The 64,333-nt window shown below is 38.1% G+C and overlaps 1 protein-coding gene across 6 annotated transcripts; it reads right to left on the bottom strand.

The window, feature by feature from the left end:
• Positions 1-28,123: 28,123 nt before the first annotated feature.
• LOC149845727 (polygalacturonase At1g48100-like) lies at positions 28,124-64,128 on the bottom strand. 6 transcript variants are annotated; one of them, XM_089995951.1, is made up of 8 exons: positions 63,525-64,128; positions 34,036-39,731; positions 29,762-33,938; positions 29,519-29,693; positions 29,377-29,421; positions 29,092-29,299; positions 28,896-28,977; positions 28,124-28,804 (listed from the first exon to the last, which is right to left on the bottom strand). In XM_089995951.1, the coding sequence occupies exons 3-8, from the start codon at positions 29,938-29,940 to the stop codon at positions 28,303-28,305; spliced, it is 1,191 nt and encodes a 396-aa protein (XP_089852077.1). In that variant the 5' UTR covers positions 29,941-33,938; positions 34,036-39,731; positions 63,525-64,128; the 3' UTR covers positions 28,124-28,302. The 6 variants fall into 6 exon arrangements, with proteins under 6 accessions (XP_089852077.1, XP_089852078.1, XP_089852079.1 ...); XM_089995952.1 differs by having other exon boundaries at positions 29,762-34,210; positions 34,279-39,731; XM_089995953.1 differs by having other exon boundaries at positions 29,762-38,727; positions 38,796-39,731.
• Positions 64,129-64,333: the final 205 nt, after the last annotated feature.

Genomic DNA, 64,333 nt, shown 5'->3' with positions numbered 1-64,333 from the left:
TACCTGTAGATGTCATGAAGTGACATGCGGGTGTTCGGCATTCTCCTCAGCCACTAAGAATAACCTGAATGTGGGCCCAAGCCTTAGGTCGATGGTAAGCAGGACCCGGAACCCACTAGAAATAACCTGAATGTGGGCAATAGGGTTGGTTTTGGCTGATAGCACTCATCATACGTGCAACCCCAATCCTCTCCTTTTATAATAAGAGATAGGGGTGGTTACGTGAATGTGGTCCCTCCACATTCACGTAACTTATACCCACTAACTCCTATTAGCTTCCTACTAAACAACTCACTAACAGTGTCAAACCGGGTCACGTGATGGGTTGGACCCATAACCAAAATGTTGAACATTCTCCCACTTGACCCATTGACATTAAAAGTGTACTAAATCGATGTTTATATTATTATCTCGATTTAATTTTTCATGTGGGTTCACATGCTATCCTTTATCACAAGAATGAATCATATGAGTCATGGAGATGAACACCTCTTTATGAAATGTCATATTTTCATGTACTACAATACAATTCATTTTCAGTGCTTTAGCATGTTAAGATTACCTTTATGAATAAGATAGTCTCTAACACATTCTATTTGTCCTTTAATATTGTTATTATACTATTCTCTCTAACCAAATGAGATATTCTTTATGCAAAATCAATAATACACAAAGTCATAGAGAATCAATTCATTTTCATAAATATGATCGCATATAATGTATTGCTATACATCAGAAGAAATAAAAAAGACCCATCCCCTTTACATGTTGAGAATACAATCCCAGTGTTGGCTCTTTAGTAAGGAGATCCGTATTTATTTTTTTTGTATAAATTGTATCAATACAAATCAGATGATTCTCAGTCATTTCTTTAACAACAAAATATTTTAACTTCATATGTCGACACGAGGTTGAGCTCTTGTTGTTATTTGAAAAGGACACAACTACTTTATTATCACAAAAGATCTTTAGTGCTCTCTCAATAGAGTCCACAATACCAAGACTCATAATGAAGTTTCTTATCTAAATGGTCTGAGATGGAGTCTCGTATAGAGCAATAATTTCTGCTTTTATGGTATGAGCAACAATTGTAGACTGCTTTTCACTTCTCTATTGGATGACACCACCTACTAATAGGAAGATGTATCTAGTAGTAGATTTTTCACTATCGAGACATCCTCCTAAGTTCGCATCAAAGTATCCAATGACCTCTAGGTGGTCAACTTTTTTGTAGGTCAACATATAGTCATTTATTTCTTGTAAATAGTGCATGACATTCTTTGCTGCCTTCTAGTGCGCAATGTATGGATTTGACTGATATCTACCAAGCATTTTCACAACAAATGCTATATCAAGTCATGTGTAGGTCTAAACATACTGTAAACTCCTAACCGCTGAAGCATATGAGACAATTTTCATCTGAGCCTTTTCATTATCATCATGAGGACAATCCTTTAAGCTCAATTTATCCTCTTTCACTATGGGTGTCGAACCAGGAGAACAATTCTCCATCCTATATCTTTTAAGCACCTTAAAGATATAGGATTTCTGAGAGAGGACAAGGATACCCTTAGTTCTATCATGACGGATCTTGATTCCAAGAACATATATGGCCTCACCATTGTCTTTCATATAAAAATGAGAGAAAAAAAATCTTTTATCTCATATAGTAGACTTAAATCATTAGTCGTAAGAAGAATATCATCAACATATAGAACAAAAATTATAAACTTACTGCCACTAGTCTTAATGTAAATGCACTGATCAACAATGCTTTTAGTGAATTCAAAGTTCACAATTACCTTATTTAACTTTTTATACCACTAGTGGGAGGCCTGTTTAAGTCTATAAATTAAGTTCTTCAATTTGCAAACTAAATGATTTGAGTCATCTACACTGAAACCAGGAGGTTGTTGCATGTATGCCTTCTCTTCTAGTTCCTCATTCAAGAAGACAGTTTTTACATCCATTTGATGTAGCTCTAAATCAAAATAAGCTACCAGGGTCATGATTATCCTCAATGATTCATTAGTTTAGATAGGAGAAAAAAACTTATTATAATCAATGCTCTCTATCTGTGTGAAACCTTTTGCAACAAGCCTAGCCTTGTACATCTTCACTTGACCTTTAGAGTCTGTTTTGGTCTTATAGACCCACTTATAACCAATAGGTCTAACTTCATCAGGTCGAGGTACAAGATCCCACACTTGGTTATTTACTTTAGAGTTAAGCTCTTCTTTCATGACATTGATCCAATGTGTTGATCTTTCATTTTCAATGGCTTCTCCAAAGGTGAAGGGATCATCCTCAATATCTATGAAATTATTAGACCCTTGCAAATACACCACATAGTCTGGATGAATAACAAATTTTCTGGTCCTCGTAGACCTCTATACAGGTGCTACAGGTGATTCAAAATAAACTTTTGTATCGTGTTGTTGTTGTGTATCCCCATCAATAACTGACTTTATTTGGGATTAATATTCATTGATCGGACTTTCCCTAACATTATCCAAAGGGACAATGATAGGAAACACTGGGTCTTTATCCTTCGTATGTACGAAACCTGAATCCTACATTTCCTTAAAATTAATATTTTGAGATGCATCTATCCTATTTTCAAGAAATCTAGCTTTATTTGTTTTCACTATTTGTGGTGTATGAGATGGACAATAACACCTAAAGCCCTTTAACTTTTCTTGATAACCAATAAAAAATCCACTAGTCGTCCTAGGATCAAAGGCTTTTATATGTGTGTTATACAATTTAGCTTCAACTGAACAACTTCATTTGCACATATATGACAAAGACAGTTTCCTACCTGTCTATAACTCGTAAAGAGTCTTCTGAATAACCTTCGTAGGAACTTTATTCAAAATATGCACTGTTGTCCTAAGAGCTTCACCCCATAAGGTCAAGAGAAGGTTTGAGTGATTAAACATCACTCGAACCATTTCTTTATGTGTACAATTTCTTCTTTTAGGTACATCATTCTGGTAAAAACTATCAGGCATGGTATATTAAGGTACAATGCCTTCCCCTTTTAGAAATTGTGCTAATGTCCCTTCCTTTGTCTCATCTTAGTGAAATGACTATAGTATTTGCTACCTCTATTAGACCTAGCAACCTTAATAACTTCATTGGTTTGTTTATCTACTTCTTTCTTGAAGTTCTTAAAAACCTGAATGACTTCTAATTTTTCAAATAATAAGTAAAGATACATATATTGTGAGTAATCGTCTATAAAGGTGACAAAATACTTTTTACCCATATAACATGGTAAAAAAAGGCCACAAACATCTATATGCATTATTTTTAGCTTTTCATTGCTTTGTTTGACATCTTTTTTATATGTGTTAGACTTCTTAGCTTTTATGCATTCAAAACATAGTTCTATATTTGTGAAATCAATGAATTCAAGGATTCCTTCTTTCATAAGTCTTTGGACTCTTTCTTTCAAGATATGTCCTAATCTTCGATGTCAAAGACCATATGATTGATTTTCCTTTAGACCACATTTATTGCCAATCATTATGTTCTCAATAGAATGAGATTCTTGAATTTAAAATTTAATTTTTAATCAATACAAACCATCACACACATATGCAGAACCTACATTCATAATTTTTTTGACAATAACAAGCTTGGAGTTTTCAAATTTATAACTAAAACCAAACTTATCAAGTTTCAAAATTGAAATTAGGTTATAACTATAAGATAGAATATAAAATATATCAACCAAATCTAAAATGAATCTCAAATCCAACACAACTCTGTGGGTCTCAATGTTCTTGACATGTAAACACATCTTATTTCCTGAGAAAATGCTTCTTTCATGTTTTGTTAGTTGCCTTTTGTTCAGAAATGCCTGCAAAGAGTTGGCAATGTGCATTATGGCACAAGAATCAATCCATCAACTATGCAATGAAACATTAATCAAATTGCACTCATAAGAAACAAATGACTTATTACCTTTATTTTTGAGTCTCAACGTTCTTGACATGTAAACACATCTTATTTTCTGAGAAAATGCTTCTTTCATGTTTTGTTAGTTGCCTTTTGTTCAGAAATGCCTGCAAAGAGTTGACAATGTGCATTATGACACCAAAATCAATCCACCAACTATGCAATGGAACATTAATCAAATTGCACTCATAAGAAACAAATGACTTATTACCTTTATTTTTGAGTCATTTCTTATATTTCAAACTGTCTACCTTCTTATGTCCATTCTTCTTGCAGAAGAAACACTTTATAGAAAAGTCTCTTGCCTGGGATTTGGCTTTTGCCTGAGAGTTAGAAGTCTTCTGAGAGGCCTTCTTGTTCTTTCTTTTGGAGGAACTTTTCTTTGACCTTGGCCTCTATTTTTCCTAATGAGAGGCCATATGTGCACTTGGCACCCTCTCATCCTTCAGTCTCTCATCTTTTTCAACATACTTAGACAAGAGGTCATTAAAAGACTATTCATCATTATGTGTGTTATATGAGATTTTGAAGGGTCCATATTCAGTAGGCAATGAAGTCAAAATCAGATAGGCCAAGAAAGAATTGAAAATAGAGAACTTCATGTCACTTAGCTGAGATGCTATATTCCTCATTAACAAAATGTGATGTCGGATATGACTGTTACCAATATACTTCATAAATAACAATTTGGACATTAATGTACTGACCCTTGCCTTATTAGAACTGGCAAATTGAGCCTCAATGGTTCCCATAAATTTTTTCATTGTCCTGCAGTGAGGAATGTCTTCTCGAATATTCTTAGTCACTTGAGATTGCAAAAGCAATAGACTAAGTTTATTCAAACGCTCTCACTTCTCAGAGGTAGCCTTTTGTTCGGTTGTGCTCTGCTTTGTAAGGGCAGAAGGTTGGTCAGTTCTAAGGGCCAAATCAAGGTCTATATAACCCAAAGTGAACAATAATATTTCTTTTCAATCTGAAAAATTAGATCCGTCTAATAGGAGAATATTAATAGAACCATTGATAAGAAACAAACCTGATACAATAAGGAACGAAAGATAAGACTTTATTATTGCTCAAATGAGACTTGTGTTGAAAAGATAAATATTAAGACCCTTTATTATTCACCTTTTCTAAGACAAACATAGTTGAGACATTATTGTTCCACTTTGATATAAACGACAATACTCATAGTTGATATGTCTCTTCAATTCACAAGGAATTGACTTTAGTTGATGAAACTAGCAGATCAAGCAACCAGAAGTTATACAACACTATATCATTATTTATGAACATGCTTCATGGACTGGAATACACATCTACTATAACACCTTGTGTGAATTTGGAAAACAACAACCTACCTTTGGGTAGAATTGTTGTTTCATAAAGTCACACACAATCATAATAACAAATTTTAATACGGTCTAAAGAATCCTTAATCAACACAACTCAGATCACTTTGGTGATTGCATGAATTAGTCAATCAAGATCTTTTACTGAAAACATATTTGTATTATGGATCATGCCCATGCACACATATTAATGCATGTATATTCATGGCAAACTATACTTTATAACAACAACAACAACGACTACGCCTTCATCCCAAAACAATTGGGGTTGGCGATATGAACCAACAAAGAAAATCATTCTGGGTCTTCCACATGAATCCCTCTCCTCCATTCATTTCTATCCAATGCCATGTCCTCGGTGAGGTTTAAAGCATTCATATCCTTTCCTATCACCTCCATCCATGTCTTCCTAGGCCTACCCCGACCTCTTTTAACTAATATATTTTCTCATTTCTCCATCCTTCTAACTGGAGCATCATTAGGCCTTCGTTGAATATTTCCAAACCACCGTAAACGATTCTCTATCATCTTATTTTCAATGGGTGCAACGCCTACCTTCTTACGTATCTCCTCGTTCTGAATCTTATCTTTTATTGTATTTCCACACATCCATCTCAGCATACGCATCTCAGCTACACTCATTTTTTGAATATGATGTCTCTTGGCAACCCAACATTCCGTACTATATAGTAAAACGGGCCTAATAGTCGTCCTATAAAACTTTCCCTTCAACTGCAATGACATTCTACGATCGCACAACACTCCAGTTGCACTCTTCCATTTCATCCACCCAACCTTTATCCTATGATTTACATCTCCATCAATTTCTCCATACTTTTGAATGATAGATCCCAAATATTTGAAAGAATCATCCACCGGTATTTCTTGCTCACCAAGCTTCACTACACTCCCATCACTACTTCGTTGCTTACTAAATCGACATTCCATGTATTCTGTCTTACTCTTACTCAACTTAAAACCTCTTGCTTCAATGTCTATCTCCATAATTCTAACTTAGCATTAACCCCAGCTCTAGACTCATCAATCAAAACAATATCATCAGCAAACAACATACACCACGACACATTTTCTTGAATTGATCTCGTAAGCTCATCCATCACTATAGCAAATAGGAAAGGGCTTAAAGCAGATCCTTAATGTAACCCAACCGTTATAGGAAAAATGGTTGTCACCGCTCCACAAGTGCGAACATTGGTTACTACTCCTTCATACATATCTTTAATTATACTAATGTACTTGAGAGAAACACCTTTCTTCATCATTGTCCACCAGAGAACGTCCCTAGGTACTCTATCGTAAGCCTTCTCCAAATCAATAAAAACCATATGCAAATCTTTGTTCCTCTCTCTATTTCTCTCAATAAGTTGTCTAAGAAGATGTATAGCTTCCATAGTTGATCTTTCAGGCATAAAACCAAATTGATTCTCCGATATCATGACAACCTTCCTCAACCTAGACTCAATCACCCTCTCCCAAAGTTTCATAGTATGACTCATGAGTTTTATACCACGATAGTTTGTGCAATTTTGTATATCACCCTTATTCTTATATAGAGGCACCAAAGTACTCTTCCTCCACTCATTAGGCATCTTATTTGTCCGCCAAATCTTGTTAAAAAGAATTGTCAACCATTCTAAACATTTCTCTCCCAAAAATTGCCAAGCCTCGATAGGTATACCATCTGGGCCAACTGCTCTTTTTTATTTCATTTTCTTCAAAGCCTCTGTAATTTCTTTCTTTTGAATCTTGCGCATGAAGTCACGATTCATCTCATGAAAAGGAATGAAAAAGTCTCCAAGATTCTGAGCATGACTTTCATTAAATAGCTTATCAAAATAATCTTTCCATCTCTCCTTAATCTCCTCATCTTTGACTAAAACCCTTTGCATTTCATCTTTGATACATCTAACCATACCCAGATCCCTTGATTTCCTATCTCTCATCTTTGCAATCCTATAAATATTCTTCTCGCCCTCTTTGGTATCCAACTTGTCATAAACCTCCTTATATACCTTATCCCTCACGTTTCGAACTACTTTTTTAGCTTCCTTCTTTGCTATCATATACTTCTCCAAATTCTCATTATCACGACTTTTACTTAGATTTCTATAACACTCTCTTTTAACCTTAATAGCTAATTTGACATCCTTGTTCCACCATGATGTATCCTTACCTAGTGGTGCACCGCCTTTAGACTCACCCAATACCTCCTTAGCCACCTTTCTCATGCCACCCGCTATCTTATTCCACATAGATTCTGAATCCTCCTCGAGACACCAATCAACTTTCTTAACTACCCGATCTACAAACATTCCTTGTTTAGCTCCTTTCAGTGCCCACCACTTAATTCTAGGATTTATCCTATGTCTATCCCTTTTGAGGCATTGTCTAATTCTAAGATCTAAAATTAAGACTCTATGTTGTGTAGCTACACTTTCTCCCGGTATAACCTTACAATCGATGCAACAACCCTTATCTCTCTTTCTAAGTAGGAAAAAATCTATCTGACTCGTATTAACCCCACTTTTAAATGTTACTAGGTGAGACTCCCTCTTCCTAAACCAAGTGTTTGCTAAGATCATATCATAGGACAAACCAAAATCTAAAATCATTTCTTCACTTTCGTTTCTTTCTCCTATACCATAGTCTCCATGGATACTCTCAAATCCATCCCTACTAATGCCTACATGCCCATTAAGGTCACCGCCAATGAAAAGCCTCTCTCCATAAGATATCCCTTGTACTACTCCATCTAAATGTTTCCAAAATTGATGCTTAATAGAATCATCTAAACCTACTTGAGGTGCATAAACACTAATAATATTAATAATATTCATACCTAATACTAATTTAATAAGTAAAATCTTGTCACCCTTCCTACGGACCTCAACTACATTATCTATAAACTCACGACTCATAACAATCCCTACTTCCATTCCTATTCCTATTTATTCTTGTATACCAAATCTTATATCCCCAAGGTTCTACCACTTTTGTTTTCTCACCTACCCATTTGGTCTCTTGTAGACATAAAATATCAATCTTTCTCCTACACATAACATCTACTAACTCTACCAACTTACCAGTTAAAGATCCTATGTTCCAAGTGACTAACCTAATTTTATGGTCTTGAACTAACTTCTTTACCCCCACCCGTCCAACAAAGTGAGGGAACCCTTGCCTATTTGACACCACACTCGGGCGCCGGTGTGATGCGTCGCTTCCGGGCGACGACCTAGCAACCCTTGCCCATTTATCACTGCCTCCACGCCTATAGAGTACAACGCGTCGCTCAGTAGAGAATGCCTCAACAAAATTCTCATATTGGTTCATATTCATAGGGTATGACTAAGTTTTTATGTTGGCTGTCACAGGCCTATCGCAACCCTCCTCTTTTATCCGGGCTTGGGACTGGCAGTGTATAACTAAATAGTTATACACAGGCGGAGTTATGACAAAATATACTTTATATTGTCAAAATACAAGTTCATGCTTCAACTTATATGCATAAACTAAATTTGATGATAAAATATCATGAATTTAGTCATAATTCATGCTTAAAAATATTATACATAACTTAACCAATATAAAACACATGAATTAACTTGCATATGTCATGCTTGCTTAACAATGAACACTTATAAAGCATGAAAATGACAAAAACAAACTCATATGGGTAAAACCCAGGCTTCTCAAGTTGGAACTGGTCTGAAAACACCATGAACCAGTCTGAAATAGCTCTAAACTGGTCATCTAAGGGTCTGAATCGGTTGTGAACCTAATGAACTGGTGCAAAACATGAACAAAAGCTCATAAAACTCTATAATCGAATGAGAAAATCCCTATCTTTTCATGGATTTGTGAAAATAGGGTCTCTACATCTCAGAACCGGTGAAAAACTGAAAGAAACTGGTCAAAAAATGCTCTGAATCGGTGCCAGAAATGGTCGTATCGATCACTGATCAGGTTCAGGTTTAAATAGTGCCTGGACTCTGTTACGAATCCTATCTGGTCCAAACAAGATTTGGGTCTGTCCCGTTCTAAATTGGATCTAGATCTGACTTGATCCAAATAGGATTCGGGTCTGACCCGGTCCAAACAAAGTTTGGGTCTAACTCAGTCCAAATATGATATGGGTCTGACCCAATCCAAATATGATCTAGGTTTGACCCGATCTAAATAGGATCAAGGTCAGACCCAGTCCAAATTAGACCCAGATCATGACCCAGTACATCTGAATCGAACTAGACCCGAAACTCAAATGGGTCCAGTTTTGATCTGATGGATTGGGACCCGTATCTGATCCAGACATTTCGGATGAGACCCAAACCCTAAAGCTAGATGGGTTCAGGTCTAATCCAGAGTCAAGTCATCACGACATGATTCGTGTCTTCTGGATCAGACCTAGAACCCTTATGGGTCTGGGTCCAGGTCTGATCGAGGGTCAGAACTGACTCAATAAACCGACATACTCGATCCACCCAAATGGGTCTAGATCAGGACAGCTACTGGGTCGGTACGCTCAACTCGACCAGGTTCCAGCGTTAAAACAAAAACCTGAGGGTTTCTGCTTGTGGTTTCTAAGAAATCGAGTGTTTCGATTTCTCAGAACCAAAACCTGCCATGATGACCCACGTTGCTTCACGACAACTGCATTGGTGGTCGACCGATGTCTGCCATCCAATGACTCAGGAGAATGCCCTCCCCCATGTGATTTTTGACAACGATAGTCGAATGACCGACCTCTGCAGAAAACCTCCTTTTGGCGTATTTGGTGATAGGGGACATCGGTGATTTTGTCGATGAGGCGACGACCTCTGGCAACATCTAACTCTCCCGGTGATGACCCAAAACATCCAACAATCGCTGGCAATGGCGACCCCACCCTGCCCAACTTTATTGAAAAACACTTGTCGCCGCCCCCTTTTTAGAGGATGGCACCCACAAGCCCATCAGGAATGGCAACTGTGTATGCCGCCAGCCTTTTCCAGTGAAAAAGAAGGGCTCCATCGAGGCCGCCGGTGAAAGCTACCACCAATGCAGGTAAAAGGTTTCCGACCTCTCTGATCTTTTTCTTTATAGAGTGTCGTCGGGGTTGCAATCACCACCGTTGACTAACAAAAGTGCATCTGTGATAGTCTGAAGTCAGCGAAGATCGATGGATGGCAATCAATCGCCGACTTCCACCCCCATCCACTGGCAATTGCAAGGGAACAACACCCTGGATGCCAAAAAAGCCCCCCCCCCCCCCCCCACCGGCACCGGTGAATCCGTCAGCGAAATCCGGCCCATGGTGACTGGTATCACCGACGTGACCTCACCACCAGCACCGGCATTGAGAGGGGCTCCACCACCAGTCTGGTCACCTAATAGTCAGGTTTCACTATACATTGCTATAGTGGAAACCCTAACTTACATTCGGGTTTTATTAATTTTTTTTTTTAACCGAACACCTTCGCTTTCATAAAGAGAAATTGAAGAGCCTCTGGTTTACTTGTGGTTACTGGCACCAGCGACCGACCGAAATGTCACCGGCAATGATGAACCCCACTCGGCTGATGTCTCTCTCTGCGGATGAGTTAGGGCAAAGGTCGGCGGTAGCATAAACCGAAAAAACTGTAGAAATAGGGAAACTCTGCTTCTGTAGTGACTGTCGGCTAAGCTTATCAGTTATTGCATAGCGGCCGACCCTGATCCTACTACCTGCTTAGTGACAGCAACTATCAGTGGCATGAGAAAGCGATAGCAGGACAAAGGTGGATACACCTACATCGACGAGCGTAAACAGAATGATCCAGATACACCCACATGCACAGCTGAATGCGCGATGAGTGGGCCCATAACCCAATGTTGGCATATTTGCAAAATCAAAGCTGAAATGAAAATGTGTACTTGTAGATGCCATGAAGCGACATGCGGGTGTTTAGTGTTCTTCTCAACCTATTGACATTCACGATGAGCCCAAGCCTTAGGTCGATGGTGAGGAAGACCCTAAACCCACTGGCACTACAAGAAAAATGTGGATTTGTGACCGACATTTGGGACAGATTTTTTCTGTCGTAAATGTGCGACAGATTAGTGAGAGAAAACTATCAGTCGCTAACATTCAAAATATTTGCAAAATTAGCGACAGACATATCTCTCTCGTAATTTTGTCGCTAATGAGTGACAGATTAGCGACAAAATTTTTCCGTCACCAAACACTACAAGAAAAATGCTAATTAGCGATAGAATTAGCGAGGGAATTATTCCATAGCTAATCTGTCACTAATTAGCGACAGAATTAGTGAGAGAATTTTTTCCTCGCTAATTAGGGACGGATTAGCGAGGGAAAATTTCTCTCGCTAATTCCGTCGCTAACTTTCGATTTAAAACGTCCCATCTAAGGTGCAAAATTTTCCTTCTCTCCCCATTCAAAATTTAAACCGATGACTTCTCGAACAATGATGACTTCGTGGTGGAGGAACGTGAGGAGGAAGAGGAGTCGAAGTCATCCGCCGGCGCTGGAGGACCAGGCTGGCCCGACCTCTCCAGTCCGGTAAGTCATTTTCTTTTCCAAGCGTGGCTTTCCATTTCTGGCCTAACGATTCTGTTGGGGGTTATGGTTTGAGGTCGACGGACAAGTGAGGGAACCAGATCGGGAGGGCGTCAGAGCACGCGTCGGTTCAGAGGTGCAACCACTGCGTTGTGCAGAACACCCCGCAGTTGGAAGGCCTAACTAGAAGAACCCATGTGGAGCACCACCAACAAAGCATAGAGCCCATCCTTGATGCCAACGAGCGTCTCGTGGCTACCCTCCTCAGCAATCGCTCCATTTTTCACCATGACAATCATGTTGGTGCCCCTGATCGTGGAGAGGCGGTGGGCGATGGCGACGGTCGACTTGCTCACCATCACTCTATCCAGTGCCTCCTGGACTACTCGCTCCGACTCCGCGTCGAGCGCAGAGGTGGCTTCATCGAGGAGGAGGATCTTGGGGTCCTTGATGATGGCTCTGGCGATGGTGATCCTTTGCTTCTGCCCGCCAGAGAGTTGGACGCCATGCTCGCCCACGCGGGTGTCGTAGCCTCGTGGAAGCACCGAGATCAACTGGTGAGCGTTCGTCGCCTCCGCAACGGCGACGATCTCGTCTTCAGAGACGGAGCCGTGCTTGTCGTAGGCGATGTTGGCGCGGATGGTGTCGTTGAGGAGGACGGACTCCTGGCTTGCCAGCCACTGCGTTATGCAGAACCGGAGAGTGCGCCGGAGAGCGCAGTGGAGAGCATGTCGGTTCTATGCAAAAGACCCCACAGTGGCGGGCTGGGCCGCTCGGGTGCAACGCATGTGTGGTGCAGTACAAGTCCGACCTATTGCTGCCGGAATACCGCCCGGCAGGGTGTAAAATTTTTTTTTTTTTTAAATTTAGCGGCGGATTAGCGACGGATAATATCCGTCGCTAATTTAAAATAATGACAGACTCACGATGGATATTATCCGTTGCTAATTTAAAATAGCGACGTACTCGCAACGGATTATGTTTGTCGTTAATCTGTCGCAAATGAGCGACGAAAATAGCGACAAATAAGTTCTATCGTTAATTAGCGACCAGGATTATGTGATGGACGCTATCCATCGTTAATCCACTGTCAATTCATCGCTAAACTGTTTAGCGAAGGATTAGAGACGGATAACGTCTGTCGCTAATCCACGTTTTTCATGTAGTGTGGGAATAATCTGAAGGTGGGCAATAGGGTTGGCTTTTGGTTGATAGCACTCATCATATGCACAACCTCAACTCTCTCATTTTATAATAGGAGATAGGGGTACGGTAACCTCCACCCACTAACTCCTATTAACTCCCCACTAAACAACCCACTAACAGTGTCAAACCGAGTCACCTGATGGGTTGAACCCAGAACCTAAATATCCAACAGTTCTTTTATTCTGTTGTGGTGCACTGCATACGGATAAGAGTTTATTCTAGTTCTTGGCCTTTTGGGAGCAAAACGTTCGCTCCTCACCATGATTTGACAATGAGAGAGAAAATTTGGCGAGATGTTAATGATAATTCAGCCGTTTGTTGTTAATATATGGTAATAGATTATCAATGAAGGAATGAACCCGATTATATACCTTTTCTCCAAAAATGTTAAAACAAGGGAAAATTGCCATTCAAGGATCAATTCTTTGCCCCTAATTCAAAAACATACCTCAGTATTCTGAATTTACAGCCTCTGGTTTCTTGAATATTGCCAAAGTGAGACCTCTTGTTAACCACCACCATCTTGGGAAACATAATTCTTTCAAGTTTTTCACATTGCTCTTTGAAGTTGGAAAACACTTACCCTCATAGAAAAGAGAAGGGCAATAAAGTATTTCCAGTCTTTTGAGGGTATTATTGTCATTTGACTCAATTTAACTGATCAGATTAAACTTAGGTTAATGGTCAATGGTAAGAATAGGTATCCATTTGACAGTTTCTAGAAAAACAAAAAGGACCATATCAAGAAATTTTGAAACATAAGGCCCTTCTTTGAGATCAATAGCTAAAGGTTAGCCACCAAAATGAAATTTTCCCAAAACTGTAAAACCTACTACATTCATCTTTATTTGTGATAATATGGGTTAGGTTAGATGATACCGGTCCCCAGTAGGGGTGGCAATTTCTGACACGACCCGCCAACCCGCCTCTTAGGCGGGTTCGGGTTGGGCTTAAGCCAACCCATTTAATAAACGGGTCGACCCACGTAACCCGTTTATTAAACAGGTCGGGTTCGGGTTGGGGGTATGCCAACCCGCCAACCCGGCTGACCCAGTTAATAAACGGGTTAGGCAGGTGGGTCAACCTGCCAACCCGTCTGTCAACCCGCCAACCCGACCCGCCAACCTGCCTATCTACCAACCCGATCCGTCAACCCGCCAACCTGACCCGCGAACCTGAAAACTCGTTTACCCGACCCAACCCATTTATTAAATGGGTTGGCGGGTCGTGTCGGGTTACCCGTTTATTAAACGGGTCGGGTTCGTGTTTGCCACAGCCGACCCGTTTAATAAACGGGTCGGGTTCAGGTTGAGGTATGCTGACCCGCCAACCCGACCCGATTGCCACCCCTAGTCCCCAGATGCCCTAAGCAAATTACAAGACCGAGAGGACTTGATTCACTTCACTTATCTTCACCTTAGTTACTGAAAAAAGCCTCTCAAGGTTTATTGATTTAGATCCTCTTTTCCCATAGCCCTGTTTGGAAACTAGTAGCTGGGATGGGAAGTGGCATTTCAGGAAGCGGCAGCAGCCAATTCCTGGATTTAGCAGCCACCACCTCCTAGAGGTGGTAGCTGAGCTGTCAATTTCATGCTTTAGTGTAAATACGATGCCACTTCCCATCCCAAATGCATTAACTCCCATCCCAGCTACCAGTTTCCAAACAGCCACCAGTTGGTAGTTTGACCAACTTTTTGCAAAATGCATGACTCATATCCCAGTTCCTAGATTCCAAACAGGCCTTTAAGCAGTTTGATGATGCGCAGAACCACCGCTAACATCATCCTCATTTTCAATAAGGAGGAGTGTCATTTGAAGACTTTCGGCCTATGACAGGCCTAAAGACCTAACCTGTATAGACCATAAAATTCTAATGAAACTTTTGACCGTTCATTGGTCAAGTGTGAACGATTTGGGGTTATTTTATTGTTCTAGAGTTGGATTTGATTGTTCTAATACCTCTTTGTGCATCTTGATCTTAACTGTGTTGATCGGCCAATCCAAGTTGGACCCTTTATGGGTTTCTAGACACACCAAGCCTAATTCAAATGGAACTTTAATGAACCTTTCTAGAAGAACACTACATAGTACAAATAAGGTTCTGAGGAGACCTGGAATAAGAACTCTAAAGGCCCATGGAAGTCTTATTCTAAGAATCTTTCCTCAGCTCAACTGGGATAGAGAGACCTATAAATATATAAGATCCAAGAAGAGGGCATTCAATGGCAACGAAAGTGGCAATAGTGGCATATATATATATATATATATATATATAGAGAGAGAGAGAGAGAGAGAGAGAGAGACTTCAACGATTTCAAGGAGTCGGCGAATCACATTTGTTGGTAGCAATCTTTGGTGAAGCTCATTATATTTGATTTTTTGAGAAGAATAATTATATTTGCCATGATTGTTCAATGGCTAAGTCAAGTCATTTACCGTTTTTTAATTTTGAGTCTTCTCGTGACAAACCATTTGATAATGTTCATTGTAATATGGGTCTTGCACCTGAACTTTCAGATCAGGGTTTTAAATATTATATGATGATGTTGATAATTTCACTCGTTATGTGTAGTTTTACCCACTCAATTTAAGTCTGAATTCATAAGTAAACTCTATGAATTCCATAAGATGATCATAAATCATTTTCAAAGGAATATTAAAACTTTTACAGTCAGAGAATTTATGAGCTATGAATTTGATAGATATTTGAAAGATCATGAAATACATCATAGTATATCATGCCCTGGTACACCCGAACAAAATAAACTAGTGAAAAGAAAACATCGTAGTATTGTTAAACTAGGACTTGCTATGCTATTACATGCTAATTTACCTTTGAAATATTGGGTAAAGTCTTTCTTATTGCCACTTGGCTTCTCAATTGGTTACCTAGTTCAGTCTTGGGCATGATGTCACCTTTTGATAAACTTTTTTAAAACACCAAAATATGATTACCTTCATATTTTTGGGGACTAGTGTTTTCCTCATCTGAGAGATTATGCTATACATAAGCTTGCCCCCCCATCTCTTCCATGCATATTCTTGGGCTACATTGATATTTATAAGGGATACAAATGTTTACATGTTGACACCGAAAATGTTTACATTAGTAGACATGTAATTTTCCTTTTCTCAGTTTTCCTCGTAGTGTCGTGTTCACTGATTGTTTTCAATGGTTTCCTGATATCAAAAAAGGTAAATATTCATATATCACAAGAGACATTTGAGATTAATCATTGTATTTTCAGTGGACAAGATCATCCTGAAGTAGCTCAAACTACTCAAGCAGCAGTGTCTTATAGTGAGGAAACTATGACTCCCATATCTCAACCAGCCCCTCCTATAGAAACCTCTTCTCCTGTAGCAACCTTGATCCCAATAACCCCTCTTGTTCAGGGTGCTACCTCTACACCTATTTACCAGCATGAAATGGCTACAAGAGCCAAGCATGGTATTATCAAACCTAATCCCAAGTATTTCCTTAGTCGACACAGGGTAGTACTGAGCCATGCAGGAGAAAATGTTTGCTTTAACCCAGACCAACACTTGAGATCTTGTTCCTAAACAACCTGTCTGGAACATTGTTGATTGCAAATGGGTTTTTAAAAGCAAGCTTAAATATGATGGATCCTTATATTGCCTTAAGGCAAGACTCATTGCCGAAGGCTTCATCCAACTTTTTGGGGTGGACTATCTTGAAACTTTTTTTCTCGTTATTAAACATACAATCCTTTACATTGTCTTTTCCATTGCCTTAGCCTATAGATGGACTATTCGGCAACTTGATATAAAAAATGCTTTATTACATGGGTCGTTAGATAAGCTTGTTTTCGTGGACCAGGCACCTGACTTTAGTGATCCAGAGGGCTTTGTGGCCTACGTTAATCGTCACGTACTTGGCTTGATTGCTTCAGTACTTTCCTTCTTGCCTTGGTTTTTTTACTGCATGACTCCTCTCTATTCATTTACAAGAACTCCCATAGATGCATATTTGACAGGAGTGACTTACCGTTCTTATTTGCTCTTCTGTCTCACCTGCATGCCGAATTTTCTATGAAAGACTTAAGTGATCTCCACCATTTAGTGGGATTCAAGTAACTCATTTTAATAATGGTATCTTTCTCGACCAAGGTCGTTATGCCCCTTACATTCTTGATAAGGCCGACAAAGTGTTGCCCTCTCACTACTCCTATGGTAGTTAGGTTGATGCCCCTTGTAGATGACCAACCATTTCATGATATCTGTTATTACCAGAGCCTTGTGGGCAGCCTTCAATACCTCACTTTCACCACCAGGCTTGATTTGTCTTTCAGCGTTAATTACGTGTGTCCGTATATGCATACTCCTACAAATGATCACTTTCAGTTGGTTAAGTGGATTTTGAGATATATTTAAGGCACATTACACCTTGGCATTCGTTTACTTGCCAAAAATCCACTTGTTTTATAAGGATTTTCTGATCTTGGCTGTCCTTTCATTCATTGATCCATCCGTAGTTATTGCATTTATCTTGGAGTGTCAAAAAAACAACCCACTGTTACTCTCTCCATAACCAAAGCAGAATATCACCCTTGCGTAGAAATTACCTAGATCACCTTTATTTCAAGAGATCTTGGTGTTTATACTCTTCAAGCTCCTACCATTTACTGTGATAATCTTATTGCCTTTTACATGATCGTTAATCCTGTGTTTCATAATCCGTCTAAATAAATTGAGCTTGACTATGATTTTGCAGAACTGATACTGATCCAAGACTCGGATCCACCGGACCATGTTTCTCACCTAATGTGGGACATCAAAGCAATCTCCACAACAACCCACGACATGTGGGATTTCAGGATGAAGAGATAATGACTCCATCTCATCCTAGAAAGAGTCACAACGTGAAGATCAAGAACCACAACAACCCACGAAATGTGGAATCTCAAGCTAAGGAGAAAAAGATTCTCTCATCTTAGAGAGAGAGAGAGTCCCAACGTGAAGAACAAGACAGGAGATCATGAAGAAGTTACCAGATTCTATCCTAAGGAAAGAGGGTTAGTCGACCAGCCTAATGTGCGGCCTACACAAGAGGTCGACATTCACAAGATCAAGCATATATCTCATCCCACGGCTATGATCACATCATTCACAAGTGAAGATTGTAAGCAGGTGATGAACATGAAAAGCGAGAGACTTCTATCACAAAATGTAAAGTATAAAATAGGCTACATGGGTTCTTGTAAATCGCAATTGCCAAACTCCTCTCTCTCTATTCTCTTTTTGTTTATTTCTTCCCAACTTAGGATTGAATTAACATCCTGTTTTAACTGCTGGTATAATGTAAAATTTGCCTTCTATTTAATGGAACCTAAACCTCTATAGTGAGATAGAGTGAGAGAGAGAGAGTTAAAATACCCAGCCGTGGATGTAGGTTAGTTGACCGAACCACCTAAATAGTTTGTGCCTTCTGTGTGCTCCGTGTGGGTCACATTCTTGTCATTAAAAAAAAAATCACTTTTCCATTGAAATTGTTGCACCTGCAAAATTATTCAATTGCAAAGTTTGAAAGGAATAAATATATTTTCCTTATTCATTAGCGGTTTTCACTTCAATTCATTGATGATGGTCTTGAATATTCACATGGGAGTTTCTGGAATATTTTGGATCATGAATTTTTGGCAAATTTCGTGTAATTTTTTAGAAGGAAAGAGTTAGGCATTTGTTCGAGCTGCCTATCTCATTTACCTTCATTTTCTGAAAACAGATTCCTAAAAAATTAAGTTGCCTATTTTGTTTACCTTCTTCCTTGTTGCCTTGTTCCGTGTACAATGCTATATTTGAGTTTGAGAAGCAGGTAAGCATGAACTCAAGTTGGAAGTTGTGGCATCGCTCTAGCACATTTTTAAGGTTTGTCTAACAATTTAATGAAAATTTCTATCTTTTTTGTGTTATATGTAAACCAAAGCAATAAATACCATGTTCTAAACTAACTCTACATTCTCTTGATTTGTTCTATCCTGTAACTACTAAGAGACTTCTGCATATAAACATACATCTTCATCAATCAAATAACCAGTTGATTTCTTGTTGGTCGTCCTTCATCCTGCATCTCGCATTCACAAGTACCATTAGATGAAATCATTTTTTTTTTTTGAAAGGCAAGCTTGGGTTAGGCAGACCCCTACTAGATATCTCTTAAGCACCATGTGGCAGAGGGATTCGAACTTAGGCCTTTAGCTTGGCACAGGACCCCACTTACCACATTGGATACTAGCGAAATATGCAAACTGGTATGCACTGAGATTTTCATAGTTTTTTTTTCTAAAATTTTATTGTAAGGATGAGATCTAGATGCTTGGTTTTATAGAAATAAACTCTTAGATCATCTAATTAGATTGATGGCTCAATTTTTTTGTAAATATTCAAGCATACAAAATCATATTTTTTTTATCTGATTACAATAATTCAATAGTTGATTCCAAGCAAATGGACCATGTTGCAAGAATAGATTTGCAAAAAAACCACTAAAAATCTTGATTATATTTTGTTGGTTTACATGTTCTAATCTCATAAAAATACTTAAAATACTCTTAAAAGAATGATGCTTAAAAATACTCTTAAAATTTCGTGTAATTTTTTAGAAGGAAAGAGTTAGGCATTTGTTCGAGCTGCCTATCTCATTTACCTTCATTTTCTGAAAACAGATTCCTAAAAAATTAAGTTGCCTATTTTGTTTACCTTCTTCCTTGTTGCCTTGTTCCGTGTACAATGCTATATTTGAGTTTGAGAAGCAGGTAAGCATGAACTCAAGTTGGAAGTTGTGGCATCGCTCTAGCACATTTTTAAGGTTTGTCTAACAATTTAATGAAAATTTCTATCTTTTTTGTGTTATATGTAAACCAAAGCAATAAATACCATGTTCTAAACTAACTCTACATTCTCTTGATTTGTTCTATCCTGTAACTACTAAGAGACTTCTGCATATAAACATACATCTTCATCAATCAAATAACCAGTTGATTTCTTGTTGGTCGTCCTTCATCCTGCATCTCGCATTCACAAGTACCATTAGATGAAATCATTTTTTTTTTTGAAAGGCAAGCTTGGGTTAGGCAGACCCCTACTAGATATCTCTTAAGCACCATGTGGCAGAGGGATTCGAACTTAGGCCTTTAGCTTGGCACAGGACCCCACTTACCACATTGGATACTAGCGAAATATGCAAACTGGTATGCACTGAGATTTTCATAGTTTTTTTTTCTAAAATTTTATTGTAAGGATGAGATCTAGATGCTTGGTTTTATAGAAATAAACTCTTAGATCATCTAATTAGATTGATGGCTCAATTTTTTTGTAAATATTCAAGCATACAAAATCATATTTTTTTTATCTGATTACAATAATTCAATAGTTGATTCCAAGCAAATGGACCATGTTGCAAGAATAGATTTGCAAAAAAACCACTAAAAATCTTGATTATATTTTGTTGGTTTACATGTTCTAATCTCATAAAAATACTTAAAATACTCTTAAAAGAATGATGCTTTTAAAGATGCACGATTACTTTTTTAGCAGTACAGTTCTTTTGAACTTGAAGAGAATTGAAAAGTCAACCACCTTTTTCAAAAAAAGTAACTTCATAAATTCATCAAATTTACCTTTTTAACCTCAAAAAGTATTCTTATATTTTCAAAAATAACACTTTTAAGGGTGTTGTAATTATTGAATTTATATAATGTTAAACACAACTAGTTTAATATTAAATTAACCCTATATATATATATATATAAGTGACTCCTATATAAAAAATTTGGTTGTGCTCTTGATATTGGAGACTCTGAATGGCCGAATAGCTTAATCTTAAATCACATAAGCCTTTCTTGATTCTTATGCAATTTGTTTGTGAGTTTCAAGCAAGCTAGATAAATCTGACTACTTAAAGACAGAAGGGCAATAGTGCACCAAAATATTTGGATTAAGAAGTTTTTTAAAAATCACATAGATGTTTGTTGGGTTTTAGTGTTGTTTTTAAAATTTCAAGACATTTATAACACTGACGTCATCACGCAAGAGAAAGAGAGAGAGAGAGTAGGAAAATCCTAAAAAGTTTACCAAAATAAATTTATGGAACGTTGAAAAATAGAGGCAGAGAGGTGCAGCAGCACACTCAAAGCGTGCAGTGTGATTGCACTTGATCTGCCCTCGTTTGACATTTGTCCAAGAATTTTTTTTGGAAAATGACTTTAGCTACTTTGAGCAACTGAATGTCTAAGCATTTGTCGTACTTTGTGAAACTCTTGATTCACTCTCCGCATCTGCAAATATCAAGCCAACTAGATCAATGGGCCGTCCTCACGGACCGGGCAATAAAGAAAAAGGAAAAAAAAAACCCTCAATTCTAATAAAAAATGTGACCGCAGGATCACCTGGCTAGAATAAGAGTGGACCCTCCTTCAATGGCTCTCTTGAAATCCATGTATGACCCTTTAATAAATAGGATGAAGGAGCTTAATGAATCTCATGCTTAATGGGCTTTGGAATTTGGTTTTTTTAAATATCTATCATTTCAATAATTTTGGCTATTCTTTGAATAATTTACTCTCTCTCTCTCTCTTGGTTACTTATCTATATTTAACTTTAGGTAACTGTTGATAAAATTAGTAATTAACTTTGGGAATTTTGATAGGATTTACCAACTCCATCTTTTTCTCTCTCACGTACGTCCTCATTGGATTCTCTCTCTCTCTCTAACATTCCACGTAAATAGCTTCATCTCTGGGGTATAGCCTGTCAGCTGTGAGAGGGCAGATCAGGTGCAATCACATTGCACATTTTAGTGTGTGTGTCACTGAACCTGATTTGCTTTCTATTTTTCGTTGGGCCCCACAGCTGACAGTACCCTAGAGATGGATGGCGGTCAGGTACAAAGTGTGCAATGTGATTGCACCTGATCTGCCCTCATTTGAGAGGGCCGTCAACAAGGTGTCATCAAAATGTCCACCTGAGTTTTGGGGGTGTCAATAGGTCTGGTATGACCCAATCCCAGCCCATACCAGATCCAGTAGGGTCAGGTTTTGGATATGATCGATTTGTGAAGTTTCAGATCAGATCCAAGTCGGATCCTGATTAAGCTCCTTATTTTTAAATGCGAAATGTATAAAAAATGTTACTTACTGGGTCTGTTCAGAAAGTGAAATGCTACCTTTACAGGTCACCTGTATGGTTTTGCCTTTGGTATAAGGTCCTGGTGGAACCAGGCCTGAACTGGTGCATGCCAGCACTTCATAGTCGGATATGGGTCTGGACCCACCTGAGTTCAGTAAAATTCCAACACTTTGATACTCTCTACTGCATGCGATCTCTCTTGGGCAGAGCTTGTCAAAACCAAATAAGGGTGTCTGCAGAGGGCTGCACCTGCAGTGTGTGTAGTCATTCCTTGTGCATTGTGACTTGTGCCCACCTTGACATACCTACAGGGTACTCGCTCATGGAATGAAGGTGCGAGCTCAGAAAATGTTTAACCAATTCCGTTGCAGATCCATCTCAGCTTGCAATTTTCTTGAATATAACGATTGTACCTACAATCTAGTTTGAATTTCTTTATGCGAATTGTTTTGACACAATCTAACTTCATAAATGTGTTCAGCATTCTCGATTTAGTAGGAATTGTCTCTTGGATCAACACTTTTTGACCAAAAAAATATGTTTTTATGAATCAAGAAAAATCAATGCCTTCATAGTTATTGATTTTTGGATCACCGGAAAAACTTGTATACAAGTCGGATTCTAGGTATCCAAAAGTCGGTTCTCACTAAACAACCTTGTAAATCATATCTATGGTGTTAGATGTGAGAACAAGGGTTTTCGCTTGCTAGATTGTTTGCGACTACAAATGACTGTAGCAAATCTTAATGCGCACACACACACATATATATATTCAAGCATTCAAAAATCATATTTTTTCATAGAAAATACATGATTCAATGGTTGATTTCTAGCAAATTCACCATGTCAAGCACATCCACATGGTTGGATTTGCAAAAAAAGGTGTTGAAAATGCCCATATTTTTAGTTTTCATATTCTAGTTCTCATATTTCAGTTTTCTCTCTCTCTCTCTCTCTCTCTCTCTCTCTCTCTCTCTCTCTCTCTATATATATATATATATATATATATATATATATATATATATATATATATAGAGAGAGAGAGAGAGAGAGAGAGACTTGTTATCCTTGTGGGTAAGGAATCCTCTAGTAGAAAACTATAATTTTTTATTTTCTATAAAAATGGACCCTAGCTACAAATGTGTTCTACATGTTTGGTTTAATATAAACCAGCACTTGGATCATGTTTTTCCATTGTGTATGTCGGATTTTTTGAAAGTTGAAAAATCAATGGCCTGCCATATATTTTCAATCTTTAAAAAATCATATTTTTATATCAAAAAAATAGAATCCATTAGTCAATTTGTACTATTTTAGCTAGGGATCGACAATGGGTTGGTTGGTCTAGCCCATCCCATTTAACGGACGGACTTGACCAAGCCATTGACGGGCTAGGCCTAGTCAAGCCTGTCTCGTTTACCATTGGGTCGGGCCTAGGCCCGATTCTAATACAAACCCACTGCCCGCCCATTAGGGCTATGGGCCTAATTCGGATTGGGTTGCAAGTCATCCTATATTCGCAACTTTCTAATTCATTTCCTTGAATTCATAGGTTCTTTTAACGAAAATTTAAAAAATGCAAAAAAATAGATTGGATTAAGATGGATTTATTTTTTGAATCACATACTTAACCCGGTTTCTATATGTATACGACCTGACTTGAGTTTTTGTTGAAACGAGTTTAAGCCCAGTTCGGGTTAGGCATTCTTCCAAAACCTAGGCCCAAGTACGATCCATTGGGGCCGAGCCATGGGCTACCTGCGGGCTGCCCGGCCAGTTGTCCAGCCCTAATTTTGACCATGCTGAATACATGCATGGGACTTCCGCTTATGAGTTCAAATTAGGGAGCTCTTTACCCATTAGGACAGCCAATACTTTTCTCATATATTTTTATTCCAAATCCTTAACTGTGTTTGGAGTGACTCATTTAGTTACAAATGACCCATGAATCATATTTTTTTTTTGACACAAATTTTTGAGGAGGTGAATTTTTTGGTATATTGTAGGACGATTTTTACTCGGCCCCGTTTGCATGTCACGGAAGGAGGCTCCCCACCTCAATCCACGCCAAGCCTCCTTTCATGGTAAATGAATCAGACCCCTCACCATCTTTCAGCGAAAACGTTTCCGCTGAAAGAGGGGGTCTACCATTGATTTTTGGGGCTCCTGTTCAGCCGAAGAAAGGGAGCCCCACGTTTGTGTTGCCGCGGTGGACCCTGCAAAAACGCATTCAAAGTTGTGCATTTCTGCGGAAAGCTACGCGCCCATAGGGGGGGTGTTTGTGTGTCACTGTAACACTGTTGGTGCCCAAAATAGCTGGAGGGAGTAACAGCAGAAACAAAGTTTGCTTCCCCTGTAAACAGGGGTGAAGCAAGGAACCTTTTGGGCAGGCGGGAAGTTTCCACGTAGAATCTACTTCCTCTGTTTGTTTGTGCGACATCTTTCAGGTGTGAGCCCCACAGACCCCTTTACCATGGAAAGGAGGCTTTTCCTGTGAAACAACTAATCTGGTGAATTTGCTGCGCTTAAGGGACAATGTAAATCATATCAGTGTGGTCAGACCTACAAAACATTCAACAAAAATATTTGAAAATCTAGGGAGCTACCAAAGATGCGTGCATGTGTAGGTCCAGTCTACACACACACAGAGAGAGAGAGAGAGAATTTTAACGCATGCCAAATTATGATTTTATTATAAGAAGCCAAATTTAATATGGTAATATGGGGGTTTGCGGAGTTTAAAGCAATCTCATCCGCATCATAGGATAATTGACAACTAAAGTTTATACCTTCACAATAATAATAGCTACTGCCGAAAGCACACAATTACATGCTTTCCAAAGTCCATTCATTGTGGTGTCGATTTAGCACAGCCTTCAGTTGAATCCTGTGCCGCCCATGTCCACTACCATCTGGTCTACCTGATCATGATCACATATCATCGATTGTTTGTAGCTGTATTGCCAAGTTACTAAACAAATAAAAGAAAATTACTGTTGGCCTAGAGAGAGAGAGTAGCCGTATTGCCAAGTTACTAAACAAATAAAAAAAAAGTAATGTTAGGCGAGAGAGAGAGAGAGAGCATCATCACATGTTACTGCCATGAACCTCTCTTTTTTTATGAATTGAATTTCAGAATTGTGCACACGACCACACACCAAAAGTCATGCTTGAATGGAATTGGTGGGTTTCTTCACTCATAAAAGTGGGGATTGCTTATATAGAAACCAAAAGCAACTGCCACTAAGATAGGTGTACTATAAATGGCTTCTGCCAAGTCACCTGACAAGATAACAATCACAAACAACAATCCCAGCCTTTGAAGGTGTCAGTTTATCCTGGTATACATGTCACCCCTGAACATTCTCACTAGTCTTGAAGACTCGAACTATACCACCCTGAAGCTGGTCCTTTCCTTTAGGTTCATTGCAGCAACTACATTACTGTATTAGTACTTCATCCTACAGCTTAGCAACCATGAAAACTACTACAATTATCTCACTTGTTTTCCTCATTTCCTTCATTCTCTTTCCATGTCCTCAAGGTAGAACTCATCAAGGAAGCAAACACTGGCATTTTCGTGGTGGACCCTCTTCTTCTACATCCCAACCCCCTAGTGTTGTACCTTCATACACTACAAGAAATCTGTGGATTAGCGATGCCCACAATCCATCACTAATCCGTTGTCAATCCCTCGCTGTAGAGTTTAGCGACGGAATAACAACGGCTAACTTTCATCATAATTTTCTAGTCGCTAATTAGCGACAGAACATATCTTTCGCTACTTCCATCGCTAAATTGTGACGAAGTAGCGAATGTTATGATTTGTCGCAAGGCCGTCGTTAATCTGTAGAGATTTGAGTTTGCGACAAATATGAATCAAGCGCTAATTTGGTCGCTATTGTAGCGGCGAAATTACGACGGATTAAAATATGTCGCACATCAGTCGAGTCAGTTTTGCGACAGTTAAATATCCATTCCTGATCCGTTGCTAAATTAGAGGGCAATACCAATTAGTGACGGATAAAATACGTTGCTAATTCATCACGAAAAATAAAAAAAAAATTTGTTTAAAATATAAATATCGAGAAAAAAATTCTTGTGATACAATTTATATATCCTGTAAATAAAAAATAAAGTACACATAAAAAATACATATACAAAGCAACTACAAACAATTTATCAATCCACTATAATCCTCGCCAAGTTCTAATTATTTACAAGTGAACATTTACAAAGAGTTTCTTTTGAAATGACAAGAAGGTACAATAAATTCAACACATGAATCTAATCATCGTCAAGATTTTGTGCGTCATCTTTTTCATTGTCTCGATTTGCCCCTTCAATTACACATAGTCTAGCTAGCAATAAAGTGAAGGATATTAACAGAATTCAGATGTGTTCTAAGGCTGACAGGAAAATTTCATAATGATTCAATCATGCAAATATGTGTTCTAAGGTTGTCAAAAAACTCTCATAGTGATTCAATCATGCATATATGTGTTCTAAGGTAGTGAAAAAAAATTCATAATTTATCATGATATTGAGGTTATAAAAATGTCCATTTTTATAATTTTATATATGTTATATATTATAGATTTAGATCAGCAAATTTTCCTGAGTATGAGATTTGTGACCGTTTAACGGTTATCAATGTCAAGGTTAATTACCAGCCGAGTCCATACGATCTGCTCCCAACGAGGAGAATTGCTAGTGATCAACTAATTAAGAAAATCCTAACTCATAAAATCATGTTTCCGTGGCATAATTTTGCTATAACCAAGGCCAACTTGCAATATATTCAGCAGATAATGCAAATCTAGACCAAATGGCACTACCAATCAAACCGATGATCAACCTTAATAATTGGGTAGCTGAACCATCTAGGCCATTGTTAGCTAGTGACACTGCATGCATGTATCAACAGTGCGCGCACACACGCACATATCACGGGTTCCATAATTCATCAATGTGGGGAGGGCATTCTCTAAAAGACCCATGATCTCGAGCAGTCAGCAGACTGTTGGAAGGGACACAGAAGCTGCTCACACTATGTACTTTATATATTGCTTCAATAATGGGCCTTGGCGGCTTGGCCTATGCTATTTCCATAAAAGTTGAGAGCCAAAGTGGATCTTCTGGTGAAGCTATTGAGCCAGTAAAGGCCTTCACTGGCGCGAAGAGTTCGCCAGTAAAGGCCCTTTTTCTTGTATCATTAAATTAAATATTGGGAAAATATTGAGACGGGGCCATCTTACATGTCTTTTCTAATCTCGTAAAGGTTCCCCTCTACTTTTAGGTTCTTGTACTTATGAAAGAGACCAGTGTGTATGTATTTAACTTTTCAAGCATCTATATGCATAATTTAATGTGCAGAACAACGTTTTTTTTATGTTCAATTCGTTATTCATGTATTATTCTATTCACTGAAGGATTGGATGCATTGGTCCACAGATGCATCGAATACAGTTTGCCAGAACAAAAAGGTTTCATCAACATCAAGTTTATCTAGTGATCCTTTTCCACAACCAACAGTTGGCTTTTTCATCAGGATGTCCATTACGCACTAAATCCCAATCGTCATAGTTTTTGTATTAATGGGATGATTGTAATTTTTATTACTTATTATATCATTAACATTGTTGCTGTTATATTATATTTTCCAATAATACGCATTAAACTGATGCTTTGTTTAAGAGCACTTTATGTTATGCGATGATTTTTGAGATTTGTCAGATAACTCAGAATATAACACCAACTTATTTTTATGTTTCATTCCAACATGCATCTTGTTGTATGTTTACCAAGACTTTCAAATGATCAAATGATTTTTTTTCATGGCGAGATTTCAATTCTTGGATGCCATGTATATGAGTGACTGCTTCTATAACAATCCTTCAATACTTGTGGGACTACCAGAAAAGAAAGGAGTAAAAAGACAATACAAATAATATTTCCCGTAACTTTATGCATCACATAGGACTGGGTTATAAAAAGTATGACATTTTTTTTTTACACTAGTATTCTACTCTACGGTTCTTTCCAAAAACACTAGCACTGAAACTGATGCCGCGCACTTCAGCAGCCATATGAAGAGCCCTCTGTGAGAGATAGAGATGCTCCATCTTGTAAACATGATATTGGTGGGATAGTAATAGTATCCAGTCCCCCATAAGCATTCCAACAGAAAGGATCTGCAACCATCTCTCCTTCTGAAGGGAGAAGCACCACATCTCCTAGTGTTATGTTGGTGCAAGGCATCGTGTCGCTGCACGCGAAATGAATTGGCAGGCTCCGAATATTGTATGTTCCCTTAATGTTTCTGTATGCAACATCTGCAACTAGAACAGCAGATGTCTGGTTCCTACATCCCTTTGACAAGCAATAGTATTGATCTATAATAATACAATTCCTCACATTCTCCATATACACATTGGTGAAAGAGATGGTCTTTACTGTTCCCATCCCTCCTTTCCATGTTTTGATTCTGACACCATTATCCGAGTTTTGTATAATTGAATTGGAGACTGATATATTTGAAACACACGCCAGTGAATTATGGTATCCAAGGCTTCCAATGCTGATAATCAGAAATTCCAGGAGAGAACAGAGTTAAATTAGTTAAAAGAAAGAAGACAAGAAGAAACACTACTGTCCGGTAGAATATGTACCTGATGCCATGACTAGGCCCACATATAACATTGTGTTTGTCGACTTGAGAACAACCTGGTCCAATTGATATGCAATCGGCGCCTGATTCAAACATCAAATTTTGTCTCAGACCAATTGTTTGAACAACAAAAAGTATGCTACAAATACAGAATTTTGCTACTGGCTAATAATGAATGAAAAAATATGGACTTTTACCAGTGCTTATGTGTGAATTGTAGATGCCAACATAATTTGTGTTCTCAGTATGAATTCCATCAGTGTTGGGACTCAAAGCAGGGGAGGAAATGGAAACGCTATCGATAAGTATGTTATCACACGAATCGAATTTGACGTGGAACTGAGGACTGTTTTGGATTTTGATCTCTCTTACTGTCAAGTTTGAGCTCTCAACAAAACGAATGGCCTGCAGTAATTATTTCAAATAGTGAAACCCTGCATTATTGTTTTTCATATTAAACAAGAGTATGTTCTTGTACTTACTGCCGGGCTGTCACATGGTCCAGGCAATGTAGTTCCATTTGGGTCCTGAAACCAAGCAGAGATGAAAACATAAATGACACTGACTTCATGGCTGGAGATGAAATGAAAATGAAATTGAACGGTGATGATGATTCAAGGGTACCCTGTGTGGTTTGCAAGGAAGATCCCACCACTTCTGTCCATTGCCTTCAATTACTCCTCCCTCTTGAAGAGTCATTCCATCTACTCTGTAAAATACTAGCCATTGGCGTGGACTGTCTGTTTTAGGCGAGCAGTCTGGTCCATTTGGTGGCATTAATACTCCATCTACCTTCTCACTAGAAACTAAAATAAGCAATCAAGCAAATTATTTAATGTATTCCACATATCAATTGGTGGCACTCACTTGAAATGTGAATCCATTCCTGCAAGGCCCTGTGAAGATAGTAGAGGTGATTGTGAAAGTGTAACCAGAGGAAACAAAAAGAACACCCTATTCAACTTTGCAGGCAGCCTCCCAAGCCGATCTAAACGTGCTCGTATCATCGGTGGAGCAGTCCCCGACTGCACCGAGCGATCTAACATCAATGACACGAGCCCGAACTTGAATTGCCAGCATTGCCAGGATTCGGAGACTCTGAAAGAGCGTAAGCAGGTGATTGAGACATTGAACCATATAAGCCAGTGTCAGGCTTTATGCTTACTGTGGTAGTGGACTCTTCCTAGAACACAGCTGCACTCTAGCAGAAGACAGAAGACGACGATCAAATCCAAAAGAAGAGCACGGGCAACACCCATGTCTTGTAGCAGTGCAATTCTCTAAGCAAGGGATAATATCTCCAATTTGGAACCCAAACTAGAGATTAACTTTTTTTGTGTTCTCAATTTGTCAGGACAATCACAAGAATGACTAGAGAGAAGCTTTTGTCTATATGCAGTACACTTGTGTACAGTTGATTATTCAATATAGGACTACTAGAAAGTTAAAAATTTGAATGCATTATACCTTCTACTAGTCATAAGCATGAAGAGGAAAGATTATTTGAGAGAAAAAGCAATGTTGGTATCACTTTTAATACTTCATTAACAAAGGAGACATAAAAAGAGAGCACTAGCTAGCTACCAACAAGATCAACAAAAAAGAGTGAGCGAGCTGGAGAGTCTCACAGATTGGGGAGGGTGGTGTATGTTCGCCCCCGATGATTCACTGAATCCCACGTCTGTGTTTGGGGGGTCGAATGAGCGCCACGTATTTACGCACATGGGGCTCGTATTCCCGTGTATGATGACATAACTTTGCATCGGACTCTGGTGTTGTTGCAAAGACTTAATCACCCTTACTTGCTTTTCTTGCCCTGAAATGACGGTTCGAGAAAATGACAAAAATATCCTCCATTCAAAAGTTGGGAAACTACGGTTCGGGAAAAGGACAAAAAAGTTCTCCATCCAGAAAGTTTGATGTTAACTATTTAAAGTGGAGACGTTCCCTATTCATTAAACTCATGCGCCATCTGTTGTAACAGTAGCTCCCATTATCAACCCAAACTTTGCCTTCGTCTTCAATCGAGGTTTTCGCCTTGTTTTTTATCCTGTTTTACAACACATTGTCGCTTTTTCGTGCCTACCTTGTGTTACAAAACATTCTCGTGTCTTCTCTTCATTTTTGTTGTCGTTAGGCATTATGGAAGAAAGCAATGATGCACAAACATTCCAACCAGTGCCATTAAGGGGGCGTGAGTAGCTTTCCATCTCATCATGCTATCGATGAAGAAGGCATGTCGTCTTGTGTGACATTAAGGCAATGTTTGGTTATTGCAGGTAGATCTTATTCTTACGATGGTTGGAAACTTATCGATATTTGTAAGACGCTGGGACCTGTTGACAAGAATGCTTGTTTACACATGCTAGAAAGGGCCTCTACCCCATCAGGTATCCTATATTCACTCATTATATGCATTGTATCTCAAACCGCTGTAATAGTAACATACTTTCGTTTTTGTGAGATATATCTTTGTTAGTTAATATCGATTTGTTTGCTATTTTGCTCAATTTCTTCCGTATCGATTTGTAATTTATTGTGCGATATATTTATCGACCTTTTAGATATTATAGTTTTGTATTGTCGAGTTGTATGTTAATATGCTGAACTGCCGTATCGATTTTCAATATATTATTCGATATGCATATCGCTTTGTAAGATATTATATGTTTTGCAATATGTATTTCTCAGATATTTGTACACAGACTTCAAAAATGTGTGCGTGCAGAAACACATTGTTACACGCACGCGGGGACAATTTTCGCATTTATATCGCTGCTCTGTCAGCGATTTCTATTGAACTCGCTTTACAGCCTCGTGGATATAATGAGAGCGTTATCATCAACACACATGTACGACATGTATCTTTTATTGGCATAGTAAGTGACAACTCGATGCTCAGTATAAGCAAATATCAAACAACACTTGCTTTGATATTGTCATTCATTAAATCGTTGCTTTGACTTGCTTAACCTTATCGGTATCCGTTGTTATATGCATCCTGATTAAATCGTAGTAAACGTATGCGCTTGCTAACGCAAATTGATATATTGCTTACAAAACATTCCACTTTCTTCTCTTCTTTTTCGTTGTTGTTAGGCATTATGGAAGAAAGCAATGATGCACAAACATTCCAACCAGTGCCATTAAGGCAGCGTGAGTAGCTTTTCATCTCATCATGCTATCGATGAAGAAGGCATGTCGTCTTGTGTGCCACTAAGGCATTGTTTGTTTATTGCAGGTAGATCTTATTCTTACGATGGTTGGAAACTTATCGATATTTGTAAGACGCTGGGACCTGTTGACAAGAATGCTTGTTTACAAATGCTGGGAAGGGCATCTACCCCATAAGGTATCCTACATTCACTCATTATATGCATTGTATCTCAAACCCCTGTATTAGTAACATACTCTCGATTTTTGTGAGATATATTTTTGTTAGTTAATATCGATTTGTTTGCTATTTTGCTGCAAAAACCAATTGATATATTGCTTAAAACATTGTTGAGCTTATCATCAGGTTGTAATAAAGATGATGTAGCTTAATCAATTGAAAGATCTCGAGAATTGAACATCTATACTAATGACGCAACTAAAGAATTGAACATCTGCGGTAATGATCCACATTAAAAGAAGGGTGCAGGCATTAGACCCACTCTTGACTTGAATGTTCCAGTAGAAGAAATGCAATTCAATAATGAGGTAGATTACCATGACAGTACACATAATAAAAGAGTAGGCACCGGGAATGTAAATGGAAGTACACTAGACTTGAATGTTCCAGTAGAAGAAATGCAATTCAATAATGAGGTAGATTTTGATGTCAGTACACATAATAAAAGTGTAGGAACTGGGAATGTACATGGAATTACACTTGAATTTGTTCCTATAGAAGGAATGTAGTTTAATAATGAGGAAGCTGCATATAAATTTTACAATGATTATGCCTTAAAAGTTGGCTTCAGTGTGAGAAGGTTTTATTGGTCAAAAAATACACAGGGTGTCTTGGTTAGAAAGACATATGTTTGTTCCAAGCAAGGTTGGAAGAAATCAATGGGAAATTCAACAAGGAACATGCCAGAATCAAGATGTGGATGTCAAGCGAGAATGGTTTTGAGAAGACATCCGAATGGAAAATTAGTAGTTCGTACTTTAATCAGTGATAATAATCATGATTTATCTGCATCATTTATGACTCCTATGCTAAGGTCATATCGTAAAGTAATTGTAGCGCATGCTGCAATGGCTGAAATAGCCGATAACGCTGGCATTGCACCAAGGAAGACATACAATTTGTTTACCCACATAGATGGTGGTCGCGATAATGTGTCATTCACACCTTTGGATCTAAGAAACCACTTGAGAAGGAAGAGGACAGATAACATGAAGAACGAAGAAATATGTTCTTTGGTTGATTACTTACAGAATAAATCAAGCAATGAACATGGTTTCTTTAATGCAATGCAAGTGGATGAAGATGGATATGCTGTGAATATGTTTTGGGCAGATTCAAAGTCAAGAGTAGATTATGAATGCTTCAATGATGTGCTTGTATTTGATACTACAGTAAAGATTAATACTGAACAAGCTAAGGTCATATCGTAAAGTAATTGTAGCGCATGCTGCAATGGCTGAAATAGCCGATAACGCTGGCATTGCACCAAGGAAGACATACAATTTGTTTACCCACATAGATGGTGGTCGCGATAATGTGTCATTCACACCTTTGGATCTAAGAAACCACTTGAGAAGGAAGAGGACAGATAACATGAAGAACGAAGAAATATGTTCTTTGGTTGATTACTTACAGAATAAATCAAGCAATGAACATGGTTTCTTTAATGCAATGCAAGTGGATGAAGATGGATATGCTGTGAATATGTTTTGGGCAGATTCAAAGTCAAGAGTAGATTATGAATGCTTCAATGATGTGCTTGTATTTGATACTACAGTAGATTATTGTTTTTCATATTAAACAAGAGTATGTTCTTGTACTTACTGCCGGGCTGTCACATGGTCCAGGCAATGTAGTTCCATTTGGGTCCTGAAACCAAGCAGAGATGAAAACATAAATGACACTGACTTCATGGCTGGAGATGAAATGAAAATGAAATTGAACGGTGATGATGATTCAAGGGTACCCTGTGTGGTTTGCAAGGAAGATCCCACCACTTCTGTCCATTGCCTTCAATTACTCCTCCCTCTTGAAGAGTCATTCCATCTACTCTGTAAAATACTAGCCATTGGCGTGGACTGTCTGTTTTAGGCGAGCAGTCTGGTCCATTTGGTGGCATTAATACTCCATCTACCTTCTCACTAGAAACTAAAATAAGCAATCAAGCAAATTATTTAATGTATTCCACATATCAATTGGTGGCACTCACTTGAAATGTGAATCCATTCCTGCAAGGCCCTGTGAAGATAGTAGAGGTGATTGTGAAAGTGTAACCAGAGGAAACAAAAAGAACACCCTATTCAACTTTGCAGGCAGCCTCCCAAGCCGATCTAAACGTGCTCGTATCATCGGTGGAGCAGTCCCCGACTGCACCGAGCGATCTAACATCAATGACACGAGCCCGAACTTGAATTGCCAGCATTGCCAGGATTCGGAGACTCTGAAAGAGCGTAAGCAGGTGATTGAGACATTGAACCATATAAGCCAGTGTCAGGCTTTATGCTTACTGTGGTAGTGGACTCTTCCTAGAACACAGCTGCACTCTAGCAGAAGACAGAAGACGACGATCAAATCCAAAAGAAGAGCACGGGCAACACCCATGTCTTGTAGCAGTGCAATTCTCTAAGCAAGGGATAATATCTCCAATTTGGAACCCAAACTAGAGATTAACTTTTTTTGTGTTCTCAATTTGTCAGGACAATCACAAGAATGACTAGAGAGAAGCTTTTGTCTATATGCAGTACACTTGTGTACAGTTGATTATTCAATATAGGACTACTAGAAAGTTAAAAATTTGAATGCATTATACCTTCTACTAGTCATAAGCATGAAGAGGAAAGATTATTTGAGAGAAAAAGCAATGTTGGTATCACTTTTAATACTTCATTAACAAAGGAGACATAAAAAGAGAGCACTAGCTAGCTACCAACAAGATCAACAAAAAAGAGTGAGCGAGCTGGAGAGTCTCACAGATTGGGGAGGGTGGTGTATGTTCGCCCCCGATGATTCACTGAATCCCACGTCTGTGTTTGGGGGGTCGAATGAGCGCCACGTATTTACGCACATGGGGCTCGTATTCCCGTGTATGATGACATAACTTTGCATCGGACTCTGGTGTTGTTGCAAAGACTTAATCACCCTTACTTGCTTTTCTTGCCCTGAAATGACGGTTCGAGAAAATGACAAAAATATCCTCCATTCAAAAGTTGGGAAACTACGGTTCGGGAAAAGGACAAAAAAGTTCTCCATCCAGAAAGTTTGATGTTAACTATTTAAAGTGGAGACGTTCCCTATTCATTAAACTCATGCGCCATCTGTTGTAACAGTAGCTCCCATTATCAACCCAAACTTTGCCTTCGTCTTCAATCGAGGTTTTCGCCTTGTTTTTTATCCTGTTTTACAACACATTGTCGCTTTTTCGTGCCTACCTTGTGTTACAAAACATTCTCGTGTCTTCTCTTCATTTTTGTTGTCGTTAGGCATTATGGAAGAAAGCAATGATGCACAAACATTCCAACCAGTGCCATTAAGGGGGCGTGAGTAGCTTTCCATCTCATCATGCTATCGATGAAGAAGGCATGTCGTCTTGTGTGACATTAAGGCAATGTTTGGTTATTGCAGGTAGATCTTATTCTTACGATGGTTGGAAACTTATCGATATTTGTAAGACGCTGGGACCTGTTGACAAGAATGCTTGTTTACACATGCTAGAAAGGGCCTCTACCCCATCAGGTATCCTATATTCACTCATTATATGCATTGTATCTCAAACCGCTGTAATAGTAACATACTTTCGTTTTTGTGAGATATATCTTTGTTAGTTAATATCGATTTGTTTGCTATTTTGCTCAATTTCTTCCGTATCGATTTGTAATTTATTGTGCGATATATTTATCGACCTTTTAGATATTATAGTTTTGTATTGTCGAGTTGTATGTTAATATGCTGAACTGCCGTATCGATTTTCAATATATTATTCGATATGCATATCGCTTTGTAAGATATTATATGTTTTGCAATATGTATTTCTCAGATATTTGTACACAGACTTCAAAAATGTGTGCGTGCAGAAACACATTGTTACACGCACGCGGGGACAATTTTCGCATTTATATCGCTGCTCTGTCAGCGATTTCTATTGAACTCGCTTTACAGCCTCGTGGATATAATGAGAGCGTTATCATCAACACACATGTACGACATGTATCTTTTATTGGCATAGTAAGTGACAACTCGATGCTCAGTATAAGCAAATATCAAACAACACTTGCTTTGATATTGTCATTCATTAAATCGTTGCTTTGACTTGCTTAACCTTATCGGTATCCGTTGTTATATGCATCCTGATTAAATCGTAGTAAACGTATGCGCTTGCTAACGCAAATTGATATATTGCTTACAAAACATTCCACTTTCTTCTCTTCTTTTTCGTTGTTGTTAGGCATTATGGAAGAAAGCAATGATGCACAAACATTCCAACCAGTGCCATTAAGGCAGCGTGAGTAGCTTTTCATCTCATCATGCTATCGATGAAGAAGGCATGTCGTCTTGTGTGCCACTAAGGCATTGTTTGTTTATTGCAGGTAGATCTTATTCTTACGATGGTTGGAAACTTATCGATATTTGTAAGACGCTGGGACCTGTTGACAAGAATGCTTGTTTACAAATGCTGGGAAGGGCATCTACCCCATAAGGTATCCTACATTCACTCATTATATGCATTGTATCTCAAACCCCTGTATTAGTAACATACTCTCGATTTTTGTGAGATATATTTTTGTTAGTTAATATCGATTTGTTTGCTATTTTGCTGCAAAAACCAATTGATATATTGCTTAAAACATTGTTGAGCTTATCATCAGGTTGTAATAAAGATGATGTAGCTTAATCAATTGAAAGATCTCGAGAATTGAACATCTATACTAATGACGCAACTAAAGAATTGAACATCTGCGGTAATGATCCACATTAAAAGAAGGGTGCAGGCATTAGACCCACTCTTGACTTGAATGTTCCAGTAGAAGAAATGCAATTCAATAATGAGGTAGATTACCATGACAGTACACATAATAAAAGAGTAGGCACCGGGAATGTAAATGGAAGTACACTAGACTTGAATGTTCCAGTAGAAGAAATGCAATTCAATAATGAGGTAGATTTTGATGTCAGTACACATAATAAAAGTGTAGGAACTGGGAATGTACATGGAATTACACTTGAATTTGTTCCTATAGAAGGAATGTAGTTTAATAATGAGGAAGCTGCATATAAATTTTACAATGATTATGCCTTAAAAGTTGGCTTCAGTGTGAGAAGGTTTTATTGGTCAAAAAATACACAGGGTGTCTTGGTTAGAAAGACATATGTTTGTTCCAAGCAAGGTTGGAAGAAATCAATGGGAAATTCAACAAGGAACATGCCAGAATCAAGATGTGGATGTCAAGCGAGAATGGTTTTGAGAAGACATCCGAATGGAAAATTAGTAGTTCGTACTTTAATCAGTGATAATAATCATGATTTATCTGCATCATTTATGACTCCTATGCTAAGGTCATATCGTAAAGTAATTGTAGCGCATGCTGCAATGGCTGAAATAGCCGATAACGCTGGCATTGCACCAAGGAAGACATACAATTTGTTTACCCACATAGATGGTGGTCGCGATAATGTGTCATTCACACCTTTGGATCTAAGAAACCACTTGAGAAGGAAGAGGACAGATAACATGAAGAACGAAGAAATATGTTCTTTGGTTGATTACTTACAGAATAAATCAAGCAATGAACATGGTTTCTTTAATGCAATGCAAGTGGATGAAGATGGATATGCTGTGAATATGTTTTGGGCAGATTCAAAGTCAAGAGTAGATTATGAATGCTTCAATGATGTGCTTGTATTTGATACTACAGTAAAGATTAATACTGAACAAGCTAAGGTCATATCGTAAAGTAATTGTAGCGCATGCTGCAATGGCTGAAATAGCCGATAACGCTGGCATTGCACCAAGGAAGACATACAATTTGTTTACCCACATAGATGGTGGTCGCGATAATGTGTCATTCACACCTTTGGATCTAAGAAACCACTTGAGAAGGAAGAGGACAGATAACATGAAGAACGAAGAAATATGTTCTTTGGTTGATTACTTACAGAATAAATCAAGCAATGAACATGGTTTCTTTAATGCAATGCAAGTGGATGAAGATGGATATGCTGTGAATATGTTTTGGGCAGATTCAAAGTCAAGAGTAGATTATGAATGCTTCAATGATGTGCTTGTATTTGATACTACAGTAGATTATTGTTTTTCATATTAAACAAGAGTATGTTCTTGTACTTACTGTCGGGCTGTCACATGGTCCAGGCAATGTAGTTCCATTTGGGTCCTGAAACCAAGCAGAGATGAAAACATAAATGACACTGACTTCATGGCTGGAGATGAAATGAAAATGAAATTGAACGGTGATGATGATTCAAGGGTACCCTGTGTGGTTTGCAAGGAAGATCCCACCACTTCTGTCCATTGCCTTCAATTACTCCTCCCTCTTGAAGAGTCATTCCATCTACTCTGTAAAATACTAGCCATTGGCGTGGACTGTCTGTTTTAGGCGAGCAGTCTGGTCCATTTGGTGGCATTAATACTCCATCTACCTTCTCACTAGAAACTAAAATAAGCAATCAAGCAAATTATTTAATGTATTCCACATATCAATTGGTGGCACTCACTTGAAATGTGAATCCATTCCTGCAAGGCCCTGTGAAGATAGTAGAGGTGATTGTGAAAGTGTAACCAGAGGAAACAAAAAGAACACCCTATTCAACTTTGCAGGCAGCCTCCCAAGCCGATCTAAACGTGCTCGTATCATCGGTGGAGCAGTCCCCGACTGCACCGAGCGATCTAACATCAATGACACGAGCCCGAACTTGAATTGCCAGCATTGCCAGGATTCGGAGACTCTGAAAGAGCGTAAGCAGGTGATTGAGACATTGAACCATATAAGCCAGTGTCAGGCTTTATGCTTACTGTGGTAGTGGACTCTTCCTAGAACACAGCTGCACTCTAGCAGAAGACAGAAGACGACGATCAAATCCAAAAGAAGAGCACGGGCAACACCCATGTCTTGTAGCAGTGCAATTCTCTAAGCAAGGGATAATATCTCCAATTTGGAACCCAAACTAGAGATTAACTTTTTTTGTGTTCCCAATCACAAGAATGACTAGAGAGAAGCTTTTGTCTATATGCAGTACACTTGTGTACAGTTGATTATTCAATATAGGACTACTAGAAAGTTAAAAATTTGAATGCATTATACCTTCTACTAGTCATAAGCATGAAGAGGAAAGATTATTTGAGAGAAAAAGCAATGTTGGTATCACTTTTAATACTTCATTAACAAAGGAGACATAAAAAGAGAGCACTAGCTAGCTACCAACAAGATCAACAAAAAAGAGTGAGCGAGCTGGAGAGTCTCACAGATTGGGGAGGGTGGTGTATGTTCGCCCCCGATGATTCACTGAATCCCACGTCTGTGTTTGGGGGGTCGAATGAGCGCCACGTATTTACGCACATGGGGCTCGTATTCCCGTGTATGATGACATAACTTTGCATCGGACTCTGGTGTTGTTGCAAAGACTTAATCACCCTTACTTGCTTTTCTTGCCCTGAAATGACGGTTCGAGAAAATGACAAAAATATCCTCCATTCAAAAGTTGGGAAACTACGGTTCGGGAAAAGGACAAAAAAGTTCTCCATCCAGAAAGTTTGATGTTAACTATTTAAAGTGGAGACGTTCCCTATTCATTAAACTCATGCGCCATCTGTTGTAACAGTAGCTCCCATTATCAACCCAAACTTTGCCTTCGTCTTCAATCGAGGTTTTCGCCTTGTTTTTTATCCTGTTTTACAACACATTGTCGCTTTTTCGTGCCTACCTTGTGTTACAAAACATTCTCGTGTCTTCTCTTCATTTTTGTTGTCGTTAGGCATTATGGAAGAAAGCAATGATGCACAAACATTCCAACCAGTGCCATTAAGGGGGCGTGAGTAGCTTTCCATCTCATCATGCTATCGATGAAGAAGGCATGTCGTCTTGTGTGACATTAAGGCAATGTTTGGTTATTGCAGGTAGATCTTATTCTTACGATGGTTGGAAACTTATCGATATTTGTAAGACGCTGGGACCTGTTGACAAGAATGCTTGTTTACACATGCTAGAAAGGGCCTCTACCCCATCAGGTATCCTATATTCACTCATTATATGCATTGTATCTCAAACCGCTGTAATAGTAACATACTTTCGTTTTTGTGAGATATATCTTTGTTAGTTAATATCGATTTGTTTGCTATTTTGCTCAATTTCTTCCGTATCGATTTGTAATTTATTGTGCGATATATTTATCGACCTTTTAGATATTATAGTTTTGTATTGTCGAGTTGTATGTTAATATGCTGAACTGCCGTATCGATTTTCAATATATTATTCGATATGCATATCGCTTTGTAAGATATTATATGTTTTGCAATATGTATTTCTCAGATATTTGTACACAGACTTCAAAAATGTGTGCGTGCAGAAACACATTGTTACACGCACGCGGGGACAATTTTCGCATTTATATCGCTGCTCTGTCAGCGATTTCTATTGAACTCGCTTTACAGCCTCGTGGATATAATGAGAGCGTTATCATCAACACACATGTACGACATGTATCTTTTATTGGCATAGTAAGTGACAACTCGATGCTCAGTATAAGCAAATATCAAACAACACTTGCTTTGATATTGTCATTCATTAAATCGTTGCTTTGACTTGCTTAACCTTATCGGTATCCGTTGTTATATGCATCCTGATTAAATCGTAGTAAACGTATGCGCTTGCTAACGCAAATTGATATATTGCTTACAAAACATTCCACTTTCTTCTCTTCTTTTTCGTTGTTGTTAGGCATTATGGAAGAAAGCAATGATGCACAAACATTCCAACCAGTGCCATTAAGGCAGCGTGAGTAGCTTTTCATCTCATCATGCTATCGATGAAGAAGGCATGTCGTCTTGTGTGCCACTAAGGCATTGTTTGTTTATTGCAGGTAGATCTTATTCTTACGATGGTTGGAAACTTATCGATATTTGTAAGACGCTGGGACCTGTTGACAAGAATGCTTGTTTACAAATGCTGGGAAGGGCATCTACCCCATAAGGTATCCTACATTCACTCATTATATGCATTGTATCTCAAACCCCTGTATTAGTAACATACTCTCGATTTTTGTGAGATATATTTTTGTTAGTTAATATCGATTTGTTTGCTATTTTGCTGCAAAAACCAATTGATATATTGCTTAAAACATTGTTGAGCTTATCATCAGGTTGTAATAAAGATGATGTAGCTTAATCAATTGAAAGATCTCGAGAATTGAACATCTATACTAATGACGCAACTAAAGAATTGAACATCTGCGGTAATGATCCACATTAAAAGAAGGGTGCAGGCATTAGACCCACTCTTGACTTGAATGTTCCAGTAGAAGAAATGCAATTCAATAATGAGGTAGATTACCATGACAGTACACATAATAAAAGAGTAGGCACCGGGAATGTAAATGGAAGTACACTAGACTTGAATGTTCCAGTAGAAGAAATGCAATTCAATAATGAGGTAGATTTTGATGTCAGTACACATAATAAAAGTGTAGGAACTGGGAATGTACATGGAATTACACTTGAATTTGTTCCTATAGAAGGAATGTAGTTTAATAATGAGGAAGCTGCATATAAATTTTACAATGATTATGCCTTAAAAGTTGGCTTCAGTGTGAGAAGGTTTTATTGGTCAAAAAATACACAGGGTGTCTTGGTTAGAAAGACATATGTTTGTTCCAAGCAAGGTTGGAAGAAATCAATGGGAAATTCAACAAGGAGCATGCCAGAATCAAGATGTGGATGTCAAGCGAGAATGGTTTTGAGAAGACATCCGAATGGAAAATTAGTAGTTCGTACTTTAATCAGTGATAATAATCATGATTTATCTGCATCATTTATGACTCCTATGCTAAGGTCATATCGTAAAGTAATTGTAGCGCATGCTGCAATGGCTGAAATAGCCGATAACGCTGGCATTGCACCAAGGAAGACATACAATTTGTTTACCCACATAGATGGTGGTCGCGATAATGTGTCATTCACACCTTTGGATCTAAGAAACCACTTGAGAAGGAAGAGGACAGATAACATGAAGAACGAAGAAATATGTTCTTTGGTTGATTACTTACAGAATAAATCAAGCAATGAACATGGTTTCTTTAATGCAATGCAAGTGGATGAAGATGGATATGCTGTGAATATGTTTTGGGCAGATTCAAAGTCAAGAGTAGATTATGAATGCTTCAATGATGTGCTTGTATTTGATACTACAGTAAAGATTAATACTGAACAATGGTCATTTGCGCAGTTTGTCAGAGTGAACCATCACGCACATAGTTGTATATTAGGCGGGGCATTTTTGTATGACCAGACCAAGGAAAACTTTGAGTGGTTGTTCAGAGTATTTACACAGGCAATGAACGGAAAGCAACCTGAAGCTGTACTTACAGATGGTGATCACGCAATTGCGGCTGCAGTGCTTCATGTGTGGCTAGATACACATCATCACCTATGTTTGTGGCATATCTTTCAAAATGCAGCAAAGAACATAGGACACATATTTAATCAGAAGACAGGGTTTGACAAAAAGTTTACTAGGTGTGTGCTTGAGAGCGTAGACGAGATCACCTTTATGTCTGATTGGGAGGAAATGATTCAGACATACGACCTTGAAGATTGTCTGTGGTTACAAAATTTATATGTAGAAAAAGAGAAGTGGGCATTGGCATATGGAAGACAATACTTTTGTTCTGGTATGATAAGCACACAAAGAGCTGAATCTATGCATGCCACGCTGAAGAAAACCCTGTATTCATGTTTAACAATGTTTCGTTTTATGGAACAATATGAATTATTTGTAGACGGTCTAAGACAGAATGAGCTTGAACAAGACGTGAAATGCTTCAATACACGACCTCTAACTTTTGGCATGAAAATATTGATGCAACCTGCAGCTCTGTATACACTAACTGTATTTGAATGGATCAAGAAAGAGGTGTTACATGTCATGAATTGCAAAATAGAAGGACTCGTGCAAACCAAGAATATGAACAAATACCATATTTTATGACAGGGCGAAAAGCATCACGAAAGGCGAGAAGCACATGTCACGTACAATGTTGACAATAGAAGAGTTGAATGTTCGTGCAAAATGTATGAATTCAAAGGTATTTTATGTTGTCATGCATTAAAGGCACTCAATCAAGAGAAGATACAAGAAATACCTGAGTCTTGCGTAATACGAAGATGGAAGAGACGTGCAAAGATTGAAACCATTGTTTTGGACAATGTGAGTAAATCTGGTGTTGACGAGAAGTGTCACATAGCCTCCCGTTATCAACAACTGTGTAGGTCATTTATGCATGTTGCTGATTTGGCATCGAGAAGTGAAGAAGGCTATGTATGCATGAGAAAAGCTTCAATGGAGTTACTTGAAAACTTTGAGTTAATTCACCTTAAGTTCGTTGCAACGAATGAATACCAGTCAAAGATAATTGGATCGAACAGCGTAGGTGAAAATCATGTTTCGCTTGACACTCCTAAGAAGTTGTGCCGAAGCGTAAACATTATCTTCAACAAGTCAGTAGTGAACGTTGTTGATTATGATGGACATATTTATGAAGCGAAGGGTATGAAAAGAAAACCTGCCTCTGATCGCAGTCGTCGAAGGGCAAAGGGTGCACTAGAATTGGTTGGCAAGAAAAAGACTAAGAAACAACTAATCTGTAATAAAAAACAATAAAGCCCTTCGAATAAACAGGTATGTAAGACATTATATTGCTTTTCATTACGTGAAGCTTGTCAATATCTAACTTGTGTAATGTCCAACATGCAACAATACCCTATAGAAGTAACACCAAACGTTGAAACCTTCATTCCTCCCGACCAGATTTCCGGCAACGATAGCTTCAATTTTATAAGTCTTTTGGTATGTAATCAATGTTGGGAGGAGGTTTGCATTTCTTGTGAAACTTAATTTAGTGTCTTATATTTTCTATTTCATGACAGGCTATGATGTATTCGACAGATAGGTATGGGACACAGGAATCTTGTGTGGGCTATTAATTTAGTTGTCGTGCCTCTTTGCATGACCCGATTTTCACATTGTCAGATTTGTTAAGAGTTTATAGTGATTTGTCAGTGACGACTTGCGATCCGTGGTTGGATTTGCTTAAATCGATAGATAGAGATTTGTGGCTTCTGCAGGAAGTCGATTCATGACATCACTGAATGGCGATTTGTGGTTATCGTTGAATAGCGATTTGTGGCATCGCAGCATAGTGATTTGCGGGTATTGTTGAAATGTCAATCCAAGCGGGGTGAGAAGGGTTGTTTCAGTAAGCTTTTTTAGGCCACTGATCAAGGTTGCGATTCATTTTATGATTTGAGTAAGCTTTCACCTGCGTTTTTCAGGTATGTGGTTGCACAATGTTGGACTTGTGTAATGATAATAAAAAGAAATCATTTTATGATCTGAGTTTTTTGGTTGATTTAAACAATTTCTTTATTTATTGAATTGCGATTTACATCCAATAAATAGAATGTGTCCCAACATAGCTGTCAATCTACTTCCAAGATAGTGTCATGTTCACAAGCTATGAGTGCCTTTTTTCTTTATACTTGTTCTTCTTGACAATTTTTTTATGGTGCATGCTCGCCCCTCGCAACTAATAATCATTTAAGCCCTTATCGACAAGAAAAATCGCTGGGTCTATATGATAAATCGCCTTAAAGTATAAACATCTTGTAAAATAGATTATTATTTTATTTATCATAATTTGCGCTTTAGAAGTCTTTTCGCATGTAATCAATGTTGGGAGGAGGTTTGTATTTCTTGTGAAACTTGTAGTATGTGTCTTATATTTTCTATTTCAATGTTGGGAGGAGGTTTACGCTTATAAGTATTCCGATTTACACAATGATTAAAGCGCAAATGATGATAAATAAAGAAGGGCACTCATAACTTGTAAACATGACACTATCTTGGAAGTAGATTGGCAGCTATGTTGGGACACATTCTATTTATTGGATGTAAATCGCAATTCAATAAATAAAGAACTTGTTTAAATCAACCAAAAAAACTCAGATCATAAAATGATTTCTTTTTATTATCATTACACAAGTCCAACATTGTGCAACCACATACCTGAAAAACGCAGGTGAAAGCTTACTCAGATCATAAAATGAATCACAACCTTGATCAATGGCCCAATAAAACTTACTTGAACAACCTTTCTCAGCCCGCTTCGATTGACATTCCAACAATACCCGCAAATCACTAAGCTGTGATGCCACAAATTGCTATTCAACGATAACCACAAATCGCCATTCAGTGATGTCATGAATCGACTTCCTGCAGAAGCCACAAATCGCAATCCAGCGATGCTCATAAATCATTGTCCGGCTCACAGCACAAACTATCCAGCGACGAAGACAAATCGTTGTCCAGCTGACAGCACACAGCGTTTTCCGCGATAATCACAACAAGCTATGCAGTGAATACGAAGTCGACTTACGCAGCTCCAAGAGATAGCCATAAATCGAAGCTTACACTTCTAGACAATTAAATCGTCATTCAACTGATGATCACTACTACAAATCGTTGTCCAACGAATACGAAGGACAACCTCAACATCATCAGGCGGCGCGCTTGGAATTCTGCTGCAGAATTGAATAAGGAGGGAAACCAGTCACAAACAGCTCTGCATTGTAACACCATAATTGTTTTTCATTGTAATCCATCACTTATAAGACCCAATGCTTTTAAGATTGCTAGAGTGTAAGAATCAATATATGCAAATCGATCCACCAATGGTGTTACGACTGTTTTGCAGTAAACTTGCATTCGAGGATTGTTTACTTAATTTTTCACTAGACAAAAGGTCTCCGTAATTATTATCGTTATCCCAGTAAGGTAGGCCTTCTTGAAATCCAGTAGACTATGGCAATTATTCCTCTTCTCCTTCCTCTTCTTCTTCGTCTGTATTAATCGAGGTCATAAGACCACCTCATCCAATCGATGTACTACTTACACGCCTAGCATGTTCCACAGTACTCTACGAAGAAAGGGAAATAGGTCCTCAATAGGTTGTCCTAGTAAGGAACGGAACGTTTGTTGTTTACAAATCGTAATACACATATGTGTTTCGTACTGACAGCAAAGGATGTATCGTAAATTTTTTGATTTATCGTACGTTATTCATTGATCACGGTGGTTGAGCAGTAGATCTTTTGACTCATAAATAGTCGCACAAGTACTGGATGATGTGATTATCTTCTACTTCGTGAACCAACAATAGTCAAACCGACGGTTCCTTTATAAACCTGGAGTTCCTCCCTCGAACATGTAACCAGCTACATAGAAAATTATGGTCGGTGAGGCAAACGAAGACAGCTACACGACCAATAATGGCGAATCATGCGTATATTGTCTACACATCGTCTCCATTTTCATCAAAATCCATCTCTTTCATGTCCTATTTGCGATTTGTGTTGTGTACTCTATAATGTAATTTCAATACCGTTCATTGCAATGTCCTTGTTCATTTCAGTAGAACATCCACCGATGAAGTTGGGCGAGAACTTAGTCAATCATTCCTGCAAGACATCAAAAGAATGCACAATGAATTCGCACAATGCAACATGATCTGTAATTTTGTTCGTATGAAACTAGTAGGAGTTGTCTATATACGTAAGCCATGTGTACGTACATTAACAACACCATATTTGTTGCAAACAGACTATATCCGATTTCGTCAGTTATATTAAAAGCAACGCGCCAAACAAGACTATAAGCATCGTGAGCCCGTATTTCATGGTATATCAGCTGTATTTTATGTTGTTTTTGGTTATTGATTTAGTCATGTTGATTCGTATGTTAACATTGTTGTTAACAAGGTTTCGGTTTGCAGACTATCTTACGTTGTTTGCCATACTCCAGTGGATTTAAAGACGACCTACCTTATTGGGTTAACGGTAATCATTGCAGAGACCTTTTGTCAAATGAAAAAGTAAGTAAACAAACCTAGAGTGCAAGGTTACAGCATAACAGTGCTAACAACATTTTTACGATGCATTTGCAGATATTGATTCTTACACTCTAGCATTCTGAAAAGCATTGGGTCTTATACGTGATGGATTTACACGAAAAACAACTATGGTGTTACAATTCATTGGAAGTTGACAGTGGTTTACGGCTTGACATTTTCCATCTCGTAAGATTCCATCTATATGAGTATCGTATCGTGTACTGGAGTCATGAATTTACTTTCGGCCGCATTATTATCAGATCGGTTTCGTTAAAGCCATTTTGGGAGTCGACATTAGTGAGTGGATCTATCGCACGGCATACCATGCTCCTTTACAAAATAATGGCGTTGATTGCGGCGTATTTGTAATGAAGTACATTGAAGTGATATACAACGGTGCAGAACCCTGTTTCGACGTTGTATGTCATTTCTAGATCTCTGTTATTGGGGATTAAATGTGTGTCTATTGGTTTCACATTACAATTTGTTTTTACAGGTTGATATACCTGGATTCCGCGAAGAACTCTGCAAAAAATTGACGTCCTTTCTAATTGCGGAGGAGAAACTAACCGAGCTGCCACGAGGATCTAAAAGGCAATGACCAATGGTGCCCAACCCGCATGATTGACAGTCGCAGAATTAGATTGCGATGTATGCAATGAACGAGGCCTTCTAATGTTCGAAGTGATAATAGTCAACATCGTTATGAAATGTTTGATGTTTAAACATCGCCTTATTGCTGACACACACACATAATGAAAATCGCAGAAGAGATTCGAGATGAATGCGGTGAACAAGAGCCATTAATGTCGCTTGCGTAATTACAAATAGTACACAGCGATAAGATAGGTTTGTTGTTGAGAAATGGTGGTCTAACGTGCGCTTCACTACTACTACCATGAAATCTTGTGTAAGAATTTGAATTTTTTTTTAATTTTAAACAACTTTTCCTTTAATTATGATATTGCATACATATGAAAAAGTCTACACGGATACCACAACTGCGTCGAAGCCGCCTATACACTCGATTCAAGAATAAGTCATTTTTGCAGGAATTGTCGGTTTGTCGGTTCCTTATTCGCGAAGCAAAGTGGAACACATCATTAACCTGTGTGATGTGTCATTCAAATATTAATGAAAATTCCTATCACCCTCCGTCAGTTTTCAAATAAATACGATAGTTTTAATAAACAAAAACCAAATCTCAAATAAAATACCCTCCGCATTAATGAAATTGAACAATGGCATGTCAGAGAACTATTCTCAAAACTAATCAATGTGATTGGACCTGGTAGTTCAAATCATGGTAGCACGTAGCGTGTGGGTTTGATTGTAGAAATATTTTTTGGTCTTATATAAATCCACAACTTCGTCCACACGCGTCCCAACAAATTGCCTTAGGTGTATATTACGGATTTACACCTCGACATTGGATTGTACCGAGTCACTCTCATATAGCCATGCACTACATTCGTTCACGATGGGGCATATATATTATGATTTCATTCTCGTAAGTTCAGCAATACAGTGATTTCTAGGAACAAACATTTCTTATCGATAAATACTTCGTCATTTGTTCAAAGCGAACATTACGTGCCTTTGTAGACCACAAATTGCAGAAATCTATTTTCGTGCTTTTCATTCACGTAATGTGAGCTATACAACGATTTTGGAACAGCAACAAAATATTTTTCGCTGTACAGTATTTTTAATTACTGAAGAGCAGCATGACTAGCATTGGTTAAGCGCATACAACACAAAACTATTTCTCGATACGATTTAGTTTTCGTAGATGAAGCAGTACAACGATTTACAAGAGTGTTTTGTAATGTTTAAATTATATTTAAACGGAGACAGATTTACAAAATTTGTAGTCTTACAAAATTTGTAGTCTTACAAAATTTGTAGTCTTACAAAATTTGCCTACCGGAAGTCCTTCTCCTACATATCTCCAGTCTGTCTCTCTCTTTGTATCTGTCTCTCCGACTGTGTTGATACCAGAAACCAGACGATTCAGATTCCGGCGAGATGAACCCCCGTTACCGGAACGACCGCTCCTCTGAAACCTCCTTCGCGCGAGGGAGAGAAAGAGGACGCGGTGGAGCTCCTGCTGGCCACCCTCAGCGTGTCGACTGCGTCCCTCGCCACCGCTAACGACCGCAAATTAAATTCCCGCGACTGCACCATCGGCAGCTCCACGTCAGCCAACTCCACCTCCGTCGACCGCTCCTCACCATGTTGCGACTGCACCGCCGGAGTTGGGCGAGAACGGTGATGGCGGAGCTTGTTAGGTTGTACAGACAAAGTAATCGATAGGTTTCACATTACATATTTTGTCTTCCGTTCCTTTTAAACTCAATCAAATTTTTGCATATTTCCTCGCGTAATTCCGGTATATCTTTCTGCAACAAAAATATGTAATGTGAAACCAATATATAACAGGAATTCCCAATAATAGCGGATACAAAGCTCATACAACATCGAAAAAAGGTTCTTCTCCTTTGTATATTGCTTCAATATGCTTCATTACGAATATGCCACAATCGACCCCATTACTTTGTACAGGAGCATCGTCAGCACAGAGCAACATCCACTCGGCAATGTCGACACCCACAAGGTCATTTAGGAATCCCGCCTATGATATAAAGGGAAAATATAGTACAGTCCGGTCCACCTCAAATAGATATGATTCACCTATAGGCAGAAGCTTACCAAATGCATAGTGTCACGTTCTAAACCACTGTGGCAGTCCAATGAGTTGTAGCACCATAGTTGTTTTTCCAAAAAATTCATCTCGTATAAGACCTAATGTTCGGGATTTTGCTAGAGTGTAGAAAGTAAAATCTGCGAATCGATACAATAATTTATAATTCCATAGACATATTGTGATGGGGATGTAACGACTAAACCTTGGAGAAGAGGTTTGTTCACTTACCTTTTCAAAATTTGAAAAATCTACGCACTCATCATTGTTGTTCCAACAAGGTAGTGCATCTAGGAATCCACTGGTGTATGGCTTTCGTTGGACGTACATCTGTTGCACGAAATAGTAAGGTTTAACCACCAAGAAAAGTGAGTAAGTCATAAAAGCAAATAAAACAATGACAGACCAAACATACCATGAAATAAGGGGTGATGATGTGTACTGTATTGCTCGTTGCGTTGCTTTGAATATAATTGACAAAATCACACATTGTCTGGTTGCAAAAATTTATGAACTTCAAAACATATAAACCGATGACCTAGAAAATGATAGTAGTTACATACGTACAAAATTACTGATAGTGTTTCCATCTGCAAATTCATCTTGCATCTGCTCGATGTCATCTACGAACTCGTTAGGGTGTTGCCGCCCACCCTTGTCTGTAGATGTTGCACTAAGTGCACCATGTGCGTAGTATTCAAAATTTGACATTGAAATTATTTTCTACAGTAAACAACACAAGTCGAAATACGACATGAAAAAGCACATGTTGACTAAACCGGTCAGGAGGTTCAAAAAATATACGTCTTAAGCGCTAGTGCTGGTACTGTGCAAGTGGTTGTCTTCTTCTTCGGCGTCGTGTCTGGTCGTATTGCTCCCATCGTGCTCTACTTTGGCTCCATGTCTGGTCGTATTGCTCCCATCGTGCTCTCCTTTGGCGCCATGTCTGGTCGTACTACTCCCATCGTCTTCTTCTTCGGTGCCATGCTTGGTCGTATTGCTCTCATCGTTCTCTTCTTCGGCGTCATGCCTGGACGAAGATATCGATGCCACGTTTGCAATGCAGATACAAAATCGACGTCGTCAGTCAAATATAAAGGAAACGTCCTTTAACATGCCGCCCTTTTTCGAAAAGCGCTCGTTAATTAAATGATTGCATTTTAAATAATTAAAAATACATCTTTTCACATGCCGCCTTTTTTTATAAACGTCCGCAAATTAAATGATTGTGTTTTAAATAATTAAAAACTTGTCGTTTCATATGCCGCCCTTTTTCGAAAACAACCCGCAAATTAAATGATTGCATTATACATAATTTAAAAACTGTCGTTTCGAATGCTGCCCTTTTTCGAAAACAACCCGAAAATTAAATGATTGTGTTTGAAATAATTAAAAAATCATCGTTTCGACTTCATATTATAACAATAGTTGAGTGAGAGATTAACCTGACCCGAACAAACCCGTTTTCCAGGTAGGAATAATCTTTGACGATTATTGAATTGATTATCAAATATGGATACATCGATATATTCATGCCACATATCTTAGCCCTTATCGGTTTTTTAACAACAAACGTTCATTATCGCTTTATACTAGTATCATTTAACACCGCAAATCGATGTTGACTTACAACGTTTACAAAGGGACAAGTCATTGCCGTTTGTGTTGTTGACCTCATGAATTGCAATCCTATTTCGCGGTTTGCATTGAAGGTGCCCCTGCAAATGAGCAATTTCTGACAGAGAACCATATCGTACCGATTTTGGCTGGCCAGCATCGTCAACGCGATTGCAATTTACTTATGATCATCAGTAGCGATTTCTGAGCATCAAACTTTTCTTATCGCTATTGACTGTTATTATTTACGATGTCAGAACTCGTTAAATTATTGTTCACGGCATACATCGCAAATCTTTTTTGTGATGTATTATCGAGGCGGAGACAAATACAGCGATTGCTGGGCAGAAATGCTCTATCATAACGATGGTGACCTTAATCAATGCCACGCAATCTGAACAACAGACATCTATTTTCGATTAAAGTTTATTTATTTACGAGATTCACAGATGAAACGTGTCTGTTAGATGTACTAATAAAGAATTAAACAATAAAAGAATGTCACGTTATGACAAATAATTATACAATTACAACAAATACCTATCGTGATAAAAAAGAATACCTAGGGTTTATTCTGAGGCACTTGACGAATCAGATGAAATATCATAGACTTGTCTCTCTCTTTTTATTGGTGAACTGTCTATCCTGGGTGGCCTCTTGGTTGCATCCATCTTACTAAAAAAAGTGGTCATCATCTCTACCACTGAGTTCAATTGTATCCCCATATTGCTTATTTATGTCATTGATTTCTTATTCTCCCTCTCCATAAGATTGAACCTTGCGGCAGAGACAATGTTCTCTTTTGTAGCAAGTATTCGCTCTTCATCGCGCTTTGTTACTGAGGGAATCATTGTTGTAACCAAAGAGACGACGTTTTGGTTGTACAGGCTGGGCTGCAACATGAGAGGGGGCAGTTGGGAGGCATGGGTTCCCAATTTTATCAATCGCCAGATTTCGGCGCATTGGTTCCCAATACCTTTCGAAATAGAAGGGATCAAATTGTCGTCCATTAGAATCATACGATACGGCACAGACACCACCTGAGTTCCAAATTAATAATTCATCCCTGTAGCATTCGCGTCAATTCACGTTCATGCACCCACCACTATTCATCTTCCTTCTCACTTACAAAGGCTTATTTGGGATAGACTGCCCCAAGTCAGATTGTAGGAGAACTCGACTACCATGCTGCAACTCGGCTTCATAATTGCAAAACAGCCACAAATCGCGGTCAGACAATCTAACAGCCTCTGCAACAACGTCTTGGTCATCGTCCTCCCCATCTCCATAAGGTCTCCACAAAACCTGTACATTGGTAATTCTTTTTAATAACAAGTGACAAATATATTACAATTTACTTAAGTAAGATATGACGACAATGATATGTACTACGGAAGACAATCCTGCAGCGATGATTACTTAAGAATGCTAAACATTACAACAATTTATAATACTCAATGATAAATGCTGACACGATTGTAAACAATTTTAGAATGTTTACCTCATTTAGTTGCAGCCCATCTAAAATGGACTTAGCATTATGAACTGTGACGTTTATTCTAGCCCAACGACCGATCTTTGGAAAACCACAACTCGCAGGGCCACAACGTGGACGCAATGGGATAATATGTTCCCACGCCCAAGCCTAACAAAAACAATATTATTAGTAACACTACAACCTTCAATGAAATTAGTCTACAATTACTAACTATGCAATCAACAAATATCTGAACAAATGGCCAAAATCCCCCAACTGTTTTCGTACCATTACTCGCACGGTAGAGTTGATTATACAAGTGTGCGAGCATAGCAACACCCCAGGCATAGTTGTCGACTTCGTCTAAGTCTGTCAGGTACTGCAGCCACATGGAACTTATTCTCGAACCAGAACAATCGAAAAATAATGTAAAACCAAAAAAATAAAGAAGGACGTCGCGCAACTCTTGGTCAGCTGTTTCAGATGCACAAGTAGCAGAGCGACCTTCCCATTTATTACAGAAAAATGAGACTTTCATTGATGTGGACTTGATTCCACCATAAATACATTGACTCTATTCGTCCATCGACATTTCTAAAAAGGTCATGCATTTTTCCCTTGCGTTATAGTTTAAATGTCGTAATAGGACAGCAATGCCATCACACTTAAGGCCAGTGATCCTCGTCACATCTTCTAGAGTCATGGTGATCTCAAAAGAATCAAACTGGAATGTGTTAGTCTTATCATTTCACTTATTTACCAGGTGGGTCATGGTATTCCAGCAAGTTTCAAAATATTGCTGGTCCAAAAGGCCACCGAAGTGCATATTTCATAATCGGTCCTTCTGATATGCACTCAGCTAACCATACCACGACAGAACTACAAGTCATTGATACCGACCTCCAAGCTTTTCACCTGCTGCTCTACTTCTCCTGTGACCTCCCTGTAACACAAAATAACATATTATTACTAGCAATTGTAAATTAGTTCAATTTGTACTTATAAATAATATTCTACTAATCGCTATAAATAATATTGGTTGCACACAAACTATCACAGTAATCGCTATACATATTAATACATAACACAATAATCGCTATACCAAAATCACTAAACATATTATTAAATCTACATAAACAGGACGAATTTATTTACCATGGTCGCTCTTTTCTCCTGTTCTCCTTCCAACCTAGGCCTTTCTGGTGGGTCCACTGCCTCCAACTGCCTTTCCCTTTCTTTCTCTACCGGCTCCACCATCGCCTTCCTTTCTCTCTCCTTCTTTTTCTTGCCCTCCTTCTCCTTCCTTTTCTCGTGCTCCTTCTCCTTCCTTTCTCTCTCCTTTCTTTCCTCGTCCTCCTTCTCTTTCCTTTCTCTCTCCTTTTTTTCCTTCTCCTTCCTTTCCCTCTCCTTTTTCGCCTCCTCCTTCTCCTTCCATTCTTTCTCCTTTATCTCGTCCTCCTCCTTCCTTTCTCTCTCCTTTTTCTCCTCTTTCTCCTTCCTTTCTCTCTCCTTTTTTTTGTCCTCCTCCTTCCGCCGCCTTTTTTTCTCTTCCAAATATTGTTTTCTTCTTTCCTGCACTTCCTACTTTTGCTTCTTCCTTTTTCTTTCTTTTTCTTCCTCCTCCTCCTTCTCCTTCTGCCGCCTTTCTTTCTCTTCCAAGTCTTGCTTCCTTCTTTCCTGCACTTCATCCTCCTGCTTCTTCCTTTCTCTTTCCTTTTACTAACAGAAACACCAACAAACAATAAACATTTCCCTGAAAATAGGAAGAATATATATATATATATATCATGGAAAAAATCATTGTTAGGTTTCTTATTATTATTGCTACTGCTGCAGATATTATTATTGTTGTCATGATTATTATTATTATTGGATATACTTTATAATTATAATAGATCTCTTTTTTTTTGGATTAGCAAGTTGGGGTTAGGCAGACCCCCACCAGTTATATCAGATCTCTTAATAACAAATATAACAAAGATTTCTTGTGAGTGATATCTCATCACTCTTTGTACTCCTTTGTCTATTTTTTCAGCTAATGATATTCTGATTGCCTTTCTTTAAAAAAAAAACAATTATAACAAAGAAAAAAGATATTCCATTCAACCACTGAAAATTATTTGGTTCTTGGATGCCAAAGCCAAAGACTTTCCATAATGCATCAGAGTAACCATTATGTGAGATCTAAACCAATTATAAGAAGCAAGAACAAGTGTTCATGAACATGGGTTGTGCAATATGAGCCACAAGCTTGCTCCTACATTAGATTCACAACCTAGTGAAGTTATTCAGTTTATTTATCTTTCAATTACTTAACGCAAGAGCCCATTAACCCTCACGTTCTTTCTTAATCTGTGTTAAAAGAAAAAGGTGAAGAAAAAGGGTTCATGCATGAGCCTGCAAGTGGGATACTTTAGTCAGCAAGGTGTTTGCAAGTAGTTTACATCACGTTATCATCTTGGAATGTTATACAAAATTTCATGTTTCAGTTATTTAATACATGGTTAATGTAAAGGGTTTTTTATTAGGTGAGAGTCGCCATAATTCTATCCAACTATATAAACAAAGAAGATGCATTATATCCAAATGTTATTTTATTAATTAATAATGCAAAAGTTGAAAAGGAAAAACAGGGTTAATGTGGGTGTTTGTAGTTATCATGTTTTAATATAGTACTGGGATACTGGGCAATTTGTTTTGTAGCTGCTCTCGTGAAAAAGGGTCGACCGATGCTGCGGCATGGGATTAGCAAAAGGGATGTGTGAGGACAAATGCATGAATGGTGTCACGGGTTTTAATCATATATCACTGCTTGCTAAGGGAAATAACAGGACGATGATGTGTGATGTTGGAGAGAAATCACAGAAAGCGACCTGAGGGTCACGAGATTGAGATTTCAAATAAGGAAAATATAAATAATTCATGCTTTGGATTTTTCCTTGAGTGATAAGAGAGAGTTTTTCTTTTTTGTGTGTGTGTGTGTGAATGTGAAAGAAAGGGTTACCCACATGGCATGCATCCATTAATAATCAACTATGACCTTGCAGCAACGGACGCTTATTTTGCTATATGTGCAACCTTCTTTTCTTTTCTTTTCCTTTTCTGAAAGGCAAGCTGGGGTTAGGCAGACCCCTACCAGTTTAACACCAACGACCTAACACAAGGTAAAAGCTCATAATTTTGCGAAATATAAGGTGCTATGAATGCCGTAGATCTTCGAGGAAACACACAACCGCGCCAATCAAGGCATGAGCCCCATGATCCAACCTCCTTCAAACACCAGATCCTCATCCCCATTTTGCCCTGAAATATGTGGATTTGAGGTCCAACTGGGAAGTGGGTTTTAGGGGTGTGGAAGGGGGAGGGGTTGTTGGACACTTGGACTAAAGATTTGTCGATTTAAGGACATCAAATCACAATTCCAAAGGATCAAAAATATCCTTGGATCTCAAACACACCTTTAACCAATATATGCATTAAAATAAAATGGTTGATTAAATATTACCTAAACAAAATGCCCTTAGGATTAAAATCAAAGTTATAATAACTAAATACATCTAGTTAACTTCAAAACTCCATGAAATCACTTTAATAAGTCATAGACACAATCAAATACATATATTTAAGTATAAATTAATTATATTTAATAGTTAATTACCTAAAATAATTCTATAAATGTCAATTATATCTTTATTGGCCAGAAATGAGTAAATGAATATGTAATACATCAATAAATGGAATTTAAAAGCCAGAAACACATTTCTAACTTGATCATAAAGATGTTCACTTTATTCATTTATAACTCTCAAAATTTGCTGGTTTTACATGTTGCAACTGCACACCAAGTGTTCAATAAATTATCTACATTGTGGTTTTTGTGGATTGTGAAACCCTTCGGTATTTTGGGTTTCTTTGCATGGTTTTTATTGATTCTATAATGATAGAAACCCTAAACTGAATTTGTAGAATGCATATCCAATTGCAAGCATGTTTTATTTGTTGCATAATTAAGTTGATGCATGTAGCCTAGTTACTAGTTTTGCGTATGTGGCATAATGAATTCTATTTTACGCTTTACATATGCTGAAATTCCAGTCTTTGCCTTGAAAATTATGTTGCACGCTAAGTGTTCGGTAAAATGCCTAAGACAGGAAATTTTTCAGATTTGAATGCCATTATGGGCATGCTTGAAAATAAGTTTTTAGGCGATGTTTATTTGTGTTTAAAACTCTGATTTAAAATGGTTATTGTGTACATTTATGCTATGGTTTTATTTGTTCCATTATATGCATTAAAAATACATATGTATATGTGTGGTTGTACAAAGTTAATAAGTTAATATGCACATTTTATTTTCAGTTTTGTGTAAGTGTTCTGCATGGTTAATATTCATACTTTGAATATGGTTACATGCACATATAAGTTTCTGTTTTGATATGTATATAATGCATAAATGTTTGTGCTATTTGTCTATTTGAAATAGCATGCCGGTTATGCAAAATAAGTGATACTTGTGCTAAGTATCAAAATGGCTATGTGCATTGAAAAAATGCAATGTTTATAAAAATTGGGCAAATGACACTAGGTAAGTAAGCATGATGAAAATAATCGTGCAAATCATAAAAGAAGTTGGGGTTCATGTAAATGCATGATTTGAATGTATAGAAATAAAAGTATTTATATCTTATTGAAGTTGGAGTCATGCTCAACATGAATTAAATATATGAGCATAAGAAGTGTTTTTCCTTGATGAAGTTGGGGTCATGCTAGGCATGATGTAACTTAGTGGAAATAAGGAATGTGTGTGTTGCATGTACACTTAAGCATGGGTTGAAATGCTCGTGCACTCATGAATGAGTGATGATGATATATATGTCATGTGTGCTATTATATCATGTCTGATGCATACTATATTGTTGTGTGTTTTGCACGAATGTTGTCCGTTTATGCATGTTGCAAATACTATGTATGTGTTTATGACATGCTCAATGCATTCTATGAATATCATGTGTGTGATATATTCTTTTAGTACATTGGTATATGTTGTTGAATGCTATGTTTACGAACATGGTACATGTTTGTCATAGAAGCATGATGTATTAGTTCATTATACGCTCATGGGTGAACCATAAAAATGTGAATGAATCATGCGTAAAGGCATGAATAACTAGATCATGTGTAAGGGCATGATGTGATCATTGCATGGATTAATTGCACTGGAAGGTGACCTATTGCATTAATGAAAGATAATTGTGAGTCATGAATCCTTACGAGGCATCAGTGCAATCGGGATCTCCGAGGTGACTGGGTCTATCTCGATCTCATTATGTGATGTCAATAAATTTGGGCTCTCTGAGATGACTGGGTCAGTCCTGATCTCAATTATCCTTATAAGGCGCTGGTAAATCTGGGCGCTTTGAGATAGTTGGGTTTGTCCCAATCTCAACGGTCTTTATGAGGCACTAGTAAATTTAGGCTCTTCGAGATGGTTGAGTTCATCCCAATCTCATATCTTTCTTATAGAGAAAAGGCGGTACAAGCCCCATGAAAACAAAATATTAGAAGACTATGTGTGTTTCATCCTTGTCCCATGGAGGTTACACTACAAGAAAAATGTGTATTAGCGACAAACGATATCTGTCACTAATTCATCATAAAATTCGTCACTGACGTGTTTAGCGATAGATTAGTGATGGCTTAGCGACGGATAGCATTTGTCGCATAATCCTAGTCGCTAAACTGTGATAAAATTTATTTGTCGCCAATCCGGTGCTAATTAGCGACGGATTAGCGGCAGATCATGTCTGCCGCTAATCTGTCGCTAAATAGAGACTGATATGCGACGGAATTTAATTCGTCGTTAAGATGTGACGAGGGATGCGTATCTGTCGCTAATGTCCATCACCAATTTGGCGACGAACATTAGCAACAACTTAAATTTTATTGCAAACCATCGACTGATTTAAATTAGCGACGGATAATACTCGTCGCTAATTTAAAAAAAAATTTAAATACGAAACTCGAAAAAAAAAATCTCGTTATACAATTCATATAATCTGCTTATAAAACACAAAGTACACATAAAAATACATATACAAGTGAAACAAATTTAACACAAGTTCTAAGTTAAACAACTTTAACAACCAAATACAATCCTTGCCAGGTTATAATTAGTTACAAGTACGTCAAACAAATTAAACACATAAATCTAATCCTCGCCAAGATTCAGGGCATCATCTACTTTATTTTCTTGATCTGCCCCTCCCTTCGTGCCTCCATTAACTCCTCTACGTTGATCATCTCTAGCATCCTACACGAGAACCAAAATGTTAGTATTTATAAATAAAATATAATGAAATAAATTATATGTAATGCACCTAATCTAATGCAATAAAGTACATGGCTGAATGACACATAGACTAGCAATAAACTGAAGGACATTAACAGAATTCAGATATGTGTTCTAAGACTGAAAAAAAAATTATAGTGATTCAATCATGTAGATATGTGTTCTAAGGTTGTCAAAGAATGTCACAGTGATTCACGCATGCATATATGGTTTATAAGGCTGTCAAATAAATGTGTTATGTATCACAATCATGCATATATGTGTTACAAGGCAGTCAAAAAACTTTCGTAGTGATGAAATCATGCTAATATGTGTTCTAAGGTTGTCAAAAAACTTTCATAGTGATTCAATCATGCTCATATGTGTTCTAAGGCAGTCAAAAAACTTTCATATTGATTCAATCATGCATATATGTGTTCTAAAAAAAATTATAGTAATTCAATCATGCATATGTGTGTTCTAAGGCAGTAAAACAATTTCATAGTGATGAAAGCATGCTTGTATGTGTTCTAAGGTTGTCAAAAACTTTCATAGTGATTCAATCATGCATATATGTGTTCTAAGGTTGTCAAAAAACTTTCATATTGATTCAATCATGCATATATGTGTTATAAGGCAGTCAAAAAATTTTTATATATGCTAATATCATGCTCATATGTGTTATAAGACAGTAAAAAAACTTTCATAGTGATGCAACGTAACGCCCCGAAATCTTAACCCAAATTTTGAGGAATTTTTTTTTCAGTACAGCGGAAACAAGTCATACCATAGGGTTAAGCATTCTAGAACATTACAGGGGAAGCAAACCAAAACATTTATTTCATTATTAATGATTAATAACATCAGAGTTTCTCACACTATCCTTGGAACAGTAAATCCAAAAATCTCGATCGAAGCCTCATCCCGCAATCGCTCATAACTTCTACTCCACCTGAAAATTTATAGGAATTAGACTACAATTGTCTAAGTAGGAATTATTGTAATTCTTCTTTCAGGTATATCATGTGTCAAGTATGTGACGTGGGTGCCGAATGTGATTTTCAACCTATACAAGAATAAGTAAAGGACTACGCTACAACAGTCAACAATTTATCAGAAGCTAACTGGCAAGTAACATCAATAACAATCATTTAAATATCCCATAACCATAGATATGAATTTCATAGAATGATTCAGAGGAATGCAATTATGACAATTACATAATTCAGATAAGCATTCTTACCACATGGTGCATCTATTAGGCATAAAATAACATTAATCATTACCATGAATTACAATTCAAGTAAAACAGGGTATTTAACATGCATTAGAAGTTAAACATCACGCATTCATCAATCATATAATAATTAAGGGAACAGATAACATATGCATGTTCTAATGCATAGCATGAATATACACCATTTATGTGCAATGCATGAATCCTTTGTTATCTTTCATTTAAGTTCATTTCATTTTCATATGCATGCCCTATTAAATGCATAGAATTTAAGTTTCTCTTTTTAATTACTGTTGCTCGTGGATACACCAAACGAGTATAATCTTGAAGGTCGCGTAGGTTCCCAGGGTAGCTTAGCACACAATTTGTATTTTATTACTGGGTTCCAACTTAGCCCTCGACCGAATCACCTTCAGAACATTAGACCTCCATATCTAATGTCAGGGACACCTCACGCCCATAAGTGTTGCTTCCTTGGTACCAAAAACAAACTCACAATTGTGACCAACACACCACTCTCAGGTAAAGTGGCGGACTCTCTCTAAAACCATGGTCAGGAGAAGGAACTTCAATATCGGGTTTAGGAGACAAAATTACAGTACATAGTATTTTTGTATCCTCACAGTCTCTCCAAGACCGGTTCTCTAAGATTCTCATACTCCAGATGAGATATCTCAGAACATATATTATATTGTTTTTATTCATTATCTTTTTATTAAAAGCTAATTATTGAGTTTTGCAATTCAGCATACAAAAACAAGGTAAAAGCTTGCATCTACCCCTGCGAGAACCATCACAAGACTCTAGCCCATGGAAACACATTAAACAGTGTAATATAGAACAATAATATAAAATATGATTTTTGTGATGCATTTAAACAATTAAAGAAAGAGTGAACTAAAGTTCAAGGCTCTCCAGGCCTGTGATGATTCATTTAGACCATCAATGCATCGTATGCAAAAATTATAACTTACAATTTATGCAATGAGGTCAACATGCCTCTAAATGCACATCCATTCAAACCAATTTAACAATGTGCATGAGTTACCACAATCATATGCATGTGTTCACCATCCATGTACAAGTGCTTTCATGTAATCACTTAACACACATGCATTCATCCATAATTCATAAGTACATGAGAACATTTATGCAGAATTATACATGCTAAACACACATCGATTTCATGTATACACATGCACTTGAAACCCATCCATAAATGCATGATAAATAAACATGTCCCATCAATGTAGGCACATGAAACTTTTCATGTGTTAACATCCACACACATGAATATAACCCGAATCTAGAAATTAAATGTTCAGAGCTACACACATTCATATCATGTATGCACTTCCCAAAACCAACTTTGCAATAACATGTTAACAGGCATGCATTCATATCCAACATGCTAAAATCAAACTAAAATATGAGAAGAACTACATTCATCAGATTAAGTCCACCTTACTTATGTCACACGCAAGTTTACATCCATGGGTTCTTTAAAACATATGACTCCTTGTGCAACTGCAACATGACCCAACATTTCATATTGGTACATGTTCACAAAATACCCATGTAGTTAACATTGCCTTTTAATATCGATCACCCAAAACGTGTTAATCATAAGCAGGTAAGAATCTAGAATCTACAACGGGCCGCACACAATGCAAAAGGTATATGCATGTTTTCTTTGTTTTTCCTAAAGAAACTTGTACTCAAGTTAACAGTCCAAGTACCCGCATTAGGTACCCAACCCATATTGCCCATTAGGCAAGATTTCTCAAGCAATGTTTCTTTCTCCTCGCATGGTTTTGTCAAGTCTGAAGTGCTCGGTGATCATTTTAAATATATCATCAGCATTAACACTAATTTCAAGTGCTTGCAAGTGATCATTGTTGCTTGATGGAACCTCCACTTTCACAGAAGGCTCCAACTATATGTTTTCCATAGGTTGCATGCTATTTTGTTTGGTAAGTAGCTCATCAGCAATAACTTGGCATGTATCATATAAACAATCCCACATTCCACACTTCATAGAAGTCATTGCAACGTTTAGCAAGCCAAGCCAAGGATAAGATGAAAATATCCCTCTGATCTTTCTTTGTTCATGTTTCATAGGTGATGGTTTATAGAAGAGCAACATCCTATTGAAAACCTCTAAAACAGAATGCTCTCTACAGAGCTCCTTCCAGGTTGTGATGAACTTTTCAAGAGCATTAGTTGTGAGCATGAAATCATCTTGTTCCTCTGGTTAATGAGATTTCAACTAGATGTGAGGCTTATCGCATGGCTTGTCAAGGGTAAGATGATTAGATTCTTGATCATTCCTCTGATGAGATTTGTTCTTATATGCTTTCAAGTTTCTGTGAACTGGATATACTGCTGATTCATTTAACAGAACTTCATGCTATGTTTTAATAACTTAAACCTACTCGATCCAGCTAATAGGAGGTATATACACATGCTGAGTACTATTTAATTGAGACATACACAAAAGATTTGATCACACATATTTAACAGAAGCGTGATAGTTTTACTAACTTAAACAAATTCTATTTAAGATAACAGAAGTTACATAAAGGATGCTATGAACCATTATAAAGAATGCTATGGACGCTTGAATGAAACAGACTCACGGATCGGCTAACAGCGAAAAGAACCATCCTAGTTTGTGCAACACAATCGGAAATCACCAGGTTGCCCGACACTATATCCAGAGACCTCCCGATTTCAAGGTCCAGAGTCAAAAATCCCCAAATCTGGGGTTAACCGACACTAAGAGTCGGAAACCCCCAATTCTTGGGGTTACCCGATACTCAAAATCAGAAAACCCCAAATCATACAGGTTCAGGTTTTTTTTTCCGAATGGGATTAATCAAGATCACACTCAAGAAATGTTGTTGTCGGAAACCTTCACTCACCTGCCTGAGTCTTCTTTTTTTTTGAGATGGAAAACCCTGATTCTGGTCACCCAACATCAAGAATCGAACCCTTCTCCAAATCTAGGTTTATCACACTCCAGAATAGGAAACCCCCAAAAAATGGGGTTAGCAAATCTAAGAAAATGAAAAGAGGCTACTCAAAGATGCTGTTGAAACCCCAATGTCCAGTTCGGTTTGGGTTTTTCTTTATGACCATCGAAATCCCCAAATCCATTAATGTGGGGTTTTCAGACAACCTACACTCCATACGAGATCCATGCTACGCCCGAAAGAGAGAATACATGGTTCCTACTTGTTCCGGCGAGGAGAAGGTGGCTGCTGTCGTGAGAGGAGAGGTATGTCGGCTTCGATGACCCAGCTTCAAGACCAAGAGGGAGGTGACGATGGCTCCCCTAAACGGCATCGACAATGCAGCAGAGAGGGGAAGGAAAAAGGAGAGAAGACAAAGAGGGAAAGAGAACGAGAGAGAGGAGAGGCAGAGGAGAGTGAGAGATGGGGGAAGAGGGATTCAATACCTCTGTTTGAAGAGGGAGACCCCCGAAAAGGCAAGAGCACACTGCCCTCCCAGCAGCACACTCCGACCCCCTACTTCTTGACGCTCTGCAAGAAGCGTGCCCTAGGCACGATTCTTGTAATTGGCTTCCTATTAATGTGTCGGGTCTGACTCCGGGTCCTGCGACCCGCGACGTTGGATCCGAGTGATCTGGATCCGTATGTTTAAAAATATGGATCTGAATCAGCCTAAAATGAGGGATCCAAGTGGATCCAGGTCGGCATTGAACTGTCGG

The sequence above is a fragment of the Nuphar pumila genome, chromosome 2 (assembly GCF_984573655.1).
Source record: "Nuphar pumila chromosome 2, dmNupPumi1.hap1.1, whole genome shotgun sequence".
NCBI lineage: Eukaryota > Viridiplantae > Streptophyta > Magnoliopsida > Nymphaeales > Nymphaeaceae > Nuphar > Nuphar pumila.
The sequence above is the reverse complement of the archived record's forward strand: the minus strand, read 5'-3'. Positions and strand labels throughout refer to the sequence as shown.

Excerpts from the sequence above, each read along its gene's own strand:
- LOC149845727 (XM_089995949.1), bottom strand. The coding sequence starts at position 29,940 with ATGTTAGATCGCTCGGTGCAGTCGGGGACTGCTCCACCGATGATACGA. Across the intron at positions 28,978-29,091 it reads CAATTCACACATAAGCACTG|GCGCCGATTGCATATCAATT; the intron begins GTAAAAGTCCAT and ends TGTTTGAATCAG. Across the intron at positions 28,805-28,895 it reads GGGCCTAGTCATGGCATCAG|CATTGGAAGCCTTGGATACC; the intron begins GTACATATTCTA and ends TCTGATTATCAG.